We start from the raw sequence: 57,817 nt of genomic DNA on the forward strand, positions 1-57,817 counted from the left end.
AGCCATTCCTATAGTCAGCTCCACCCCAGGACCTCCCGTAACTTGAATCAATAGATGCCTCTCTTTCTTTCAACAACATTGAGTTGGATTTATGTGCAAACTTCTGATACTACTATTCAAAAATCTCTACAAAGATGAGCCATCCTGCCCACATGCAAAACTCCATGAATTAAGAAAACATAAGGTTTGAGACTTCCTCAGAGGTCCAGTGTTTAAGATTCCACTTTCCAATGCAGTGGGTAAGTATTCAATCCCAGGTCAGGGAACTAAGATCCCACATGCCGCATGGTATGGCCAAAATTTTTTTAAATAATAATAATAAGATTTAAACTCTACCTCTGTAGAATCCAAGTGGAGCTAGAGTACTTTCCTGAATAAATATACTTCATAGTAGTACCAAGTTGACATATTATAATTTAACAGAGACATAGATTACTAAAATAAAGAAATATTTCATTTTATTTTACTCTTTCAGCCATGAGGTCCAAGGAAATACAAGTTCATGGAAATCAGAAACACCAAAATATGGAGGAGACCAGCTTTGGAGATTTCATGAAATCAGCAGAACGTGATTGTCTGGAGGGAGTTTGGGCCTTCTCAGTTTGCTAAGCCAGGTGTAGCATTTGGTCTAGCCCATGGAACAATTTCTGTGATAACTGTCTGGGATGAAAAGAGTCGTCATAGAATGGAGACGCCTAAACAACTGAAACATTTACAGCACACAAAGCAAAACAATCAATATTTAAAGGTGCCATAGACTATTTATTACCTCATTAAACCAGAGTAAATCTCATTATGCAGTGCTACAAATATCCCCCAGCCATGTCTCACACCCCTCACACCGTGCTCCCCTCCCTGCCCTCTCACACCCTCATTCATGCATTCACTGAGTTTTTATTTATTAAGTACCTACTGTGTACCAGGAGCCAGCCTGGTAAATGCTGGAGTAACAAAGATTAAGGCACAGACTTCTGCCCTCAAGGAGCTCCCAATCTAAATCATGCAGAGAGACACAGAAATGAAGGATGACAATGAACGTGTCAAGAAGGGCTGATAACAACAGTCTGTTCCAAGGGAGACCCAACCCTGGATTCATTCTACTGCCGGTTCCACAGCAAAGGTAAGTGGCTTTCCTCCTCTGCAGAACACAGATGTAACCAGCATTTCAATTCCAAGTTACCTCCGAGCCAGAGGTGGGTCTCAGTCTCACCGAACCCTCAGGGGGGATGGGGTCTGTCCTCGCAGAGGGGGCTGACCACTACTGCGCCTCCTTCTTCCATGGCTGGCCAAGTGAGCTGCTCTGCCCTTGGCATGAGCCCTCAAGGTCTGGACCTTCTTGGCCAGACATGGGTTTCTGGTTTGAGGGTCCCTGAAGGTGAGTTCCTTCTCTTCCACTTTTAAACCTTCGCATCTCAAGACCCACTTCTTCCTCTGGGAAGACTTGCTTTTCACTAGTCATTCATGATGTGCTGTTACCGAGCAAAGGAGCTGCTTCACATCTCATAAAGTGTGCAGACATCCAGCCGAGAGGATGAAGAAGAGGAGCAAAGAAACTCCATCCCGCACCGTGCTCCCCCCCCCTCCCAGACCTGCACTCCTGTCGGAGGCCGGAGGCCGTGGACTGGCGAGAAAGGAATGCGAGATGTGTGGTGCGGCTTCTGAGTCAGACAGCGTGTCGAGTTATGCCAGTAACAATAAAGGGCAGCTTTGTAAGTGGAATGTGTAATGCTTTTCGCAGGTTGGTTTCTGCGGAGGTTTAGGATTGAGCAAGTCTCCTTCCCATAATCCCGCATTCCTCGGATGTTCCCTGAGACGCACTCCCACCCTCCCCTCATCACTCTGGAATCCAGTGAGTTCTTGTTCCTTGCTCACCTCCATTTCACTCTGCTGTTAGGAGGATTTGATTTCTAACTTGCCTGGCTGAATCCATCCCACCTGGAACACATCACTACAGACTGCCATCGGTTAGCAGCAAGGGTAAAAGCTGGGTCTCTGTGAGCCGGGAGGCCCAGCCGGCGGAGGGGACGGAATTTCAAAACCGAGGTCTTCCATGGTCACTGAGTTAATGTGCATAGTGGTCTTAAGGCCTTTCGATAGCTTTTTGCTTGGTTCATCTAAAAATCAGTCTCTTAGTTAGTGTTAGTTTATTAACTAAATCTTAATGATCATTTTAAACTGAATTTTAGAAATGCTCTTAAGATATAAAATTATACAGTGCATTCTCTAAAAATAAAATCTCAAAAAGAACATCCCCTGATTTTACTTTTGAATGAATTCCTCAGTTAGTGTATCTCCACAAATCATTCACACAGAGACAAATTAACAAAAACAGAATTTGTATAAAAATAAGAGGTCTCCATTTGCTGGAACACCTTATTTTGTCTGTCAGAAATTTGTTAATACAAAAAAGTGTCTACTTGGAAAGTTATAAAAACATTGCTACAATGTCATAAATGGTCTACATTCTCTAGGAAAACATACCTTTGGAAATAGTACAACTATTGGGAATTCTTAAAGAAATTCAAGTCCTGGATGTACTGCAGATGAATCCCACACAGGGCAGAGTTAAAACCCTGTCCGTCCCCTGTCCCACTTCCAGGAATTGTCTGCCACTTTCACCGAGTGAAATAGAGTTCTTCCTTCTTCAAACATCACCATTGATTTCTGTGGATATTCTTAAGGTGACACTCTATTTTAAAAAAAAAAAAAAGGTTTAAAAGAAGGTAAACAACACCACTGCCAGCTCTGAAACTCCTAAGGGCTTTGCACCCCCTCAGAAATGATCTCACTACGGTTTGTAGTGAGCTTGAGTTGGGTCCTCAAGAATTTTCTTGGCTTTCTGTAACCTTTTAGTTAATAATTCACTTGTTTCAAGATGCAGGACTTTCCCTGTTGCCAAATCTGACAAGGTCCCACCTTCTCTCCGCCTTCAGAACATTTTTCAACAACACACTTTTATTTTTAAGAAAAGACATATTTCCTGTTATTTGGAACTTGTGAGACCTCCTCACAAAGTAAATAACCAGGATCTATGACCATAAGCATCAAATGGCAGGGGACAGATGAATATTTCCTTGTTTGGGAGAACTATTCAAGATGCTTTCCTTTGGGAATACACTAAGTTGCACAATACTTGCAAATTTTTTTTTTTTGCAAACACATAAGGGTAAAAAAGAAAGCTAATGCTCTTATGTTTCTTTAATGCAATAAATGTTCTATGACTTCTTACTAAGCCTCATCATCAGTAACTTATAACATATGAATGGATAAATACCAACCTGGAAATCGTGGATGAATGTTAGAAAGTAGAAAATAAAACCAAAGGCCACTGTCCATTCACAGATCGCACTCACTACGTGATATACATAATCCTAAGAACAACAACAGCAACAAAAGAAACAGAATTGAGCCCACATGCATTCACCTCGGTGGACATGCTGACGTAACAATGGGCAGGGCGGGACAGAGGAAGCAGCTGTCCAGTGAGCATAAGCCCACCCCCGGAGGACACACGGCGAGCAAGGCCGCGTGGCTGTGCGTCGGTGCAGCTGCCCAGCGGGAACGTGAACACCATAACCCCAACGTTTGCCCCGGTTCTTACACACTCTGGCTTTACAACTTGTCTGTGGAATTTCAACAGGCAGAAGAAGGACCACAAAATGGCCGAGAGTGGGAAGCAAATGTAGACTCAGTAGAAGAAAGAACTTTCCATACAAAGCATGACTGGTTCTCCCACCGCTGGGAACCCCAAAGTTGGAAGGCAGGCTTGAAAAACACCTACCTAGCGTCTGTGTGGTCACTCCTGAGATCTGAAGTGTGCGTCTAAAGGAGACTGGCTTCTGTGTTTCTCTATTGCTACAGAAAACGTCAGTTCAGACAACAGGTCTGCTTGGCGTTATAAGGTTAGCACAGCTACAGAGCGAAGGCTAACACTGAGACTTCTCTTCTTGGGGACAGGAATGGGAGGGTGGAAGGCATGAATCAGAAGGGCTTCAACCAGGGTTCCAAAGCTGGCTACCTCTGGAGGCCAGGAAAAAGAAATGAAACTGATGGTTGCAAAAAGACAGGGACAATGGGGAGCCCATGCCTCATCCATTCTGTTCCATTCTTGCCAGATGTGAAAATACGACCCCAGTGTTACTTTGAGATTAAAAAAAAAAAAAAGTCCATGGCGTGTGTCAGAGACAGAGAGAAAGATATCTTCCCTGATTTGTTAAGTGCTGGAAACCACTTTAGAAGCATTTTTAGGGACCTCCCTGGTAGTTCTGTGGTTAAAATCCCAATGCAGGGGGTGTTAAGGTCTCAGGGCCAAAACACTCAAAACATAAAAAAAAAAAAAAAAAATCCAGAAATGATAGTGTAACAAATTCAATGAGACTCTATAAAAAATGGTTCACATAAAAAAAAATCTTTTAAAAAATGATAAACAGAAACATTTTAAAATACTTCTAGAGTCCAAGTCAAAAATGCTTGTCTACATTCTGATTTCAGCCCACATGCCAAACTAGTCTGTGGACTGTCATCAGTTGCAGCCCTCTGATTTCAGATCATAACCTATATTTTCTTCCTGCTTCAGTCTTCTCTGCCCGTTACAAAGGTGAACAAACAAATGTGCTAGATCACAGGTGGGTTCTTTTCTTCGCTCCACCACAAAGATCTCACCAAGGTGCATCAAACTTGATACCACTGCTCCCCCTCCCCAGAGGGTTGCATCCACCCGCTGTTCTCACCCAGGCCACCCTGGGGAGCACGTGACCAGCTATATTAGGCAGTCAAGAACCAGGGCCACGTCCTTTTCGAAGGTGATAGGCACTACAACATTAACCCCATCTCACGTCATCCCTGGACAATGAAGATGCCTTATCCAAACAGAAGCAGAACTTGGGGGGAGGGGAGGGTATCTGTAGCATGACGTTAATGACAGTGCACTGAAGCAGGGGTCCAGACTCCTGCCCTACATTCTATTCCGTGAATTGATGTAAAGGATTTTCTTTGCATTTGTGGATATTGGGAACAGAAGGCAATATGAGTGGGATAGCAATTTTTGGAGTGAATAGAAAAATCAGATACTTTCCACATTTTTAAGACAGAAAATGAATGGGGGAAAAAAGGGGGTTTTTAACTGTCCGGGGATTGATGAATCTTCCCCAGCAGCAGACTTGTTTCATTTGATTTGTGGTGGAAGAACTCCCCCCAGTGGTTAAAAAGTAAAATACACCCGAGGCTGCTCTGCTGTGATCTCTTCTTTTCAGGAAGAACTTTTCCCTCCCAATTTCTGCCTGGCTGGTCCTTACCATCTTCACACTGTCTCTAGTCTCCTTCCGGGTTCCATCACCTGCCAGAATCCTTTGTAATGGTGGAAAATCCTTCCTTCGACCCCAACCAGGGATCAAATCCGTGCCCCCAGGAGTGGAAGCACAGAGTCTTAACCAATAGACCACCTGAGAAGTCCTTGAAACTGCTTTTCAAAAAGCATCAGTAACTCCACCTCTGTCCTGGGAAAGAACTTCTGCTCCTCAGTAACTCCCATCTCTCTGTAGGTTAACTAAGGTCATGAGCTGATCTCAATTCAAAACATCTGATTCCTCCTGTTCCCATGTTTGGTCTGGAAATTACCTGTCACTCCACCCTATGCTCCATGGCTCTGGATCCTGTCCCCGCTGTCTAACCGGACATTTCTCCTCGCTGTTTCACTGCAGCTTCAGATTCAACTATTCTAAAACCAAACCCACGAACCCCATGGAATCATTAATTCCTGTTAGGAACCGAATCTGTTCATGAGAACACGTTCTTCAGTTCACCCAAGACAAAAGCTTGGAAGTCATTTCACTTCATTTCCTTCCATTCTCATGCTACTACTAATCCCAATGTAGGTGAATCTTGATTTGAAATCTAATCGAGTGGAACTACCTTCTTCCTGCCATCCTACCTGCCATCCTACCTCTGGGCTCTCTCCTCTTCAAACCATCCCAGGGGTTGCTTCTGACTAATGATACTCATCCAATAATATTCTTTTCATTTACTTTCCTGTTCAAAAAGCCTTCAAAGGCTGATCACCTACATCAAGAGGGGGCCTCTCTGCCCACCCCTTAAAGACGTGCACAAACTACTAAGCAGATGCCCCGTCTGCTTTGCATGTCTGTTTCCTCTGACCCCCACACCCCTCACTCACATCATTTCCCTGCCCTTCAATCTCACTTCTTTCACTAAGCCTCAGTGGTTGAAGGGTTTGACACAGAATTAGAAATTCAAATTTTTAAAAATAATTTTGAAAATGCAGGAACCAGGTTTGACGGTCACATTTAAAACAACTTAAATTTTACCTTTTCTTTCGGATTCCACTCCAGCTTGGTTATAGAAATTAGTGAAGCGCAGGCAATCACTAAAAAGGGGGAACTGGTTAAGGCAACTGCAGACTAGGTCCTTTAGCGTTAAAGACTAGATTATTACAACCATCACAGTGTTCAAATGCTAGTACCAACATATTTACAATCAAACCAGTTATATCAGCTTCTTACCATCTCAAACCTTAAATCTGATTAGGACAGAAGTTTAAATACAAGATGGAAATAGTCCTTCCTTAGCAATACTTTGGCAGTTATGTATAGAAGATTTTTAATCTGTGGCTACATTTTGCTTGACCCTGTTGTTTAAATTTGGTCAAAATGACTGACACGGCAGTCTAATATGGGTAATTTTGGAGTACTCTTTCTCTAAAATACTATTTTCCCTAAATTAAAATGTCAACTAAAATTCTTCCTTAAAATATTATGTTCAAGGCAATAGCTTCAAGGAAAAATTAACATTTCAAAGTACCAAAGCATTACAAACTACCAAGGCTCATATACAAAAACAAGCTTCAGGAAGTTAAGGTATTATCGTTAAAAAAAAACAAACAAAACAGACTTCATCCATTGAGTAACTGGGCATGAGTAGAGCCCTTAACCCTTGGCCCGTGCGCGCATGTGTGCTAAGTCGCTTCAGTCGTGTCCGACTCTGCGTGACCCTGTAGACTGTAGCCTGCCAGGCTTCTCTGTTCATGGAATTCTCCAGGCAAGAATACTGGAGTGGGTTGCCATAACCCCCGCTTCAGGGGTTCTTCCTGACCCAGGGATCAAACCCTAGTCTCCTTCATTGCAGGTGGATTTTTTTACCACAAGTGCCACGGGGGAAGCCCCTAGTCCTTGGCCCAAAGGGTTTACAAATCAAAGAGATACGTCCTACACCTGACATCCTACATGTGACCTAGGGATGAAAGACAAACCCTGAGAGGTCAGTCTAATAAACCCAGGAACTGAGGCTACAGCGCAAGGTGGACAAAACTGTCTGCACAAAGATGGTTGCAACCACTTTGATTGAACTTGGAAGACAAAAGAAAGCTAGAGAGTAATGGGGATGCTCTTTAATGAAAAAGCTTTTGCAAAGAGTTAAGAATTCCAAGTGTTGCGTCAATTAATGCCAAGTTGAGCACCTCCTCTGAATTTAGAGTCAGCATTCTCTCTCTCTGCCCTTCGCCACCTCCCATGTTCTGCCATTCTTAACACTTCTCAGTTTCTCAAAATTAAAGTAGAGAGCATCGAAGGTCCCCGATCATGTCATGACCATCCTTCTGTTTCTAACAGCTTAATTCTCTTAACTCTTCCATTTATTCTTTACTTCACCTTTAGTCCCATCAAGTACCATGCTGGGGAGAAGGTGGAGAGGTAGAGAAAACTCTGGCAAAACAGAGTTGGTCTCAGTTCCCAGAAATATCACAGTCTTGATGGACCCCGGGAATGTGCCTCGTTAGAGAGAAAAGAATAGAGTGCCGTGATGACTCAGAGGGAAGATTAGATATCTGGTTGGTGAAGGCAGTACCGCCAAAAAAAACAACAATAATAAGTTGTGAGGTTTGAGGAGCTCTCTAGAACAGCTTCCCAGGTGGCTGAAGTGGTAAAGAACCCACCTGCCAATACAGGAGACGCAGGTTCGATCGATCCCTGGGTTGGGAAGACACCCTAGAGGAGGAAATGGCTACTCACTCCAGTATTCTTGCCTGGGAAATCCTATGGACAGAGGAGCCTGGCGGGCTACAGTCCACGGGGTCTTCAAGAGTCCGACAGGACTGAGCACACAGCACGTGAGCTAGAATAGCATTATCCCACAGAAACTCAGGCCTATAACTGCAAGTTTTCCATTACAGCAACCACACTGAGAAAAACAAAAAAGGACCTAATGAAATTAATCTTAACATAGCTTACTTAACCCAATATACCAAACATGTTCTCAGTTCAACATGTGATCCATTATTAATGAGACGGTTTACATTTTTTCTCAGTAAGTCTCCGACATCTGGTGTTTCACACTTACGGCCCACCTCCGCACAGACTACCCACGCTTCACATGCTCCCCAGCCCCGTGTGGCCAGTGGCGACTGTGCTGGCCGGACAGCTCAGTTCTAGAAAGACAAGGTAGAGAAGGTTACCTAGGTAAGAGAAGAGCATCAGCAAACGCAGACAACAGCGAAGTCAGTGTCAAACTGAGGTTGGAGAAATAGGCAGCCTCAGATTACATGTCTCAAGAAAAGGAACCTGGCCTTTGAATCATTAGTGATTTTGTGAAGCCTTCTGAAAGCTGCAGAAGCCGGATGCAAGATGGACAATTTAGCGGGATGGGCTTAGAAGCATGACCCCAGGCCTCGGTTTCTTCAGGAGTCAAATGAGGCTGTTTCATGGAACTAATACAGGACATTTTAAAGATGCTTGAAAAGCTTTGTAAGGAAATATAAATCCATGATGCTAATGTTTAAGATGACAGACTTTTTTCATATGGGTGCATTTGTTCAAATTAATTGGATCAACCTGCTTCTGTTTGGGAATTCCACCCCTCAGCATGGCTCCTAGGAACTTCTAGAAATGGGAACTATTAGTATGTGAAACTCTGGCCTGAAATGCTAATTCTATTAAAACTCTTTCATTTTAATACCTAGAGATCTGTCTCCAAAGTTGGAAGCAAGGAAAGCTTTCCTACATAGAGAAATTTTGTTTTTAACTTTACAAATGGTTTTACAAATCCGACAACTAATACAACCTAGAAGTTTTGAGGAGATAGGTGTCAAGAGAAAGCATGAACGTCTTTGATCCATAAATAGGATAAGGAAACAGAGAAGGAACTATCTTAGGAGCCAAAGTTATAATTTGTTAAATTTCTCAATACTAGGATTTCGTTCCTCTGTGCTTAGAAACTTTTATAATTAAATATTTCCTTCCCTAAATGACAAAAACAAAATCCCAAACAATCCGTAGACTTCACATTTTGTATAGCTTCAATTTTGAAAGAGAAATGCAAGGCTTAATACTTAGAAGCACATGAGGACGCATGCTTTTTTTCACTCAAGCTTGTCTACCACATACCACAACCCAACCCAGATGAACAAAACCAGTGCTAATAAAATAGTTGCTGCTTTCCAATACTCTGACAGCAATCATCAATTTTTAATGACTCTTCAGCATTCAATATGACTGCAGATGATATTTTGAGAGATGGGAAATTTTCAATTTCCTGCATCTTTTCCCTGAAAGACCAGTTTTATTTTGTCAAATACCTCTTGGGGGAAAGAAAAAAGGAAAAGAAAGAATGAGAAAGAAAACAAAAAAAAAAGAAGGGTTGGTTTTTCTTTTCTTCTAAATCAGAATATATAAGTATGATAAATTTATATTTTCCTTTCACATTGTTGACATAGAAAAAAGTTCATTTTGAAAATGAAATCAGTGGTGAAAAGAAAAGGCTAAATGTGTTTTAAATGACTTAGAAATAAATAGTATAGAGCTTTTTAAAACCTCTTAATGCGGACAAGTAAATCAAACCCTCTAATCACAGTCTGGCTTCTTGGGAATCCACTGGGCTATTACTTTAAGTACAATATCAATATTTGATGTCTTTAGCCAACCACTACAAAGAAAAATACATATTTTCACATGGCTCATGAAACAGACCCTGGTGAAGGAAAGTAAACAGAGACTGAAGTGCTCTGACACTTTTTTTCCGTTTTCGTTTCACACCGTTCTTTTCCCCAAAGATTCTTCTGATTTAACCAAACAAGGTTGAGCTATTTTCCCTGTGATTTGCCCAGTCATTCTTCTGAAGCCTGCCGACACCTGGCCGTCAGCCTTCGTCATTTTGGGGGAACAGGAGTGAGGTGAAGGGGGCGTCAGGCCGCACGGACACTGACAAACGCTCAAAGGATACTGGGTATGACCGCCGCGCAGGACACAGCAGAGATGGCCATCCGCACGTGGCACGTGGAAAGGCTGTTCCACTGGGGACAGGACTTGTAAGAGATGACGGATTGCAGGAGCGTGTACACGACACCGCAGACAAACGCCAGAAGGGCACCGCCGTCGTGGACCACGGGGACGGCCAGCTCCTAGAGAGAGCGTCACACACGTGCTGTCACTAACTCCACGCACATCCGGAGTCGCACACTCACTGGCTCTGGGCTTCTCGTCCCACCAGGCGTCACAAAGGCACCCGCCCCGTCTCGGGAAAAGGCAGCGGCTTACAGAAGATGACCGAGGCCTTTCCAGCATTGAAGTAAAATGCCAGCAACCTGGTTATTTCACAGCATACGCCTGGCTTGCTGCGAGTTGAGCAAAATGGGCCTGGTTCAGCAACAGTATCTTAATAAAACTGGGCGGGGTCGGGGGTGTGAAAGCCCATGTTAAACAAAAAACATAAATAAAAGAAATAAGAAAAACATATCCTTTTCACCCCTTGAATCTTAGGCACAACTGATAAAGGAAAGATAAATAAAAGATGAAGCATCTACTGCGAAGGCCCTGAGGTTATTTTAGGAAGCATCTTCTGAGAATCCTGGTACTTTCCACTGTCCATTTTCTTTTCATGCTGGTAAGCAAATCAAATCCGGAATTTACAAACTTTGTTTTCCACGGCCACCCCACCCCTCTAACTAGCACTGTCTGGAAATTTGCTTCCTCAACCCTGGCCAATTCAACACATCCTTTTGGATCTTCTTCTGCAAACTCCAAGAGACCCACATTAACCCTGATGAAGTCAGGTCCAAAGGCCCTCAATTTAGCAAGAGCTATATTTCCAGTGCGCCTTTTTCATGGTGGAATACATATTCTCTCATCCAAGATGTCTTTCAGAAGGGAAATGACTCAGATCAGACATGAATTTTGCATAGAGGTTAAGATGAAAACCTTTTTTTTTTTTTGAAACTATCTTATTAATTTAAAAGATATTGAGTTGACCAAAAAATTCATAGTTTCTTCCGTAAGACTGGACGGAAAAACCCAAATGAACATTTTGGACAACCTAATAATAACACTAGAGAAAACTGGACTATTGACAGGATTCAACCTCGGGAAATGACTTTTCCAAAAAGGAGACTTTGTGAGGGACACAAAAGGGACAGAGGTTGCTTGGTGAGAACACACCAAAATACAGCCACCCGTCACCCGCAGGAGAGAAAGCTGACTGTGAGATTCTGATAAATGGGGTTTCCTCCCACTCAGGAGAAACCACCACTCAAGTCTCTCACTTGCCCTCACATCTCTAAATCTTGAGATAACTGCTTATGTTGGTTTGCTCACAGCAGGCCGAAAATGAATTACAGGATATCAAACAAGGAAGTTGTGAAGATATATTTATGGGCCCAATGACAAAGTAAACACTTTGCTCTCAGGAAAAGTTAGAGATTCTATTTCTGGCCTTTATGAAGATATAATCACTTCACAGAAGCCTTAAAGGGAACCAAAAGTGTCATTTTCTAACCACCTAAGTCTTCTTCCTAAAGTTTGCCCTTTATGGTTTAAACACAGACAGCCACATCACTTGTGATGTTGCGTTACTGTGAGAATGGCCTGGCAGGATATCACACAGGACATACTGTCCCGCACTGAACAATTCACACCACACTCTACCAGACAAATTATAACTTTCCAGTTCATCACCTTTCCATTAAAAATTGTCTTTTCCATCGTGCTTTCTGACACTAGAGCTGTGAATTGTATACATGCTTTTTTACTCACAGACTTTGCCTCATTCTGGCCTTAACATTAACTCTTCCCTAGAGGTTCTGGGCAGACTGCTTCGATTCAAAGGTGACCTCTGCCTTTCATGATTCATGAGATTTGGGGAGACTGTTAACCTCTCTGTGTCTCCATGTCTTCATTGACAAACTACTAACTGTCTTCTGAGGTCGTTATTAGAATTATACAAGTAAAGCATGAAATGTTTTCATAAATGTCCATCACCTAGAAAACTTCACTAAATGCTGTTTGTTACGGAATGTAAAATGCAACAATCATAAGATATAAGGGAATGCCACCGAGGGGCTCTACCACGTGGCAACACGGCAACACTGGTGTTTATTTCCTCATGCGTGTGTGCTAAGTGGCTCAATCGTGTCCAGCTCTTTGCAGCCCTAAGGACTGGAGTCTGCCAGGCTCCTCCGTTCATGGGATTCTCCAGGCAAGAATTCTGCAGTGGGTTACCACCTCGCTTCTCCAGGGAATCTTCCCAACCCAAGGATTGAACCCAGGTCTCCTACATTGTGGGCAGACTTTTACCCTCTAAGCCACTAAGGAAGCCTGAAGTTCTTGTGATCCTGTCCATGGGATACTCCAGGCAAGAATACTGGAGTGGGTCGCCATGCCTTCCTCCAGGGGATCTTCCTGACGTAGGGATCAAACCCATCTCTTATGTCTCTTGCATTGGCAGGCAAGTTCTTTACCACTGACCACCCGAGAAGCCCCTATTTCCTCACATGAGACAAGAGTAGGAAAATTCAACAGAGCCAGAAGTAAACCAAGTTTGCAGATGCCCCCTGGAAGCCTCATAGGCTTTGCTACAGAGAGCTGCAGTTCTGGCTGTCACCTCTGGCCACTGTTAAGAGGGAGACACTGATGGCTGTGGACTTGTAACACCCCAAACAAAAACACGCTGGCTGTCGACCTGGGAGGAACATCCCTGCCCTGGGCTGTCCGGAAGATTCTGTGTCATACGGGGGAGGGTGCCTCACCCCCCACAACCCAGCTCTGGGCTTCCCAGGGCACTTTAGTATAGTCTCCCCTCATAGACAACATAAGTGTGAGCAAACTCGGGAGACAGTGGAGGAAAGACGAGCCTGGAGGATTACAGTCCACGGGGTCACAAAGAATCGGACACAACTTAGCGACTAAGCAACGAGGACGACAGATGGCTTCCTCCAGGAGCAGGGCAGACAAGGTGATTCCCTGAGGCCCGCGAGGGGCAGGTGAGGCAGCGGGCTCTCTGCCGATGGTCTAATGCCTGCAGACACCAGAGAACAGGGGGCAGCAAATGGTGCAGGCGGACGCATTGAGGTTATCGGCCTCCCAGGTCCATGCTGGGGGTTATCGGCCTCCCAGGTCCATGCTGGGGGGTTATTGGCCTCCTGCTGCGGCTTTAGTGGACTTGGTCAGCCGGCCAAAACTGAAGGCTGACACCTTCTTATGAAAGGAAGCATCACACAAGATCAACTCACTTCTGGTGGGGAAATGGTTGAAGGAGTTCTCCTGGGCAGAACTAAAAGTCCTCTAGGAGTCACTTCCATGCTGCAGCCACAAAGGGACAATGGTGATGGCAGAGCAGGCCCTCTGGGGCGCTGGCCCCTGGTGATAGACCAATGACCATCACCAAGTGATGACCGCCAAGTACAGACAGCCAGGTACTGCACATTGTCTCATTGCATCCCAGCAATAACCCTGTGAGGCCAGTACTCATAACTGAGTACTCCTTTGAAATTCAATACTTTTTAAAAATATAAAATATTGTCTCCATTGACAAAGAGGTCCCACGCTTTCCCTGAAAGAGACCTTGGAATCACAGGAACCCACAAGTTAGAATAAAATAAGTAGGCAGAATTTCCTGGCAGTTTCGTGGTGAGAACTCTGCGCTTCCACTACAGGGGGCACGGGTTTGATCCCTGCTGAGGGAACTAAGATCCCTCAAGCCACAGAGCATGGCCAAATAAACAAAGTGTTTTTCCAACCCTTGACACAGATCAATAGATCAAGCAGACTCTTCAGTAGTCATCATATAAGTTAACATGCACCAATAAGGCTGTATGTCGGCCCTGCAACTGATTAGCTGAGTAACCCTGAGCAGATTCTTTCACCTCCATGTACCTAGGTCCTCATCTGTGAAAGGAAGAGATCATATGTTTCTCTTTGAACACCAGCGGTTCAAACAGTAGCATCAGTAAATATACACATGCTCACATGCAGAAATATGTTCACACTGTTAATGAAATCATCACAATGACTGCAGCAGCTCTCCCAGCACATTAAACCACCTCAGTAAGAGCACAGAGCCATCCAGAGCCCACAGCAGGGGCTGAAGCATGCTCCTTTTCACAGCCATACATACATGCATCCCATCTCTCCCAAGACTGACTTTCAAATGATAAAGATTTGTTTCTGGGTTCTCCCATTGGCTCAGTGGTAAAAGAATCTGCCTGCCGATACAGAAGACACAGGTTCGATCCCTGATTCAGGAAGATCCCACATGCCACGGAGCAACTAAGCCTGTGTGCCATAACTACAGAGACAGAAGCCACTGCAATGAAGAGCAGCCCCCGCTTGCCTCAACTAGAGAAAGGCCCGCGAAGCAATGAAGACAGCACAGCCAAAAAAAAAAATACATAAACCCAAAAATCAAGATTTGTTTCTAAAAAGCAAACTATCCCAATTTTCATATACTCATCAACTGTTTGAGAGACCTGTTGGCACAAGCGTGCCTGTGCTGTTCTTACTCTTCCTTCCACGTATCCCTCCACGTATTCCCCCCACGCTTACATATCCCTGGAGAAGGGAATGGTGACCCACTCCAGTATTCTCGCCTGGAGTATTCTTGCCATGGACAGAGGAACTAGGGGGCTACAGTCCATGGGGTTACAAAGAGTCGGACAGGACTGAGTGACTAACACTTTCACTTTTCCTTCCTGATACATATACTCCATCACCCCCAGTAACTGAAAAGACTTCAGGTCGTACCTGGAAATTGGCTACAATACCCATTCCGATGCATCCCACCAATCCGAGAACCAAGGACACCAAGTTAAAAACAGGAGTGCTGAAGTAGGTGGTTTGATTTTGCTTCTCTACTATTTTATATCTTGTGTACATTGTGGCTGCCCCTGAAAAAGAAACAGACTGTGATGAATTGTTAGTGGCCTTTTAGAAGGAAAAATACATGAACAGTTTTGTATGGCTTTTACCAAGATTGTATTGGTTGTAATCAAGATTATAATCAGTCTCCTGATTGCAATAGCCTTCCCACGCCCTCACCCCTGCCCTTGCTCACCTTATTTCTTTCTGCCATCAGACTCGGAATTGGATTCTCTCTCTTTCTCTCTTTCACAAACACACACACACACACACACACACACACACACCCCTGATTTCCCTGGTGGCCCAGTGATTAAGAATTCACCTGCTGATGCAGGGGACGAGGGTTTGACCCTTGCTCCGGGAAGATCCCATATGCCACGAGGCAACTAAGCCCATGAGCCACAACTTCTGAGCCCACACGCTGCAACTGCTGAAGCCCATGAGCCCTGGAGCCCGTGCTCCAAAATAAGAGAAACCACCACGTTAAGAACCCGAGGACTGCAACTGGAATGTAGCTCCCCGATCTTGGGAACTAGAAAAATCCCGCGTGAAGTAATGAAGTCCCAGTGTAGTCAAAGATAAACAAATTAAAAAAAAAAAAAGTACCGTGGGGATCCTGCCAATGTCAGCACAAACAGGTCTATACACCTCATCATGATGTACACTGAAATGCCACACTTATCTCATCATTCTCCTAACGATAGATTTCTACATTATGTGCTTTTCCCATTACAAGCAATGCTCAATGAACATCCTTGTTCTTTGGCACACTTTCAGTGTTTCTGAAAGACGAATTCCTCGAAGTAGTATTCCTGGGTCAAAAAACACTATGCTCAATTAAAATGCCAAGAAGTACCTCCAAATTGCTCCAAGACTGAGGCAATTTATACTCCCACAGAGTATGCAATTATTGCATGCCCTTGTCCTTTTAATTACTGCCAGTCCAACAAATGAAAAATGGCAACCTCTTAGTTTAATTTGCATTTCTTTGATTGTCCACGAGACTGAGAAATCTCTAGTATGTTCACTAGTCCTTTGCATTTCTTCTGAAAATTGCATGCTTACCTTTTTTTCATTTTTCTCTTGAATTTGTTCATTTTTAATTTGGAGTTATTTTTATATACATTAAGTACATTGTCTTCTATAAATATTACAAATTTTCTTCTGGTCTGTTGTTTGTTTTTAACTTTGTGTATCTTTCATCACTTAGAAGTTTTAATTTTTTATCTACCCAAATCTGTCAGTTCTTTCTTATTTAGCTTCTGGGTTTTGTATAAGCTTAGATAAGCTTTTCCATCTTAAAGGTTTTAAAAATATTTTCCTATAATTACATCCAAATCTTCTTATGGTTTTGTTCTTCATGTTTTGTTCTTTAATTGCCACTGGGTTTTGTGAATGGTGTGAGAGGGTACTATTCCTTTTAACTCAGCAAATTTTGCTTACAGAAAAACTCCACGTGATATGCACAGATACATTTAAAATACATTCACTTTAGCAATGTAAATTACAAAATAAGAAATAGCCTAAAATATAACAAAAGGGGATTGAATTATAAATTATCATATGTCCATGAGATGGATATTATGCATGTGTCAGGATAAAGTAGATTTCTATGTATTCAATAGTGTATGACGGCCATATTTTTTACTGAATTTTTAAAAGCAGACTAAAAGCTAATCATTTATCAGAGAGCATTTTAAACAAAGATATTCATGTCAGATTCTGCCTTGCCTCGAAGCAAAAAGCCACACTGGTGGGGAGATGTTGATAATGGAGAAAGCAACGAGGAGGAGTGTGAGGGAGTAAGGCATATATGGGAAATCTCTACATTTTGCTCAATTTTTTCATGAATCTACAAGTGTTCTAAAAAGTAATGTCAGTTAGAAACAGACTCACAGACTTCCAGAAGAGGTTATAGTTGCCAGGGAGAAGGAATGGGGAAGGAATAACAGGGGATTTGGAATGGGCATGTACACACTGCTACATTTAAAATGGGTAACCAGCAAGGACCTCCTGTGTAGCACCGGGAACTCCACTCAAGTGTTATGTGGCAGCCTGGATGGGAGGGGAGTTTGGGGGAGAGTGGATACATGTATGTGTATGGCTGAGCCCTTTGCTGCTCACTTGAAACTACCACAACACTGTTTGTTAATTGGCTATACCCTAATACAAAATAAAACTTTTTAAAAAAAAAATAATGCCTGTTAAAAAATGACAATAAAAAAATATACATAAACTATAGCATTTTACTTAACATGAGGTTGGGAGTTTTTAATTTACTTATAATAGTTATTGTGTACTTAATGACTCAGACGGTAAAGTGTCTGCCTACACAGCGGGAGACCTGGGTTCACACCCTGAGTCAGGAAGATCTCCTGGAGAAGGAAATGGCAACCCACTCCAGTATTCTTGCCTGGAAAATCCTATGGATGGAGCAGCCTGGTAGGCTACAGTCCATGGGGTTGCAAAAAGTTGGACACGACTGAGCGACTTCACTTCACTTCACTTCACTGTGTACTTACCAAGAAATGCAGAGAAGTTTATCATAAATCCAAAAATGCCACTCTCTGGAGGTGTTGTTCCTGTGTCACTGAGAAAGAGAAAACATGTCCAAATTAGTAAAAAGGAATTCAGTTCAGCCCCCTGGGCAGGCACGTAATTGGCAGGTATTATACTGTGTTCCTTCCACGTGTTCAGCCACTTTGAATTCCAAAGATTTGATCTGATTTTGTTCCAAAGTATTTTCAGGTGGGCTCTGAAAAATAAAAAAAATCCACTTTTCTTCTCCAGCTTTATTGAGATACAATTTTAAAACAACACTGTATACATTTAAGGTGTATAGCATAATGATCTGACTTAGACACCATGAAACGATCACCACAGTAAGTTTTGTGAACATCTATCATCTCATAGAGATACAATTTTTTTTTAAAGAAAATTTTTTCCTTATGATGGGAACTCTTAGGATCTACTTTCTTAACTTTCATATGTAACATAGTGAAAGTGAAAGTGAAAGTGAAAGTCAGTCATGTCCGACTCTTTGTGACCCCATGGGCTATACAGTCCATGGAATTCTCCAGGCCAGAATACTGGAGCGGGTAGCCTTTCCCTTCTCCAGAGAGTCTTCCCAACCCAGGGATTGAACCCAGGTCTCCCACATTGCAGGCAGATTCCTCACCACCTGAGCCACAAGGGAAGCCCATGTAACATAAAACAGTGTTAATTATATTACCCATGTTGTACATTACATCTCTGGTACTCATTTATCTGAGAACCACAAGTCTGGTCCCTTTTTCTATGAGTTTGTTTGTACATTTGTTTGTTTTGAAGTATAAGTGACAATGCTATGTGAGGAAATTAACTTAAAGTGAATGGTGGTTAAAGTGAATGGTGGTGGTGTTTCTCAGATGATTCCACCTGAAAACTCAGGAGTGTGTGTTCATTTTTTGTGTGTGTATATGTGTGTGTGTGTGTTCATACCTGGTGAGATCCTGACTCTTCCAGGAAGGAAAAAAAAAGACCAAAAATCACGTTTGAAAAATCTACTATTTGAATATTAAATATATATAAACACATCATTTTAATTTTTAACATGACAATTTATGCATAAAAATTTACATTGCTGAAAAGATGATGGAAGGCTGAACAATAAATATTATTGATGCTTATCAGCGCTTTATGGAAATAACAAGATATCAAGGGCATACTCATAATGATAAATTATTTTAACAAAAAAATAGCTTCTAAGAGACATTTTTCAAATGTAGTCTATCAAGGAACTAAAGCTGGAAAGCAGCATTTGGCATGTGCTGATTTCTATTCTTTCCCGCCAAGGTTTACATTTTTATGCTCTCAAGCTGCTCACATAAAGCAGCGTTTCAAAGTGACAGCAAAAGCGTTCCCAACATAAAACAGCTCAGACCCGTCTTGAGTGTTTCCACATTTTAAAACAGCTCTGAAATTTAAGGACTGAAAAATGGATTGAGTTGAAAAGATGCACTTCAAAGTGAAGTGCCCTGTATGTGCAGGAAGCAAGAGCCTTTGAGCTTTGTGGACATTTAATATTTGGCGAGTATGAAGGGGTTAATGTCCTCCCTTCCCACGAATGCCCCTGGTCCCAACTACTTCAACCTCAGTGACACTCGGCCTTCCCTGGCGGTCCAGTGGCCAAGACTGTGCTCCCAACGCAGGGACCCGGGTTCCGGCTCTGGTCAGGGAACTGGCCTGCCACAATGGATAGAAGATCCTGCGTGCCAAATCAAAACCCAGCACAGCAAATAAATATTAAAAAGAAGAAAAACACCCTCAGTGTCCCTTGTAATTGTAAGAGTTAAGTCACCATTTTTCCTACTAATAATCCTCTTTCTCACTAAAGCGATGTTGATATGGAGAAGGCTGCCGGAGGTGCAGGATGCCCTTCTGAGCACGACCAGGCTCTGAGTGGGTGAGGAGGGGACGGCAACCAGTGATGGGGAGAGGTGGAGACAGCACACGTGTGCCCTGGGGCAGCACTTTGCCAGAAGAGTAATTCACACCGGGAAAGCAGCCTTCTTTTCTCGCCCTCAGGGTATAAAAAAGCAGCTTTCCAGTGACTCATGCAGGAGTACTTGTTGTCACAGGTCTGAGAGGAAATCTGCCACGTAAGGGGGTAGGCCGAAACAGGGACAAAGGTGCTCCAACAGAAGATGAGAAGATGCCCAGACTCGGGAACCATCCATCCAGGGAGAGCAAACGGGGACATATTTCAAGTGCCCAGGTGTGCAGTCCCCATGACATCAAACATGCCATTCGAAAGCTCAGGATTTCAGAATGGTATTTTATGCCTGCTTATCTGTACATTTTAAATCATACAGGCAGAATCTGGGAATTCCCTGGTGGTCCAGTGGTTAGGATTCTAAGCTTTCACTGCTATGGGCCTGTGTTTAATCCACAGCCAGGAAACTAAGATCCTGCAAGCCACCCGGGGGGGTGGGGGGCCAAAAAAAAAAAAAAAAAAAAGGTGGCCACTTCTAAGAACTTTTAAGGATGGTGTGCTCAGTCATGTCCAACTCTGCGACCCCATGGACTGTAGCCTGCCAGGCTCCTCTGTCCATGGAATTTTCCAGGCAAGAATACTGGAGTGGGTGGGTTGCCATTTCCTCCTCCAGGAGATCTTCCCGACCCAGAGATTGAGCCCAGTCTCCGGTGTCTTCTGCATTGGCAGGCAGATTCTTTATCACTGTATCACCTGGGAAACCCTTTAAGGATAGTAGTGGTTGCCTACTCTTGTTAATACAAACAGAAGGCTCCCTCTTTCATCTCAGCCACTGACATGCCATCCTGACGAAGAAGACCCAGAAACTTAGGGTCCATGTGAGTCATGGCCATGGTACATCATCAAACATCAGAAGGAGTGGGAGGTCTGGGTAATACGGATGGCATTCATCACCACACAATCAGCCTTGACAAATATCACCCAGCTCACTTAGGGAAAGTTGGAATGAGACATCACCACCTAAGAGAGGAATCAGAACTTCTGCCCGACTGCCAACCTTGATAAACTGTGGACCAACTCGGGGTAAATACGGTTAAAAACAAGACTGGAGCTGCTCTGAACACCGATGTGGGGTGATCCGGCTACTACCAAGCTCTGAGGAAGAGCTCCCAAAGCTCCTTGTAATCAGACAGGGTGGGGGGTCCTGGAGGAAGTGAACCAGACGTAGCTATTTGGCAGAAGAGAAACCACTTTAGGCCTAAGCCGCTTTGTGATCTAAGCCTGGCCACAATGCTTGCCCTTGAACAGGTCTCAGCAATAAGGATCTTAAGGGAACAAAAGAACAAACAACTGTCACCAGGCAAGAGGAATAAAAATAGCAAAGGTAACAAATAATTGTAAAGACTCACAGTTCTGTTTCAATAGGAAAGTTAGCCTGAAGCACTTTCTGGAACTGTTGTGTGGAATTCGGTTTCCCTGGGGCGCAGATGGTAAAGAATCCGCCTGCAGTGCAGGAGACCTGGGTGGATCCCTGGATGGGGAAACCCCCTGGAGAAGGAAATGCCAACCATTCCAGTATTCCTGCCTGGGAAATCCCAGGGACAGAGCCAGCTGCAAAGAGTCAGACATGACTGAGCAACCGAGCAAAACCCCTCTCGAGGGCTCACCCACCAGATCAACGGGACCCTAAGGGATGAGAATGTTGACCTTTTCTGACCTTGCAGTTCTCAAGCTTGGATGCTGTTGACCTCTGCCTCAACTCCATGCTGAGTTCCCCTCCGCTCAAGCCCCTTCATGAGTAGGCATGTGCCCTTAGCTAAAACTTCCCTAATTTTACTTTGGGGGTAGATACTGCTTTGGGAAAGATCCCCAAGTGTTTTCCTTACTTGCTGCAGCCAACAAACCCTTCTTTATTCTGTTCTCTGGCTTGGCTGTGTCTCCTGGCTTGATACCCACCAAGAGATAAAGTCAGTTTTGGGGGTAACATCATCAGGAAGGTTAAATTCTTCAGCAGAAGAGCTGAGGAGAATATCAAGGGGGTGTGTGTGTCGGAGGTGGTGGGGGAGTGGTTGTGTCCTGGCAGCTTGACGCCGCACGGAGGGAGGGCTATTAAATGTTAATAAGTGCTTTTCTTTAAAACTATATGCATATATATTTTTTCATATACATACCTGTGTCAGGCGGAAGCTGTAAGGCTATGTGCATATATACATATATATTTTATGTATATGATATATATATGAAAGACTGTCTGGCCTTAAAATGTTCTTTAAGTCTTTTGGTCTCCACGCTAATATTTTACATCATAAGTAAATATTGTGTCACATTTTCTGCCCTACACTAGAATCCAGAGCATAACAACCAAGAGAGTACCAAGGGAACCTATGGTACTCTTTTTATTTACTTAAAAAAAAAAACACACATTTATTTATTTGTCTGTGCTCGGTCTTAGTTGCCACATGTGGGGTGTAGTTCCCTGACCAGGGGTCGACCCCACACCCCCTGCATAGGGAGTGTGGAGTCTTAGGCACAGGACCACCAGGCAAGTCCCACATTTTACACTTTTTAAGCCCACAGTGAATGGTCACATTGTGCAAAAGGAGAGGCAGTGGGATCTGGCTGGTGCAGCTGTACCTGGGCACCTGATTCAGGGAAGTGGAGAACGAATGCCAAGCCCAACCAGCGGCCTCCCAGCTTGGCAGAAGGAGTCCTCTTACCCAACTCCCACCACGGAACTCTCTGTCACTGACTTAAGCCCTGCCTGGGTCCCATCCACATCCTCACTTGCCTCCCGGTAAAGGAGGCACTTCCTGGAAATGGTATGGGGATAGGAACTCACTGTTCACTTGCTTGGGGCTTAGAAGCTGTGGAGGCTGTTATGTGTACCCAATTTTGCCTAGGAAATCAATTTACGCCTATATTTACTGTATTTGGAGAAGGAAATGGAAACCCACTCCAGTACTGTTGCCTGGAAAATCCCATGGACGGAGAAGCCTGGTAGGCTACAAGCCATGGGGTCGCAAAGAGTCAGACATGACTAAGTGACTTCACTTTCTTTCTTCACTGTATTTACATTCTACAAGTTTAGTTCATCATGGAAAATCCCAAGTGGTTTATCTAACATCATTCTCCAAAATAATGTAAACATTAAGCTGGTTCATAATCTACCTGATGCTCAGAGGAAGAAACACAATACAAATAAGACACGCATGATAACATGTTTGGTCAAATACTGCTCTTTAAATCACTGGATACATGTGATTCCATTCCATTACCCTAAAGCCTGGGCTCATGGTTTATTGGGGGAACTGAGATGCTGACAGTATGCAAAATTATCTGCGTGCCCAGACTGAGGTTTATTAGATTCCCCTAAAATCCTAGGCCCATTGTTTGGATGATTAGCCAGGACTTAGAACCGAAAAACACTTAATGCACCAGTAAAAGGAGATTATCATTTCCTTTTTCTTCACATTTAAATATATTATTCCAAGTAAATATTATAATAAATAGTCATTCCAGGGAATTCTTTTGGTGATCCAGTAGTTCGGACTCAGTGCTTTCACAGCCATGACCCAGGTTCAATCCCTGGTCAGAGAACTAAGATCCCACAAGACTCTTGGCCAAAAAAAAAAAAAAAAAAAGAAGATACCATTTTATTGCTCTAAATTATTAGGGCTAATTTTTTGGCAGCTTCACTCAGTGATTATTTTAGGGCAAGAGGTACCCCATAGCTATGTAAACTTTTTTTTGAGCTATAGTTGATATACAATATTATATTCAACTACTTTTAAACTTGAGAAGAATATCCTAGTCATAAATGCAAACGACTTGCTCTCCTCACTTTATCCACATGCGATAACAACAACATTTTTAAAATACTGCTAAGCACCTCCTACTTGGTGGGAATTGTGCCTGGTGATGAGGATACAAAGATGAACAGATAATTCACTCTGAGAAGCTTTAGGCAGTTCAGTTCAGTCACTCAGTCGTGTCCAACTCTTTGCAACCCCATGGAAAAGCTTAGTATCAAACAAAAAAAAAAATCAGATTCATTGATTCAACTTATAGTTACTGATAGCCTTTTATGCAGCAGGCAATTCTGCAGAAGGGCTTCCCAGGTGGCTCAGTGAGTGGCAAAGAATCTGCCTGCCAATACAGGAGACGCAGGAGCTGCGGGTTCCATCCCAGTGTCAGGAAGATCCCCTGGAGAAGGAAATGGCACCCCACTCCAGTATTCTTGCCTGGAAAATTCCATGGACAGAGGAGCCTGGTGGGCTACAGTCCATGGGACCACAAAGAGTCGGACATGACTAAGCAATTGAGCACGCACACACGAATGCAGTGGCAAGCAAAACAGAAAAAGTCCCTCCTTTGTGGAATTACATTCTTGTGGGAGGCAATAAAAGTCATCTAGGAGTAATGCATTCTGTGAAGAAGAGGCAAGCCAGATAAGAGGACAGAGAGAGATAAGCCACCCACCCGAAACAGGGTAATGCGGGAAGGGTACTTCAAACAGAGATCTGAATGAAGTGGAATGTTTGGGCCAGGAAAATTACAAGCAGAGAGCAAAGCCAGGTCAAAGGCCAGAAAGTGGCAATGTATCAGAGGAACTGGAAGGAAAGAGGCATGGCTGGAGGGGAGAGAGCCAAGGCCTGAGTGCACGTGGGCAAGGGGATCATGGAGAGCCCATGGGTCATGTGAGTCACGGCAAGGACTGTCACTCTCAGCACTGAGCGCTGAGAGCAGGGAAGTGATATCAAGTTGACTGATGCTGTTAAAGGATGTTGCAAAAAGACTGTGAAGAGGCAGGCATGGACCAGGGAGACTTAGGAAGTAATTTCAGTAGTTTATCAAGAGAGGACAGTGGCTTGGACCAGAATGGTAATGAAGAGGGAAGCATAAGAGGCCAGACTCTGAAAATTTTTCTGAGAGGAGTCTCTAAAAGACCATCTCTGCTTGGACTATAGCTGCTAAGATTACAAAAGGAAAAAAGTTAACATTGCCTCAACACGTATACTTGGCCAGGTTCATCTTATTTGCTGTTTAGAATGTTATAAGGAAAGTACTTACTGTCACATTAAAGATGAAAAACAGAGTCACAGAAAAGAAACTTGCCCAAGGCCAAAGAAACTGTAAATGGGGAAGTCAAGTCATGCATCTGGAGCTGTCTGATTTCGATGCACAGTTTAGAGCTCTACTATGCTGTGCTATGTTACATTTCTTTTCATTATAACACGTCATCTCCACATGAATTTAAAGAACTGTGTTATCTTACAACTGGGTTCATACCAGCTCCCTTCTGAAGTCATTAGTAGGTTGTCCTTAGTATGCTGTGACTCTACACTTCTTGTTCCTGATGGACTGAAGTGCAATTACTGTCGGAAAGAGGACTGTTCAGTGGAGCACTCTTTTTTAAGTTGAAATTGAGCATTAATGTTGAAAAGTTGTCAACCCTGCATCAGTCAAGACTTCTGAGCAACCCTCTACTTGCCTTTTACAAAGTAGGGCTAGCAGAAGGAAAACATGCACAGGTTTAAGTCAGTGGGGAAAAAAAGAATTTTATGTAATCAAAAGATGTTGAAAATCTTAAGAGAAATTATATGCATTTATAGTTGACTCAGAAGCCAAACAACACTATGAGCTGCAGAAGTTTAGGATCTTCGATTTCCTTAGGGCACTGTTAAGACTGAAATGTCATTAAATCATGTCAGAATATGTGACTGTATAGACAGAGACCTCATTACCCTAGTATTTATCTCAAGTCCCATTGTTGCAGCTGAACGAGGAAGCACAAGTCACTATTGCCTGAAATTCACTGTAGTTAATTCACTGTAGTCCTGAGTCAAAAACTCAGGACTTCCCTGTAGCTCAGTCAGCAAAGAATCTACCTGCAATGCAGGATACCTGAGTTCCATTCCTGGGTCGGGAAGATCCCCTGGAGAAGGAAATGGCAACCAACTCCAGTATTCTTGCCTGGAGAATCCCATGGATAGAGGAGCCTGGCAGGCTACACACAGTCCATGGGATCACAAGAATCAGACACGACTTAGCGACTATACCACAATAATCAAAAAACCTGGTTTAGGCAGGAAGCCATCAAAAACTATGTGGATGTGGCAGGAGTAGGGTGGGGAGTAAATCAGGAGTTTGGGATGAACAGACACACACTAATATATATAAAAGAGATAAATAACAAGGATCTATTGTATAGCCCAGGGAACTATATTCAATATCTTGTAATAATAACCTATAATGGAAGAGAATTTGAAAAAGAATAGGTATATACATAACTGAATCACTTTGCTATGCAACTAAAACTAACAAAACATTGTAAATCAACTATATTTCAACTAAAAACAATAAATAAAAATTACATGAATATGCAGACACCACAAATATACAACTGTCCATACATTCACTTGCCGGCGTACTGACTGTAACGTGTGTTCCATGAGTCCACCGCGTGTCCTCCTAGACACACCACATGTACTGTGGGTCATCTCATTACCAGTTTGTATCTTTACAGTGAAGGGAAATCTTAAAAAACACTTTTGAAGCAGTTTCAGTACTGAATCCTTCTAAGTTTTTCATCAGGTTCTGTACATCTTTACACTTGTCATAAACACTACTAAATGGACGGCAATTTTTGACAACTTGTCTCTTTGGAATCTTTCCGAAGCATTCAGCTGAGTTCCCTTAGAAATGACAACCAACTTCTTGCATTCGCAGACCACCAGTTCCTGTACTGATTTTAAATCACACAGTCACAGTGAAGAAAACACAACTGGCATAAACTCATTTGGGAACCAACGGAGCTGGCATCTGACAGGTGGACAGAGAAACAGATGAGAGAAGAGAGTGAGCAGCCCCGAGAGGCCACTGCTGGGAGGGGTTTCCAGGCACCCCCGCTTCCGTCACAGTGTTTTTCAGAGAATGAGTCTATCAGTTAAGAGAGCAAGTTGATTAAGTTGAGGTTGGTTAAGAAAGCTGCTGCTATATTCACAAACTGAGTGGCTATAAAATTAGCCCTCACCTCAACCAAATGTCTTTTCCCACTTGACACTGGCATCTATCCAGACCGAAGTGGACTGGTCCCTTGATATTACTAATAGCAAACACTAACAGAGAACTTATGTTCTTGACCAGGGCGTCGATGAGTTCTAAGTGAGTTCACATGTTCATGCATCAGGCAGGTGCTATTATTAACCCACAGAGAAGCAAAGAAAGTTAAATGAATTGTCCAAAGCCCCACAGCTGGTGTACATGGCAGAGTTGTATTCAAATCAAAGGTGTCTACTCCAAAGTTGTCCCCTTACTTACCACACTATGTTCCCTCTCAGTATGATTATCAAGTGTTGTAAATACTCACAAATAGCACTACAAAGTGAGGGTGTAAAATATGGAAACTTTCATGAAGTCAACAGAAACAATTTTGCAGAAAAACTGGAATCACAATCAAAGTTAATGAACAATGAACACTGGCAGAATGAGCTAACAGTTGAAGAGAGGCTGAGAAAACTAATAATACGGATCCTTGTGCTGCCAATGATCTTAGCAATCACACAGTATATATTAATCACCTACTACGTGCTTCAGTTGACTTTGTTGGCAAAGTAATGTCTCTGCTTTTTAATATGCTGTCTAGGTTTGCCATAGCTTTTCTTCCAAGGAGCAAGCATCTTTTAATTCTATAGCTGCAATCACCATCTGCAATGATTTTGGAGCCCAAGATAATAAAGTCTGTCACGGTTTCCATTGTTTCCCTATCTATTCATTACAAGAACTTTCTCTTTTGTTCATTACGGGAGCTTTATCTTTTCGTTCTGGTTTATCCATTAGAAATGGATTTTGTTCCTTATAAGCATTAGCACATAGTTATGATTATAACCTAAATTTTGTGATTATTAACTAAATAAGGATAATTTTTAGATCCAGTTTTGGAGTTAAAGATCCAACCTCTTTTACTTTGATTTGGCCTCCCTTTTGGCTTAATTCTTGGTGATCCCAGTTTTCTGCCATCACTCACTAGGCAGGGTGTGTGATCATGAGGAGGAGCAGTGGGAATAGCCAAAGACCACAAGCCACCCAGGTGGCGTAGTGGTGAAGAATCTGTCTGCAATGAGGGAGACCCAGGTTCGATCCCTGGGTTGGGAAGATCCCCTGGAGAAGGGAATGGAAACCCACTCCAGTATCCTTGCCTGGAGAATCCCATGGACAGAGGAGCCTGGTGGGCTATATATAGTCTATGGGGTTGCAAAGAGTTGGACACAACTGAGTGACTAACACACATACGCACAAGCCACCCAGCAAAACGTACTTGCACAAAAAGTGAGACTAGGCTAATGAAATGCAATCAGGATGCAGAATTGGCAAAAATTTAAAACTAAAGGGCCACAGAATATTCTGGAAGTAGGAGACACAGGCCAAAGCAGAAGGTATAAAAAGAGAAAGGCTTATCAGCTAGGATAAAGGTGACTGAAAATAGCCTGAGGGATTTGGTAGGAGAAAAAATATAAGAAACTATAACGAATTAAGCATGATTGTACTTAAGATTGGCCTTGTAAAAATCTAAACGAATTCTTTGAGGTTGATTTTTATTTGTTTTTGGTTTTCACATCCGTGCATTAATGGGCTTCTCAGGTGGCGCGAGTGGTAAAGAACCTGCCTGCCAATGCAGGAGAGGTATGCCTGTGTTGAGAAGATTCCCTGGAGGGGGACATGGCAACCCCCTCCAATTCTCCATTTGCCAGAATCCCATGGACAGAGGAGCCTGGCGGGCTACAGTCCACAGGGTCGCAGAGTCGGACGCAACCGAAGCGACTTCGCACGCGCACAGTACAGAAACTACTTGCTGAATTTGGTGGCTGTTTTAATCCCCATGCTTCTAATTTAATTTTCTGATAGGAAACATTCATTTGGCTAAAAAATAAATTCATCTAAAAAGGTATGGCAAGTTTAGAAGATGTTACCTTTGGGAGAAACTGGGTAAAAAGATACATGAGGATGACCTACAGGGGGTAGGGGGCGTGAATGGGAGGCAGGCTCACAAGGGAAGGTATATATGTACACTTACGGCTGAATCACATTATTGTACGCAGAAGCTAATACAACATAGTAAGCAACTATCCTCCAATTAAAAAAAAGACACATGGGATCTTTAATATTTTTTATAACTGGATGTAAAATGACAGTTATCTTAAAATTAAAACATTAATTTTTAAGTATGGCAAGGCAAGTGTTATTCCCACCCTTTTATTTCCATCTGCTAAGGTCTCAATGACCATGTATGTGATCATGGCCACCTCCTTCAATCATACATAGATAAACCACTGTTATTAGTTTCTTTATGCAAGTTAATACAAACGTATATTATTTCTCCCTTACCCCCTTTACCATCGTAGCTTATTTGGTTCTGAGTCTTGCTTTTTTCCATGTAACAATGTAATGGAAATTTTAAAGAGAGTATTCTATGTGTAGAGAGCTTTTGTTTGAGGTATTCTTAGGTAAATCATACTTCTTTAGCCAGTCCTCTACTGATGGACATTTGCATTGTTTCCAACCTTTTGTTATTAAAAGCCATTATTAATACTTTAGATATTATATTTGTCATTTTGATAACTAATGCCTAAGTCCCTCCACAGAGCTGAATCATTTTACATTCCCACCAGAGATGTACGGGAACCTGTTGTCCCAAACGACAGTAGAATGTGTTATCAAACATCTGGGTTTCTACCAATCCAGTAGATTTTAATTTTTATTCCATTCATGAGGTTGCGTATATTTCCATTTGTCCATTATAATGAAGAATAACAATGCTATCAGAAAATGTCTGATAAGAAAGCTGAATTTGATCATTTTACTGGAAAGAGGTCCTTCCACAGCTCTGAATCCTATTTAAAATGCATTGGCTAGGGTTTCCTTGGTGGCTCAGCGGTACAGAATCTGCCTGCCAATGAAGGAGACTTGGGTTTGATTCCCGACCTGGGAAGCTTACACCTGACGTGGAGCAGCTAAGCCCGTGGGCCACAGCTACGGATCCCATGCTCTGGAGCCCAGGAGCGCCATTGAGCCCAGGTGCTGCAAACCACTGAAATCAGCACGCCCTGGAACCTACGCTCAGCAAAAGAAGCCGCTGCAGGGAGAAGCCCACACACTGCAATGAGAAGTCGCCCCTGCTCGACTCAACCAGAGAAAAGCCAGGGCAGCAACAACACCCAGCACAGCCAAAAGGAAATATGTAAAATTAAACGCAATGGCCAGTGGGGACCATTTCATCACGTACAGATTGCTATGCTGCACACCAGGAACTGAGGAACTGCTGTAGGTCAATTATACTTCAAAACAAACATTAGATCTGAAGTTCCCAGAGGTGGGGGTGGGGGGGGATAACATGAAGGTAGCCAAAAGGGAAGCCTGGCGTGCTGCAGTCCGTGGGGTCACGAAGAGTCGGACAGGACTGAGCCACTGAACCACAAGCCAAAGGCGCACACTTCAGCTGGAAGAGGAGGATGTGCTAGGGAAGTAAAGTACAACACGCGTAACGTAATGAACACGGCTGTATGTTAAGAGAGCAAATCTTAAGGGTTTTCATCACATGGAAAAAAAATATTTTTTTCTTTTATTTTGTATCTGTACGAGATGATAGGTAGTCACTAAAATTGTTGTGATGATCATTTCATGATGTACATAAGTTAAATCATGATACTCTACACGTTAAGCTTATACACCACTATATGTTAACTGTATCTCAATAAAACTGGAAGATAAGTAAAACTGTAAAATGCAATGGCTTTTATTTAAAGTGTTCAGTGCTGCTTAAAAACATCAGAAGATCAGATTGACTGAACAATGACTTCATGTAAAAGGGTCGTTGTTCAGTTCCTAAATCGTGTCCGACTCTGCGACCCCATGGACTGCAGCACGCCAGGCTTCCCTGTCCTTCACTATCTCCTGGAATTTGCTCAAACTCACCTTCATTGAGTCTGTGATGCTATCAACCATCTCATCCTCTGTCGTCCCCTTCTTCTCCTGCCCTCAATCTTTCCCAGCATCAGGGTCTTTTCCAACAAGCTGGCTCTGCCTCAAGTGGCCAAAGTATTGGGTGCTCACCCTAAATATGTCCAAATCACTGACCCACCACCAACGGCCTATCAAGCCTTCCCTAGAGGGCTCTGCCCTACCCTGGAGGGAAGAAAAACAAGACTCACAGATGAACACCCAAGAAATAGTAAATTCAACAAATATCGGGAACCTTCATGGATCTTACATGATCAACATAATAAATAAGCAAATCATATCGTTTGTTAGAAGGTAATAGGTGCTATGGTAAACAAGACTGGATTGAGGCCAGGGGATCAGGAGCTCCGTGGGCCATCAGAGCAGGCCTCACAGAGATAATATTCGAACAAAGAAGGAGATGAGAAAGAAAGCTGGTGATAATCTGCAGGTAGAGCCTTCTGGTAGACAACAGCCAGTGCAAAGGCCAGAAGGAAGACGTGTGCCTAACATGCTCAAGACCCAGGCAGGAGGCCAAGGAGGCTGGAGGAAAGTGGAGGGAATGAGGGGAAGGAAGAATTGGAGGCTTCTTTGAGGGCAGAGATGAGTTAGACAATGATGTTGCTGTTCAGGCTCAGTCGTGACCGATTCTGTGCGACCCCACAGACTGCAGCCTGCCAGGCTCCTCTGTCCATGGGATTTCCCAGGCAAGAATACTGGAGTGGGCTGCCATTTCCTTCTCCACGGGATCTGCCCAACCCAGATTGAACCCACGTCTCCTGCGTCTCCTGCGTTGGCAGGTGGATTCTTTACCACTGATCCACCCGGGGAGTCCTCAGAAACCCCTGCAAAGACTCAAACGCTGCCTCTGATCACCTACCCGATTCATACCAAATACTATCTGCCCCGGCTCCCCTGATAGCTCAGTTGGTAAAGAATCCACCTGCAATGCAGGAGACACTGGTTCGATTCCTGGGTCAGGAAGATCCACTGGAGAAGGGATAGGCTACCCACTCTGGTATTCTAGGGCTTCCCTCGTGACTCAGCTGGTAAAGAATCCGCCTGCAGTGCAGGAGACCTGGGTTCAATCCCTGGGTTGGGAAGATGCCCTGGAGAAGGGAAAGGCTACCCACTCCAGTATTCTGGCCTGGAGAATTCCATGGACTGTATAGTCTGTGGGGTCACAAAGAGTTAGATACAACTGAGCGACTTTCACTTTCACTATCTGCCCCTGACCTTCAAACTGGTGACAAACAAAGCTACTACTTTCTCAATAAAAAGCTTTACAGGGAGAGAACTCTTTCTTTTTACACCAGTCTAAGAGGATCTATCCCACTTCAGAATCAAGAGAAGCGAGACAATGAGGACAGAGACTAGCGAGGAGAAACCAAGCCGAGGTTTCTGCAGGGGCAGCAGGCCTGACGAGAAAGTCATCTTGCATGGGCAAAACCACCGTTACTCCAGACTGGCTTCTGTGCATCCTTCTGTGCTTGCCTCCTTGCACCTTTAAACTCTAGCCCCAACTTGCGTCACCTTCATTTCCCCTTCGTCGTCTACTAAAAAGACTATGTAGAGCATTGCTCTCCAGGCAGAATGGCTGCAAGAGGAAGAGGCCCTGCAATTTCTGTAATCTCTACAATCCCTACAATAATTAAGAAGTAACCTTAGTTAGTTAAGTCGCTCAGTCGTGTCCAACTCTTTGCAACCCCATGGACTGTAGCCCACCAGGCTCCTCCATCCATGGGATTCTCCAGGCAAGAATACTGGAGTGGGTTGCCATTTTCTTCTCCAGGGGATCTTCCCGACCCAGGGAATGAACCCAGGTCTCCTGCATTGCAGGCAGACACTTTAACCTCTGAGCCACCAGGGAAGCCCAGAGCAGTAACCTTAGGTCTCACCAACTTTCTAATCCCCTCACCAATCAATATAGATCCAGAGGGGTAAGACAGGATGGATACACCACTAGGATAAGGATGGATCTTTCTGACGTTTAAGGAATGCCATTACCAAGAGAAAGGCACAGAGCTGGGAGCCACAGGAAATCCAGACATGTGTTCTGGGCACTGACAAAGTGACTCTCAATAAAGGTAGAGGCCAAACTTCCCCTGTGGCCCGGTGGTTCAGACTGTGACTTCTAATGTATGGGGCATAAGTCAATCCCTGGTGAGGGAATTAAGATCCTAGCAGTGTGCTCCCACCCCCAAAACAAGGTAGAGGCAAAAACGTCTGAAAAATGAAACCGTATGGAGACAGCATCTGAGATGTCACCAATCACCGACAATCTGAAGACTAAGGACCCAGAGGGATCTTGGGCAGCTCCATACAAAAGAACTTAGAGCGGCTCTCAAAGACCCGAGGGTAACATGGTGGTGCTTCTGCATAGGGATTAATCTGGGTGTGAGTTCTGCTTCCAATTTCCCCGCTGTGACATCAGTGTCACAATGATGATATTTCAACATCTGCTTAAAGTTAGTTTCCGTGCAAGAAAGAGGAGCCAGACAGCCGCTTTTCGAGGATGTTGGAAAGTGGAAGTGAAATCCAGGAGCTGCTTTAGCATAGGGCTTCCCAGGTAGCTCAGATGGCAAAGAATCTGCCTGCAATGTGGGAGATGCGGGTTCCATCCCTGGGTCAGGAATACTGAATACTGGCAACCCACTCCAGTATTCTTGCCTGGAGAATCCCATGGACAGAGGAGCCAGGAGGGCTACAGTCCGTGGGGTCGCAAAGAGTCAGACGCGACTGGGCGACTAGATTTACCTCTTACACACTCAGCAAGTGCCATCCATCAGGACCCACTCTGGTCTCAATACCGCCCAAGAGGCGTCTGCCCGGTACCCAGTCCGTAAGTTCTCCTGTCTATCCTGAGCCTCTCGGAATGCCACTCTGTTCAGTGTCGTGGTAAAGTCGGAACTACTCAGCTCCCACGCCCTGTCTCCCAGTCCATCCCAGGACCACCGGGGGCACCCTCTTCTATACGTGGGTACCCAATCTTTCGGCAGGACGCCCAGTAGGTCTGGACACCTCCCTTCCGCATCAGCAGCGCTCCATGCGCGGTACCCCGCGTTCCGCCTCTCTCTGCCGGCTCCTCACCTGATGTAGGGGAGAAAGGGGTTGACGTGCCCGGAGAGCACGGCGACCACGTAGGAGATGATGAAGGCGGCGGACGACCAGGTCACCAGCAGGAAGGGGACGAAGGCCATCCCCCGGAGAAAACACAGCATCGCGCCGCCACGGCCGGGAGGGCGCTGCGCTCTGCGGGGCCGGGCCGCGGGGCAGGTCGCTGGGCTGCTCCGCGCTGCCGGGAGGCGGGGGCGGCACACGTGCGGTGAACAGCCGCGGGCGGCCGGGCGGACCCGAGGCTCCGCGACGGCCGGGCAGGCCCGGCTCCGGAGGGAGGGGAGGCGCGGAGAGCGGAGCGAGGCGGCTGGCGGCGAGGCAGCGGCCGGGGGTGGGTGGGGCGCGGGCGGCCCGGGCTTGTTGCGAAACCAGTGAAGTCACAAAGCGGCGGCCCTCGCTGACTTGCCCGGAGCGCGGCGACCTCCCCGCGGACGCGACGCCGGGGCTGCGGGGGACCCGGTTCCTTTCGCTTTTGGTTCGGCCTCCCGGCGCGGGACGCGGCGGGGATGCCCGCCCGGACGGTCCCAGGCTACCCGCGCCGTCCTGCCCCTTGCGCAACTCCGGAGAAACGGATCAACTCCTCCCCGCCCCTCCTCCCCCCCTCGGGGTTTCCGGGGTACCGGGCCTCGAACCCCGACGGCTTCCTCTGCGTGGTCCCGCCGCCCGCGCGTCGCCAGGGAGAGCGTGACCGCCGCGTGGTGACATCTGCCGCGTCCCGCCCGGCTGCACGGCTCCGGGCAGAACTGCTGGGGGACGTGCTCCCGGCCTTGGCACGTGGATGCGGCACCCACCTGGGCGGTGTCCACCTGGAAACCGGGAGCGTGTGGAGGCCGGGGGCTGCGGGGGTGAGGGTGCGGGGCCGGGCTGAGCGCTGGCCGAGCCTGTGCGGCCCACAGTTCCTCCCTCGTCCGTCCCACCCCCGGGCGGACTTTTCTTTCCTAGAAATTAAGTTTCTCTTTCTCTCACGGATCAGGGTTAGCCCAGGCTTGGAGCCCTGTCGTAAGACTGGTTAATAGTGACTTGGTACATTTCAAACCCTGCGAAAGGGATTCATGCCCTGGAGGTGCTTGCAAGCACAGAGATTTTGAAATACAGTTTAGGAGTTCTGAGCCCGAGGAATGTGACGTCACAGGGTCACTGGTAACCAAACGTGGGTTCCTTTAAGCCACATGAACATTTCTTGGATGTCACACCTTGCTAGGGGACAGGATACGAAGATTTAAATAGTTTCATGGGGTTTAGGCAACTGACATATCAACATAAAATACATTGTATGGAATATCAAACAAATATGATAATCTTTTTAAAAAAATAAATAAGAGATATGCATAGAGTTGAGAGGCAGGTGCTGCTGCTCAGATGAAGAACCAAGGACCTTTTCCCGGCCGATATTACAGTTTTTTAAAGTAAACGATTGCTCTTCAGGCAAAGAAAACATTTGTAATTCAAGGAGACAGGAGAAAATGCATAGATTGCGAATTACCTGGTTTTCTGGAACTGAAAAGGCATGCAAGAGGAACTCCGTGGTAATTCAGTGGTTAGACTACACTCTTCCGCTGCAGAAGTCACTGGGTTCAATCCCTGGTGGAGGGACTGAGATTTCACAGGCAGTGTGTGTGTTTAGCGTTCAGTCACCTCCGAGTCTTTTCAGCCCTTTGGACTGTAGCCCGCCAGGCTCCTCTGTCCATGGAATTTTCCAGGCAAAAATTACTGGAGGAGGTTGTCATTTCCTCTTCCTGGGATCTTCCCCAGGGATCGAACCTACCTCTCCTGCATTGGCAGGTTTCTTTACCACTGTGCCACCTGGGAAGCAGAACTACCAGATGAATAAACGAACCATTAAAATACAGACAGACGAGAAAACACGCCCCTCTAAGGTGGACAATGGAGGGGTGAGCAGAGAGGCGGCAGCACCTGAGCCCTGCTAAGAATCTTACTTGTGTGGTTTTGGTTTGGTAGCGAGGGGAGTAGGAACGCGGAGAGAATTGTGTTTTGGGAGATCGTTGAGGCTGTGGGAGCAGTGACCACAAATCCAATAAAGCAGAAGCTTTCAATTACGCTCGCTTCTTTTTAAGAAAATGCTACAAAAGCCGCCATCCTCAGTGACCCGTTGTAGGTCTCTCCGTAGGTTTCTCTGCTCTGAAAACCCACTCCCTTCCCCGGCCTTCCTTCCCTGTCTCCTCCTGTTTCTCTCCTACTCTGCAAACATGTACTGCGCTGTGCCTAGTCGCTCAGTTACGTCCGACTCTTTTCAACCCCACGGACCATAGCCCACCAGGCTTCTCTGTCCCTGGGGCTTCTCCACACAAGAATACTGGAGTGGGTCGTCATGCCCTCCTCCAAGGGATCTTTCTAACCCAGGGGTCGAACCCAGGTCTCCCACATTGCAGATGTGCCTTTACCGTCTGAGGCACCAGGGAAGCCCACTCTACAACTGACCTGATTTAAAAAACCCTCCCCGAGGCAGGGGAATTATGATATCAAATAGAATTCACTTGATCATTTTATCTCTCTGTTCCTTAAGTCCCTTAAACAATCCAATTGGTTAATCACTTTTTGTTTGTCTGTTTTTATTAAACTTTTTACTTTGGAGTAGAGCTGAGTAACAGTGTTGTGATAGTTTCAGGCGAACAGCAAAGGGACTCAGCCATATATATGCGTGTACCCATTCTCCCACAAACTCCCCTCCCACCCAGGCTGCCACGTAACATTGAGCAGAGTTCCCTGTGCTACACAGTAGGTCCTTGTTGGTTATTCATTTTAAATATAGCAGTGTGTACATGTCCATCCCAGACTTCCTTACCATCCCTTTCCCCCAGCTAACCACTTTTAACCCAAACATACAAGAGTTGTCTGACTATAAAGGTAGTAAGAATTTTGTTGTTTAACATAAGTATGTACACACGTGTATATTTTAAATGGATTCATAAGTGTAACTAACTGTACACGCATACATATGATGTCTACCAGTCCTAAGGAGCCCAGGGCTGCTTTCCCTTCCGAAAGTTTTTGATGCCATAAGTCTTATGACACCCACTCCTTAGAATAGTAAAGTTTATATGGTATGAAATGCAAAAATACTGAAAAACATCCTTACTGGTGAAGGAAACCAGAATATGTCACCCCCAAATATGTCTCTTTAACATATTGGTTTGAGCTGAATCCAATTAAGAAGGAGCAAAAGCAGAAAAAGTTCTCTCTACCGTCTTCCTTTCTGTCTAAAGCTCTTCTCTTCTGCTGTCAGCTGTGTCCGACTCTTTGTGACCCCATGGACTGTAGCCCGCCAGGCTCCTCTGTTCATGGGATTTTTCAGGCAAGAATACTGGAGTGGGCTGCCATTTCCTACTCTAGGGGATCTTCCTGACCCAGGGATCAAACCTGCATCTGTTGCATCTCCTGCATTAGCAGGCAGATTCTTTATCACTGTGCCACCTGGGAAGCCCCTTTCTGTCTAAAGGCAGGATATAAATTTCCTTTGTTGAAGAGAGTTCTAGATTCTTAGCCCAGAGATGACACCAGAGGAATCTGCAAACAAGCCTCACTCCACTCACTTCCCCCAATATATTACATTCCCACAGTTTCCTGCCCTTGGAAGCCTACATTTTCCTTTGTCCTGTCATTTCTGTAGAAACTTATTGTTTCTTTGTTAAGATGCTGTATACACCCAAGTTCTAGCTCGACCTTTGTTACTCATATTTGAGTTTTTCCCATGCATTTATGAGCTGTATATATTAATAAACTTCTTATTATCTACCTTTAAGATGTGTAATAAATGTTTTGCTTCTCCCCTGGATTTGATTCTTTCTGTCAAAGGAAGTTATTCTGTCTCAAACTAAGGATCTCAGTGGGCTGTCCTTTTGAGGATGAAGTCATTCTTCCTTGATGACCATCATTTACTGACAGGTAGTGTTGTTCTGATCTAAACAAACCTCACACCAAAGCTCAAGTGTCATTCTCTTTTTATGGGTGAGGAAACTGAAGTTCAAGGCCACTAAGTTATTGAATTGAAGTGAAGAATTTGAATTCAGGTTTATCTGACTCAAAAAACTATAACCCTAACAATTGTGAGGAACTGCCTCACCATTCTAATTCCCCAAACTTCAGAATTACTGTAGGAAATCCTTAAAATATATACAGTTATCTTATTTTTAAACTTTTGTATGGATATACTTATGCATTTTGGAAAATTTACACAATGTATAATAACAACATAAACAATTGAGAAGCATTCATAATTGCCTGGCAATATGTCAGCTTTCTCAATTTCCTAGCGTCTATTCTGTTCTTTTACATAGGAACAGTTAAAATCAAATTGTAGTTACAAGTGTGTAGTTTGATTATTTTTATGTATGAAACATCTGTTCCATGTTGTCACACTCTTCGAGTTACCACTTTTACTAGGTATTTATCCACTGAATTAATGAGCTATAATTTATTTCATGCCCCAAATTCTTAAACACTGGAGGCAGTGAAATAAATTATGCACATCCAGATAGCATTTAAATGACGTTTAAATGACATTCTACAAACATTTCAGGTTTCTGCTTTTCTTTTCACTTTAGGTAAATTTCCATGCATGGGATTGCTCTGTCAAAGGACAATACAAACTTTTTAAAAATCCATGTTAACATTCTAAATTATTTTGAAACTGTAGTACCAATTTCATTGCTTTAATAACCTATTGCAGTTTCATCATATACCACCTCTATTTCTGTATTTTTTTTAACATTTATTTATTTGGCTGCAGCAGGTCACAGTTGTGGCATGAGGGATCCAGTTCCCTGACCAGGTATCAAACCCAGGCCCCCTGCATTGGGAACATAGAGTCTTAGCCACTGGACCACCTGGGGAGTCCTGGGAGCTGGTTATTTCTTGCTCACCCTTACTTTGGCCCCACAACCCTGGTCTCTAAGGCTTAAATACCTTACTTAGAAGGTGGCTGAAAGCCTAAAATTTCAGTTGCAGTTACTCAGAGTAGATGCCCCTGACCAAATACAGTCCCAGAGCTGGGCCCACACCTCTGGATTTCTACTCTTCTTGGAGGTCTTGTCCCAGTAACTCCTTATCTTTTAGTTAAATCTGATGCTTTTAAGATGGTTTTATATTTCCCCAGATTTTTCAGTTGTCTGAATTTCCTAGTCCAGCGTTTTTATAAGCAGCAGTTGAGGCATTGTGTTAGGTCATTAGGTCCTTGTCTTTCTTTCTTTCTTTTTTTTTTTACAAAAGCAGCTTTTTAGAATTCACAGTTCAATATCTTGGTCATTTATCATTACGCAGCTCTTAAATTATCAGAAAAGAGAGTACGAAAATTAGCACTGCTAATTCCATTTTCCTCACCATTCTTTAGTTAATCTCTGTGTTTATTCACAGGCAAGCTGGAATCAAGATTGCTGGGAGAAACATCAATAACCTCAGATATGCAGATGGCACCACCCTTATGGCAGAAAGTGAAGAAGAACTAAAGAGCCTCTTGATGAAAGTGAAAGAAGAGAGTGGAAAAGGTGGCTTAAAATTCAACATTCAGAAAACAAAGATCATGACTTCATGGCAAATAGATGGGAAATCAATGGAAACAGTGACAGACTTTACTTTCTTGGGCTCCAAAATCACTGCAGATGGTGACTGCAACCATAAAATTTGAAGATGCTTCCTCCTTGGAAGAAAAGCTATGACCAACCTAAACAGCATATTAAAAAGCAGAGACATTACTTTGCCAACAAAGGTCCATCTAGTCAAAGCTATGGTTTTTCCAGTAGTCATGTATGGATGTGACAGTTGGACTGTGAAGAAAACTGAGCACTGAAGAACTGATGCTTTTGAACTGTGGTGTTGGAGAAGACTCTTGAGAGTCCCTTGGACAGTAAGGAGATCCAACCAGTCCATACTAAGGGAAATCAGTCCTGAATATTCATTGGAAAGACTACTGAAGCTGAAACTCCAATACTTTGGCCACCTGATGCGAAGAACTGACTCATTTGAAAAGACCCTGATGCTGGAAAAGATTAAAGGCAGGAGGAGAAGGGGACAACAGAGGATGAGATGGTTGGATGGCATCACCGACTCAATGGACATGAGTTTGAGTAAACTCTGGGAGTTGATGATGGACAGGGAGGCCTGGCATGGTGCAGTCCATAGGGTCGCAAAGAGTTGGACACGACTGAGTGACTGAACTGAGCTGAACTGAAAAGCCTCAAGTATTTCTCTCTTCTAAAAGCTGCAGTGTCCCCTCTCCATGAATATGGACTGAACTTACTGACTTCTGAAGATGAAGTTATGGAAGGAGAAATAAGGTATCTTTACAAAGAGAAATCTTAACATCACCTTAACTAGATGATCAAAGCTAACATCACCAGTAGTAAACTGATGTTCTATATTCTACAGATTAATCTGTGCGTGTGTTCATGCTCAGTCACTTAGTTTTGTCTGACTCTTTGCAACCCTCTGGACTCCGGCCAGGCTCCTTTGTCCATGGGATTTGTTTTGGCAAGAATCCATTTCCTCCTCCAGTGGATCTTCCTGACCCAGGGATCTGAACCCAGGTCTCCTGCTTCTCCTGCATTGCAGGTGGATTCTTTACCTGCTGAGGCATTGGGGAAGCCCCACTGATTGATATAATAATAATATATTCTAATATTGATATAATAAGATATCCTGATGTGATGAGAAAGTATTTCACCTCTGCAGTATTTTCCCCAAAGCCTATTACCTCCTCCCCATTTCATCTAATCATGAGAAAAAAAGACAAACCCTAATTGAAGGCCACTCTATAAAATACCTGATTGCTACTTTGAAAAGTGTCAAAGTCATGAAAAACAAGGAAAGACTGAAAAACTGTCACAGAGTAGAGGAACAAAGGAACCATGACATCTAAACGTAGTACGTGGGGAGGGAGGTGATGGGGGGGTTTCAGGATGAGGAACACATGTACACCCATGGCGGATTCACATCAATGTATAGCAAAACCAATAGAATATTGTAAAGAAAATAAATAAATAAAACTAAAAAAACGTAATATGGTATCCCACAATGGATCCTGGAACAGAAAAATGACCTTAGTGAAAAAGACTAGTGAAATCAGAATCAAGCCTATAGCTTAGTTAATGGTAATGTGCCAATGTTAATTTCTTAGTTTTGATAAATGTACCATGGTACATGTTAATATTAGGGGAAACTGGGTCAAGGTTATGTGGGAATTCTCTGTCCTATCTTTGCAACTTTTCTATAGATCTGCAATCAGTCCCAGATATTTTTTAAAGTTGCAGACTTCCCTGGTGGTACAGTGGATAAGAATCCATCTGCCAAGCCAGGGGACATGGGTTCTATCCCTGGTCTTGGAAGATTCCACATGTCTCAGAGCAACTAAGTCCATGTGCCTCAACTACTGAACCCACACTCTAGAGCCTGTGATCCACAACTACTGAGTCCATACACTTTGGGCCTGTGCTCCGCAGCGAGAGAAGCCACAACAGTGAGAAGGCCTGGCAGTTAGAGTAGCCTACCCTCGCTGCAACTAGAGAAAGCCTGCACGCAACAACATGTGCACCAGATCAAAGACCCAGAGCAAGTGAAAATAAAATTGTTTAAAAGTTGCAGTAAAGTATTTACCAAAATTCAATAAGATCTTGTACTTAAGATCTCATACTTCATTAGTCACCTTTTGACAATCATGTTACTTTTCTCAATTGTATTGTAGAAGTAGAGAACATATAGTATGCCTAGATGTTCACCTAGAATGAAGGATTCCTCTAAAAAGAGTTGATACAAATGAAACAAACTCACAGACTTAGAGAATGAATTTATGTTGCCAGGGGGGAAGGGTGGTGGGGAGGGATAGTTAGGGAGTTTGGGATGGACATGTACACATCACTACATTTAAAATGGATAACCAACAAGGTCCTACTGTACAGCTCCGGGGATTCTGTGCAATGTCATGTGGCAGCCTGGATGGGAGGAGAGCTTAGGGAAGAATGGATACATACATGTGTACGGCTGAGTCTCCTGAAACTATTACAACACTGTTAATCGGTTATACTCCAATATAAAATTAAAAGTAAAAAAAAAATAGGATGAAAGATTCCTGCTTCCTTTCCATTGCCTGGCATTTGCCAAGAAGAGCTTCCTTAGACAGGAGCTTTATTTTCTAGTTCTTACTGATGGAGGTGGTGAGTCACTTCCCGGTGAAACAGTGGGTATGCCTATTTCTCTTTCTTTGCCCATTGGCTGGTGGATACCAGTGCCCTGGGTGACCTTGGAAGTCACTTGTATGAATAGAGACTGCCAACCTGGATCCCTGAACAGCCCTGTGAGGCAGAAAACTCCATCCAAACCCCAGTGCCCAACCATTCAGAAACAATGGTTTGGATGTTTACATAAATGAGAAACTAAAGCCTTTGAGATTTCTGGGTTTATCTGTTACAGCAACTCACATCTCTCAATGTATGTGTGTGTGCATGCTCAGTCATGTTTGATTCTGTCACTCCATGGACTGTAGCCCACCAGGCTCCTCTGTCCATGGGATTCTCCCAGCAAGAATGCTGGAGTGGGTTGCCATTTCCTTCTCCAGCGGATGTTCCCAACCCAGGGATCGAACCCACATCTCTTGCATTGACAGGCAGGATCTTTACTACTCGTGACACCTGGGAAGCCCACTTCTCAATATATACATATGCTTAAGTTGACTCTCCCACCTTCTTCAACTCATCTGAACTATTCACATGGTATCTCTAGATTACCAGAGAAAGTCAGGCAGAGGTTAACAAACATTGCTATGAACAACAAAGATAGGAGAGCTAAAGTGAATAAAAGATGATCATAATTCAATACATTCAAAATCAAATCAAAATAGTGTATTTTTCAATGAATGGGAGGGCCTCAGGGATCATCCCACCCAAGAGAATGTCACCATCCTTCTCCTTCCAAGAGTCTCTGAAACAGTCAAGGAAATTTATCTGAACAAAAGGTGGTGGTTGTTCAGTCGTTAAGTGGTGTTTGACTCATTGTGACCCCATGGACTGCAGCATGCCGGGCTTCCCTGTCCTTCACTATCTCCCGGAGTTTCCTCAAACTCATGTCCATCGAGTCGGTGATGTCACCCAACCATCTCATCCTCTGCCACCCCCTTATCGTCCTGTCCTTAATCTTTCCCAGCATCAAGGTCTTTGTCAGTGAGTCAGTTCTTCACATCACGTGGCCAAATTACTGGAGCTTCAGCTTCAGCAACAGTTCTTCCAGTGAATATTCAGGGTTGATTTCCTTTAGGATTGGCTGATTTGATCTTCTTGCTGTTCAAGGGACTCTCAAAGGTCTTCTCCAGCATCACAATTCAAAAGCATCAACTTCAGTGCTCAGCCTTCTTTATGGTTCTACTCATATTCATACTAATGTCTACCATCTCTTTAAGAAGCACCATATATAACTTCCAATGTCCCTTTTATGATACAGAAGAACTTAAAATATGCTCTTAGAGGTAGGGGCTAAGTAGAATCTCTTTCCTATATTCCTGCTCTAGCAAAGGGACATTTTCATAATGGGATGTTACCACTGGGGTGTTGATCACCGTTTGAGTGATCCACACTGTGTGTGTGCGTGCATATGTATGTGTCTGTGTTTATTATGGCAGGGATCCCTGAACCGTGGATAGATTCTGAGCCCTATTCCCAGGTATGGAGAGAAGTTTCCTCTCTACACAAAGGCAGGAAATGTTACACAGTGAGCCAGATTTTTCTGGTGCCTAAGCTTACTCACTTTTATCAATACATAATTAACCTTTGAAGATATATTGCTTGTTTTATTTAAGTTGTTCTTCTGGAAAATATTCTTCAATATATTCTCCTAGAATAGCTAGAAAGAGTGTTCTTTCCGCTTTGTTCACTGCTCTGCCCCCAGGTTTGGAGCAGTGCTTTGACATAGGTGCTCAATAAATACTCGCTGAATCCATTCACCTCGCAATGATCTTCAGGAAGTCTTCCCTCTGTGCTGCTCTTCTGCATCTGGGAGCATCTGGGCTACTTCTGTTATATGCTTCACAAGGTAACATCTCCGCCTACCCACTAGACTCAAAATTCTGTGGGCAGAAACTAAACCTCCCTATATTTGTATCTCCAGCACTAGGGTTTGGGCTGGTCTCAGGCTGTATCAGTAACCCATGTGGCTGGACCAGCCTGTGTGGTTATTGTGAGTGCAAGAGGCCCTTTAGCAATAACCATCAGGAAACTTTGAAAGGATACGGGGTTATTACCTGTAAGACCTGGAAATCATACAGCACACCTGTGAAGTCAGAGAGAGAAGTCAGCACACCTGTGAAGTCAGCACACCTGTAACAGAAAGGGAGGGTGGGCACAGATGAGCCTGGGTTCTGCTTTTATTGGGGTGGGACAGACTCCTGCAATTTTAACAAATATTTTGGAATAATTTTAGATTATGGAAAAGTTGCAAAGATAGCACAGAGCGGGAATTTAAATCATCAGAGGGCAGACAGAATGAAAACCACTAACACAGAAACTAGTCAAACTGATCACATGGACCACAGCCTTGTCGAACTCAATGAAACTATAAGCCAGGCCATGTAGGGCCACCCAAGATGGTCGGGTCATGGTGGAGAGTTCTGACAAAACGTGGTCCACTGGAGAAGGGAATGGTAAACCACTTCAGTATTCTTGCCTTGAGAACCCCATGAACAGTATGAAAAGGCAAAAAGATATGACATTGAAAGATGAACTCCCAAGGTTGGTAGGTGTCCAATATTCTACAGGAGAAGAGTGGAGAAATAACTCTGGAAAGAATGAAGAGATGGAGCCAAAGTGAAAACAATGCCCAGTTGTGGATGTGACTGGTGATAGAAGAAAAGTTTGATGCTGTAAAGAACACTATTGCATAGGAACCTGGAATGTTAGGTCCACGAATCAAGGTAAATTACCAAACAGGATATGGTAAGAGTGAACATTAACATTTCAGGAATCAGTGAACTAAAATAGACTGGACTGGGTGAATTTAATTCAGATGACCATTTTATCTACTACGATGGCCAAGAATCCCTTAGAAGAAGTGGAGTAGTCCTCATAGTTAACAAAAGAGTCTGAAATGCAGTACTTGGGTGCAATCTCAAAAACAACAGAATGATCTCTGTTCGTTTCCAAGACAAGTAATCCAAGTCTATGCCCCGACCAGTAATGCTGAAGAAGCTGAAGTTGAATGGTTCTATGAAGACATACAAGACCTTCTAGAACTAACGCCCCCCAAAAGATGTCCTTTTCATCATAGGGGACTGGAACAGAAAAGTAGGAAGTCAAGAGATACCTGGAGTAACAGGCAAATTTGGCCTTGGAGTACAGAATGAAGCAGGGAAAACTAACAGAGTCTTGGCAAGAGAACATGCTGGTCATAGCAAACACCCTTTTCCAGCAACACAAGAGAAGACAGACTCACCAGACTCACACATGGACATCACCAGATGGTCAATTCTGAAATCAGATTGATTATATTCTTTGAAGCCAAAGATGGAGAAGCTCTATACAGTCAGCAAAAACAAGACTGGGAGTTGACTGTGGCTCAGATCATGAACTCCTTATTGCCAAATTCAGATCTAAATTCAAGAAAGGAGGGAAAACCATGAGACTATTCAGATATGACCTAAATCAAATCCCTTATGATTATGCAGTGGAAGTGACAAATAGATTCAAGGGATTAAGTCTGATTACAGGGTGGCTGAAGAACTATGGACGGAGGTTCATGAGGCTATACAGGAGGCAGTGCTCAAGGCTATTTCTAAGAAAAAGAAATGCAAAAAGGCAGAATGATTGTCTGAGGAGCCTTACAAATAGCTGAAAAAAGAAGAGAAGCAAAAGGCAAAGGAGAAAAGGAAAGATATACCCATTTGAATGCGGAGTTCCAAAGAATAGCAGGGAAAAATAAGAAAGCTTTCCTCAGTGATCAGTGCAAAGAAGTAGAGAAAAACAATTGAATGGGAAAGACTAGAGATCTCTTCAAGAAAATTAGAGATACCAAGGGAACATTTCATGCAAAGATGGGCACAATAAAGGACAGAAATGAATGAACCTAACAGAAGCAGAAGATATTAAGAAGAGGTGCAGGAATGCACAGAAGAACTGTACAAAAAAGATATTCTTGACCCAGATAATCACAATGGTGTGATCACTCACCTAGAGCCAGACATCCTGGAATGCGAAGTCAAAGGGCCATGGGAAGCATCACTATGAACAAAGCTAGTGGAGGTGATGGATTTCCAGTTGAGCTCTTTCAAATCCTAAAAGATGATGCTGCGAAAGTGCTGCACTCAATATGTCAGCATATCTGGAAAACTCAGCAGTGGCCACAGGACTGGAAAAGATTAGTTTCCATTCCAATCCCAAAGAAAGGCAATGCCAACGAATGCTCAAATACACACACAATTGCACTCAGCTCACACGCTAGCAAAGTAATGCTCAAAATTCTCCAAGCCAGGCTTCAACAGTACATGAGCCATGAATTTTCAGATGTTCAAGCTGGTTTTAGAAAAGGCAGAGGAACCAGAGATCAAATTGCCAACATCTGTGAGATCATGGAAAAAGCAAGAGAATACCAGAAAAAACATCTACTTCTGCTTTATTGATTATGCTAAAATCTTTGACTGTGTGGATCACAACAAACTGTGGAAAATTCTTCAAGAGATGGGAATACCAGACCACCTGACCTGCCTCTTGAAAGGTCAGAAAGCAACAGTTAGAACTGGACATGGAACAACAGACTAGTTCCAAATTGGGAAAGGAGTACGTCAAGGCTGTATATTGTCACCCTGATTATTTAACTTATATGCAGAGTACATCATGTGAAAGGCCATGCTGGATGAAGCACATTCTGGAATCAAGACTGCCAGGAGAAATATCACTAACCTCAGAAATGCAGATGACACCACTCTTACAGCAGAAAGTGAAGAAGAACTTAAAAGCCTCTTGATGAAAGTGAAAGAAGAGAGTGAAAAAGGTGGCTTAAAACTCAACATTCAAAAAACGAAGATCATGGCATCTGGTCCCATGACTTCATGGCAAATAGATGGGGAATCAGTGGAAACAGTGAGAGACTTTGTTTTTGGGGGCTCCAAAATCACAGCAGATGGTGACTGCAGCCATGAAATTCAAAAATGCTTGCTCCTTGGAAGAAAAGCTATGACAAACCTAGATAGCATATTAAAAAGCAGAGACCTTATATTGCCAACAAACATCCATCTAGTCAAAGCTATGATTTTTCCAGTTGTCATGTGTGAATGTGAGAGTTGGACTGTAAAAGCTGAGTGCCGAAGGACTGATGCTTTTGAATTGTGGTGTTGGAGAAAACTCTTGAGAGTTCCTTGAACTACAAGGAGATCCAACCAGTCCATCCTAAAGGAAATCAGTCCTGAATATTCATTGGAAGGACTGATGCTGAAGCTAAAACTCCAATACTCTGGCCACCTGATGTGAAGAAATGACTCCTTGGAAAAGACCCTGATGCTGGGAAAGATTAAAGGCAAGAGGAGAAGGGGATGACAGAGGATGAGATGGTTGAATGGCATTACCGACTCGATGGACATGAGTTTGAGTAAACCCTGGCAGTTGGTGATGGACAGGGAAGCCTAGCGTGCTGCGATTCATGGGGTCGCAGAGTAGGACACGACTGAGTGACTGAACTGAAATGAAGAGGTACTACTAACTCCATATCACTAAGTGCAGAGATGGGAAAATCTCAGCAAAGGTTTAGAAATTCTGGTTACTCAAAGAGAGAGAAGCCAGAGCCCTTTGTGGGAGTGATATCTGCTCATTACAGGTTACTACAGGTTTGGGCAATGGAAAAAGAAACTTCTTCAGTTTCAACATATTTCCTAACAGATATTTTTAGGCTCCCAGAGATACAGAAGAAAGAAAGTATTTGAGAAATTTGGGGATTTCCATTGCAACAAAGAGAGTGAGAATTTCTTAAAAATTTTAAGAGTCTGTTTCTTTTTTTTTTTTCTCCTTCCCCTTATGAATAATTTCTAGATTAACTTACAAATATGGGAACTCACATGATCTGACTTTCTCAAGTTAGCTAATCTCAACTATTTACTTCAATAGTCCTACATAGATTTTTCTTAGGAGGTATAGTTTATGCTTTAGTTGTCATAATCTATGAAAAACTAAGGTATATGCTCATGTTTATCATGATCTCATGAATTTATTCTTGTACATAGTAAAGATATTATAGGAAAGGGGGGAAAAGATTTTGTCAAAGTTGTTCTGCTTTTGATACTATGACACGAATTGGACAAGATTTGAAAATGGCTAGGATAATAGAAGAAATACTAGGACAGCAGACAGTTGTGTGCCTCCCAGTCATCTGAAAAAAAAAAAAAAAAAGTAATTTCTCTTTTTTTGGCTATACCATGTGGCTTTTAGGATCTTAGTTCCCTGACCTGGGATTGAATCTTGGCCCACAGCAGTGACAAGTACCAAGTCCAAACAACTGGACTGTCAGGAAATTCTCGAAAAGTGATTTTTTGAAGAAGACAGCCCTTTAACAATTATTTTACTTACTAAGCTGGTAAAGAGTCCACGTGCAATGTGGGAGACCTGAGTTTGATCCCTGGGTTGGGAAGATCCCATGGAGAAGGGAAAGGTTACCCACTCCAGTATTCGGGCCTGGAAAATTCCATGGACTGTATAGTCCATGGGGTCGCAAATAGTCGGACATGACTGAGCAACTTTCACTCACTCACTCAATGTCTTATTAAAGAACCAGTCACTCAAGATTTGTGGTTCACTCATTCAACAAACACTGACTGATGATGCACAAGTTGTCAGACATGTTTTGAGATTAAGGGTACATATAGTGAACTCTCAGTGCCTGAAATTAATGATTTGGTGTTCAAATAAACTTGCTTTGCTGAGGGGGAAGAAAAGTGTGACTGGAACACAAGAAGATAAGGCTGGGAGATCCTGGAATGACACTGTGAAGGGATTTGCATCAACATGGTAAAGTGATTGAATATAACATGGAAGAAAACTTTAAGAAAAAGGAAAAAGTTCATCAGTAGCATGGTTTATTCTTTGTGGTGAAACTCCTGCAGGCCTTGGGTGAATGGACTCCAGATAGTAGTGGGGATTAAGGACAGGTCGGTTTTAAGAAATGCTAACCAGAAGAACTATACTAGAAAGGTCTTAATGACCCAGATAACCATGCTGGTGTGGTCTCTCACTTAGAGCCAGAAATCCTGGAGTGTGATGTCAAGTGGGCCTTAGGAAGCATCACTTCAAACAAAGCTAGAAGAGGTGACAAAATTCTACCTGAGCTGTTTAAAATCCTAATAACTGGTGCTGTTAAAGTGCTGCATTCAATATGTCAGCAAATTTGGAAAACTCAGTAGTGGCCACAGGACTGGAAAAGATCAGTTTTCATTCCAATCCCTAAGAAAGGCAATGCCAAAAAAGGTTCAAACTATCACACCATTGCACTCATTTCACATACTAGCAAGGTTATGCTCAAAATCCTTCAAGCTAGGCTTCAGCAGTATGTGAACTGAGAACTTCCAGATATACAAGCTAGGTTTCAAAATGACAGAGGAACTAGAGATCAAATTGCCAACATTCATTGGATCAGGGAGAAGGGAATAAAGCTCCAGAAGAACATTTACTTCTGCCTCACTGACTACACTAAAGCCTTTGACTGTGTGGATCACAACAAACTTGTGGAAAATTCTTAAAAAGATGGGAGTACCAGACCACCTTACCTATCTTCTAAGAAACCCGTATACAGGTCAAGAAGCAACTGTTAGAACCAGACATGGAATAACGGACTGGTTCCAAATTGTGAAAGGGGTATGTCAAGGCTTCTCTGATAGCTCAGTTGGTAAAGAATCTGCCTGCAATGCAGGAGACCCTGGTTTGATTCCTGGATCAGGAAGATCCACTGGAGAAGGGATAGGCTACCCAAACCAGTATTTTTGGGCTTCCCTTGTGGCTCAGCTGGTAAAGAATCTGCCCACGATGTGGGAGACCTGGGTTTGATCCCTGGGTTGGGAAGATCCCCTGAAGAAGGGAAAGGTTACCACTCCAGTATTCTGGCCTAGAAATTTCTTGGACTGTATAGTCAATGGGGTCGCAAATAGTCAGACACGACTAAGCAACTTTCACTCTATTATAAATCCTGTTTATTTAACCTCTATGGAGAATGCTGCACTTATAATGCCAGCAAATTTGGAAAACTCAGCAGTGGCCACAAGACTGGAAAAGGTCAGTTTTCATTCCAATCCCTAAGAAAGGCAATGCCAAAGAATGTTCACACTACGCACAATCGCACTCAGCTCACATGTTAGTAAAGTAATGTTCAAAATTCTCCAATGCAGGCTTCAACAGTACATGAGCCGTGAACTTCCAGATGTTCAAGCTGGTTTTACAAAAACCAGAGATCAAATTGCCAACATTTATTGGATCATCGAAAAAGCAAGAGAGTTCCAGAAAACATCTACTTCTGCTTTATTGATTATGCCAAAGCCTTTGACTGTGTGGATCACAACAAACTGTGGAAAATTCTTCAAGAGATGGGAATACCAGACCACCTGACCTGCCTCCTGAGAAATCTGTATGCAGGTCAGGAAGCAACAGTTAGAACTGGACATGGAACAACAGACTGGTTCCAAATTGGGAAAGGAGTACGTCAAGGCTGTATATTGTCACCCTGATTATTTAACTTATATGCAGAGTACATCATGTGAAAGGCCATGCTGGATGAAGCACATTCTGGAATCAAGACTGCCAGGAGAAATATCACTAACCTCAGGTATGCAGACGACACCACCCTTATGGCAGAAAGCAAAAAAGAACTAAAGAGCCTCTTGATGAAAGTGAAAGAAGAGAGTGAAAAAGGTGGCTTAAAACTCAACATTCAAAAAACGAAGATCATGATATCTGGTCCCATGACTTCATGGCAAATAGATGGGGAATCAGTGGAAACAGTGACAGACTTTACTTTCTTGGGCTCCAAAATCACTGCAGATGGTGACTGCAACCATGAAATTTGAAGATACTTCCTCCTTGGAAGAAAAGCTATGACAAACCTAGACAGCATATTAAAAAGCAGAGACATTACATTGCCAACAAACATCCATCTAGTCAAAGCTATGGTTTTTCCTGTAGCCATGTATGAATGTGAGAGTTGGACTATAAAGAAAGCTGAGCACTGAAGAATTGATGCTTTTGAACTGTGATGTTGGAGAAGACTCTTGAGAATCACTTGGACTGGAAGGAGATCCAACCGGTCCATCCTAAAGGAAATCAGTCTTGAATATTCATTGGTAGAACTGATACTGAAGCTGAAACTCCAATATTCTGGCCACCTGATGTGAAGAACTGACTCATTTGAAAAGATCCTGATGCTGGGAATGATCGAAGGCGGGAGGAGAAGGGTATGACAGAGGATGAGATGGTTGGATGGCATCAGTGACTCAATGGACATGAGTTTGAGTAAACTCTGGGAGTTGGTGATGGACAGGGAGACCTGGCATGCTACAGTCCATGGGGTTGCAAAGAGTCGGACATGACTAAGTGACTGAACTGAACTGAACTAAACTGAACTGGTGCCGAATACAGCATGCGAAATGCCAGGCTGAATGAAGCACAAGCTGAAATCAAGGTTGCTAGGAGAAATATCAACAGCTTCAGATTTGCTGATACCACTTTTATGGCAAAAAGTGAAAAGGAACCAAAGAGCCTTTTTTTTTTTTTTTTTTTTCCAAAGAGCCTCTTGATGAGGGTGAAAGAGGAGAGTGAAAAAGCTGGCTTGAGACTCAAAATTTTAAAAACTAAGGTCATGGCATCCAGTCCCATCACTTCATGGCAAGTAGATGGGGAAAAAGCAGAAGCAGTGATAGATGTCATTTTCTTGGGCTCCAAAATCACTGCAGATGGTGACTGCAGCCATGAAATTAAAAGAAGCTTGCTCATTGAAAGGAAAACTATGACAAACCTAGACAGCATATTGAAAAACAGAAACATAACTTTGCCAACAAAGGTCCATATAGTCAAAGCTATAGTTTTTCTAGTAGTCATTTATGGATGTAAGAGTTGGACATAAAGAAGGCTGAGCACTGAAGAACTGATGCTTTTGAATTGTGGTGCTCAAGTAGACTCTTGAGAGTGTTTTGGACTACAAGGAGATCAAACCAGTCAATCCTAAAAGAAATCAACCCTTAAAATTCATTGGAAGGACTGTTGCTGAAGCTGAAGCTCCAATACTTTGGCCAGCTGATGTGAAGAGCTGACTCATTGGAAAATACCCTGATGCTGGGAAAGATTGAAGGCAAAAGAAGAGGGCAGTAGATAGCATCGCTGACTCAAAGGACATGAATTTCAACAAACTCCAGGAGATACTGCAGGACAGAGGGGCTGCTATGTCCATGGGGTGACAGAATTGAACACGACCTAGTGACTGAACGACAACCTAAGGTAGTGGATTGTAGATGGACAAGAGGATTTGGTGGCCAATTGAATGAAATGGAATAATAGAAAAGAACTGAAGGTGGAAAGGAGTTGATTTCCTGCTTAAGTGGCTCAGTGTCTATGAATCATGAATTGAGCCAGGAAACAGCAGTATAATTTTGAGTTTGGTTTTAGATACAACAACAGTTTAATGATTAGTTTAAGATGCTCTAGAAGGATTTCCCTAGTGGTTCCGTGGTTAAGAATCCACCTGCCAATGCAGGGAACATGGGTTCCATCCCTGGTTCAGAAACTAAGATCCCACATGCCTTGGGGCAACTAAGCCCATGTGCTACAACTACTGAAGCCCTCCTGCCTTAGAGCCTGTCCCCCACATCAGGAGAAGCCACCGCAATCAGAAGCCCATGCGCTGCAATGTAGAGCAGCCATAACTAGAGAAAGCCTACATGCAGCAATGAAGATCCTGTGCAGCTGAAATTAAGTAAATAGTTTGTTTTTCAAAGATGCTTCTAGGAAACCTAGGACTTCTAGGTAGGTGGTTGGAAACTGACTTAGGTCACATCAGTGGACTGAGGGTGGGGGGCGGGAGCAGTACACTATTAAAATAGGTGAGACCACCAAGGGAGTAAGTGACCCTGTGACACCAGGCACTGGAAGAAAAAAGATGGATTTGGGCAGATAAACTGTCAATGAACATCTGTCTCTATGAGAGAAGTTTCAGAAGTGTGCTATAAACAGAAGTTTGACTGCATTGAACTGAAAGTAGTAGGTTTAAGTTTCAGATTCCCAGATGATAGAGAGCGAGAAGTACATGAATACAAAATGGGAAGATGTTCACATTGATGAGTTAGGACAGAATTCAGTCTGAGGGAGAATTTGAAGACTAATTAGGAGAGGAAGTAAGTGATGAAACAAGGTCTTGGTGGAGGAGGAGAAAATGAATAGGAGCAAAAGTGTATTTCATTTCCAGAAATTCTTTGAGTTTTCTCGGTTTCAGTCATGTAATTTCTGAGCCAGTGCTTAGATTGGACCTATTGAAACCACACACCTCATCTCAGATGGGACTGGATCTCAGCCAAAACTCAGATTGGGACTTGAATCCAAGACTTGGTCCTCACCACTGGACTGCCAGGGAATTCCCATGAACTCGTTGTCTTTTAATTAAAATCTCACATAAGTCTCAGGAGTTAATGAAGCTTAGGTTCTTCATGTCTCAAAAGGCAGAGTGATAAGTAGGAAGTAGATTTATTGAGAGAGATACACATTCCATAGATAGTGTGGGTCATTTCAGAAGCTGAGAGACCCTGAAGTATGAGTGGTTAGGTTTTATGGGCTGAGTAATTTAATAGGCTAGCAAATGGGAGGATTATTCCAACTATTTGGGGGAATAGGTGGGGATTTCCATGAAATGAGAAATTCACTGCTCATTTTTTGGACTTTTATGGTTAAGAGTTGGACACGACTGAGTAATTGAACTAAACTGAACTGATGGTTGGACTCTCTTGGGATCTGCAGGTGTGGCATTTAGTATACACTAATGCATTACAATGAGCATATAATGGGCTTCCTAGGTGGCACTGGTGGTAAAGAATCTGCCTGCCAATTCAAGAGATGGAAAAAATACGCGGGTTCGATCCCTGGGTCAGGAAGGTCAGAGAGAGCATGGCAGCTCACTCCGGTATTGTTGCCTGGAGAATCTCATGGACAGAGGAGCCTGGTGGGCTACAGTCCATCAGGTTGCAAAGAGTTGGACATGACTGAAGCGACTTAGTATGCACAGGCCTATAAGGAGGCTCAAAGTCTACTGGAATTCAAATCTGCCACCCTCTTGGGCTGTAGTGGTTCTAACCAGTTTTCGTGTGTCCTTGAAGGAGGAAACAGACAGAGCTGGACTCCCTCTTAGGCCAGGCTGTGAACGCGAGGCTACGCGCATGGTCACCCTCCCATGGACTCTGAACTTTGTGCCCGGTGTCTATATTGAAATGGCAAACCAATGGGAAACCAGACCCCCCCCCCACACACACACACCCCCGATAAAAGAGCCTGAGGACTTATACTTGGACTCTCCCTTGCCTAGAAGAATATGCTAATTATCTCTGTAACAGAACAAAGTCGGAAATTCCATTATGTTTATTGGGATATGACCACAGGCCTATTGATAAATGTCCAGTGTTTATCTCGTCTTGTGACACATGAATCATGGGTTAACTTTGATCGTATCTCTCTTTTACCTTGTCCAGACTAGTTTCAAGGAATTTGGAGAGGTGGATTTGAGCAAGTACACTTAGGGTATATAAGGCTTTCACAAAAACTGCTCGCAGCCCTTGGCTAAGAGGAGACTCTGCCTTGGGCCCGCCGTTGTAATAAACTGCACTCCACTACCTGCATTGTCCTTCTGAGTGAGTTTGTTTCCCAGAACGCGTGGCTACAATATTTGGTGCGTTGGCTGGGAAATGCCTCCCTTTGAGAAGGCAAGTCCCATTTGGGACTACTCCAAGGCCTTGCAGCTTGAATCTTCTAGAGGGGGGAAGGCGCCTCGCCCTTCTGTAAGGATTCTGCTTCTCAACACCCGGACCTTTCACGTTAGCAGGTAGTAGACGGCAGCAGGAACTGAGCACTCAGGTGAGGAGGAACCCACCGGGCAGGGTGGAAGAAGGGGCCTGATCACCAGCCCGGGAGGGACTAGAAGGGGCACAGACCCATAGGAGCATGGCATAGGCAGGCAGCAGGGACTGCTTGGTACACAGGTTGACGATCGTGTTAGGGTTTAGGAAGGAAATTTGTGAAGGTCATTTAGGAGGTGTGTCCATGCCGTCTAAGGGAAAATTATTACCAAGCGATCGCCAGGGAATTTTTAGGAGCAGAAACTTGGTCTTTGTGTGCCCGTATTCTACCCTCCCCCAGGAGGTGCCCTATCTGCTTCCAAACCCCCAATTCCTCAAACTAGGTGGGGTAGAAAGAAAAAAAAAGTATATCAGTGAGTACGAATTGGCCTTTCCAGGAGAAGCCTGGGACGTGGGGTATCTAATTCATCTGTGTTTTTATCCTCATCCAATTAAGCCCACCAGGACAAGAAAGACATCTAAAACATCAACGAGAAGGAAATCTCACAGGATCCAGAGGGGGAAGAACTTCCCCGGCCACCGGCCACAGTATGGATGATGATCCCACCAACCAACGCTCCTGCGGTGCGGAGAGCTTCCCCACAGGGAATTGGCCCGAGGCCAGTAAGCCTCCCAGAGCCTCCACTTTCACCGGTCCTCCAGACAGCCCCACAGGTTGTAGCGCCGCCATTCCAGCAACCTCCAACATTAGCTGAAGAGGCAACAGGCTACAACCCACCGGATGCAACCACTGCTGACGTCATACTCCCCAAGCTCTAGCCTCCGCTCCTGGTAAGTACTATGGTAGGAGGGGAGGGAGACTTCAGAATTAAGCAGACTGCACTCCGCCAGAGAGCTGGAGGGAAAGGCACCACTACGGATGCCTCTTAGAGAAGTCCAGCAACCTCCGGTGCAAGCGGAGGACGGTAATCACCATCAAGCTCCTGGAGCTTATTGCTACCAGGCTTTCTCATCAACTGACATACTAAACTGGCAAAAGCATAGCCCCCCTACTCAGAAGAGCCACGAGTTGTGACTAGATTGATGGAAACCATCTTTCGCACCCATCAACCAGCATGGGATGATGTCACGCAATTACTAACACCTCTCTTCAGCACTGAGGAGAGGCCCACCTTCTGGGTGTGCACTATGACTTATGTGCTCTCTCTCTCAATACCCCCCCCGCCCCCAAGATGAGTGGAGGTTTCATGAGCCTCCAGAGGGAAAATCAGGTGGGCCAGAAGAACTTGAAAGGGAGCTAACTCAGTTATTCCCCGAGGTCTGGGTGGAAGATAACGCCCCCGGGCTGGCTAAACATCAAGCCCCAGTGATAATAGAACTCAAGCCAGGCACCATTCCGATAAGAGAAAGCCAGTACCCGCTACCAACAGAGGCCCAGGTTGGCATACTGCCCCCACATCAATAGATTGAAACAAGCAGGCATTCTAGTAGAGTGCCAGTCAGCTTGGAATACGCCGATCCTGCCAGTCAAATAGGAAGGAGGACAGGACTATAGGCCTGTACAAGATCTCAGGCTAGTCAGCAGGCGACTGTGACTTTACACCCCACTGTTCCAAACCCCTACACTTTACTTAGTCTCCTCCCACCGAGAACTAAAGTTTATACTAGCCTAGATCTCAAGGATACCTTCTAATGCATACACCTCGCTCCAGCGTCACAGCCCATCTTTGCCTTTGAATGGGAAGATCCAGTCGGGGCACCAAACAACAGCTCACCTGGACTCCCCCACAAGGGTTTAAGAACTCCCCAGCCATCTTTGGGGAAGCCTTGGCTTCTGAGCTGGACTCATTCCACCCGGAAGAGTATGGATGTTGGCTCCTACAATACGTGAATGACCTGCTACTGGCTGCTGAGACCAAGGAAAAATGCTGGAAAGGGATGAAAGCAGTCCTCCAACTGCTGATGGAAGCAGGTTACCGGGTGTCAAAGAAGAAGGCACAGATCTGCAAGGAGAAGGCAAGGTATCTGGGGTTTTTTTTTTGAAGGAGGGCACAAGGTTATTAGACCAGTCCAGAAAAGAGGTGATCCTGAGAATCCCAACACCTAAGACTCGTCGGCAGGTCCGGGAGTTTTCAGGAGCTACTGGGTTTTGCAGAATTTGGATATTCCCAAATGTCCCAGCCTTTATATGAACTCCTGACAGGACCTGAGGAAAATCCACTAAATTGGACTGAAAAATAACAAAAAGCCTTTGATGAACTAAGGTTGGCAATTATATCAGCCCCCACTTTAGGGCTGCCAGAACTTGCCGAGCCATTTACTCTGTATGTAACTGAAAAGGAGAAAACAGCAATGGGGGTGTTAACTCAGAGAGACTGTGGGAGCATGGGACAGGCCTGTAGCCTCTCTCTCAAGGCGGCTTGACAGTGTCGCCACCGGATGGCCCGGATGCTGCGAGCAATTGTCGAAGTTGCCCTACTAGTACGAGAGGCTACTAAATTGACTTTAGGCCAAGATCTGGTCATAAGAGTCCCACATGAAGTCAACACACTCTTACGAGGAGATCCCCACAAATGGCCATCAAACTCCCAGATTATTCAATATCAAGGGCTGTTATGTGAAAACCCTAACCTCCAGTATTGAACCTTACTAGACTTTAAACCCAGCCACACTCCTTCCAGTCAGAGAGGGTGGACTTTCTCATGACTGTGGGGAAGTTTTGGAAGACATCCATGCTAGCAGACCTGACCTCCGAGACCAACTGATTCTGGACCTTGGTTGGGTCCTATATACTGATGGCACTAGCCTGATAAAACAGGGACAGCGGCTGCCAGGTTACGCTATAGTCACGGAAAAGACTATCATCGAGGCTGGCTGCTTGCCACAACACTGGTCTGCCCAACGAGCTGAGTTATGGGTCTTGATTTGAGCACGCCCGCTGTCAAAAGGCAAGAGAGTAAATGTCTTCACCGACTCCCCGTATGCTTTTGCCACACTACGTGTACATGGGCTCTGTATAAGGAGAGAGGCCTCTTGACAGCTAGTGGAAAAGATATAAAAAATAAGGAACCAGATGCTGTCTGGGAACCA

General features: G+C 44.0%; 1 protein-coding gene across 3 annotated transcripts; it reads right to left on the minus strand.

Annotated features, from left to right (window-relative positions):
- Positions 1 to 441: 441 nt before the first annotated feature.
- On the minus strand, positions 442 to 35,244 carry DRAM1 (DNA damage regulated autophagy modulator 1). 3 transcript variants are annotated; one of them, XR_002311538.2, is made up of 8 exons: positions 33,694 to 34,069; positions 17,657 to 17,724; positions 15,018 to 15,160; positions 10,228 to 10,405; positions 6,324 to 6,382; positions 3,279 to 3,371; positions 2,482 to 2,689; positions 442 to 656 (listed from the first exon to the last, which is right to left on the minus strand). XR_002311538.2 is itself a non-coding variant. In XM_070454054.1 (7 exons), the coding sequence occupies exons 1-7, from the start codon at positions 35,227 to 35,229 to the stop codon at positions 2,645 to 2,647; spliced, it is 612 nt and encodes a 203-aa protein (XP_070310155.1). In that variant the 5' UTR covers positions 35,230 to 35,244; the 3' UTR covers positions 742 to 2,644. The 3 variants fall into 3 exon arrangements, 2 of the variants coding, with proteins under 2 accessions (XP_070310155.1, XP_020736654.1); XM_070454054.1 differs by lacking the exons at positions 442 to 656; positions 33,694 to 34,069 and adding an exon at positions 35,204 to 35,244 and having other exon boundaries at positions 742 to 2,689; XM_020880995.2 differs by lacking the exon at positions 442 to 656 and having other exon boundaries at positions 742 to 2,689.
- Between the last annotated feature and the right edge of the window lie 22,573 nt (positions 35,245 to 57,817).

This window comes from Odocoileus virginianus, chromosome 23, assembly GCF_023699985.2.
Source record: "Odocoileus virginianus isolate 20LAN1187 ecotype Illinois chromosome 23, Ovbor_1.2, whole genome shotgun sequence".
Classification (NCBI taxonomy): domain Eukaryota; kingdom Metazoa; phylum Chordata; class Mammalia; order Artiodactyla; family Cervidae; genus Odocoileus; species Odocoileus virginianus.

Coding starts and splice junctions, on each gene's coding strand:
- DRAM1 (XM_020880995.2), bottom strand. CDS start 33,824: ATGCTGTGTTTTCTCCGGGGGATGGCCTTCGTCCCCTTCCTGCTGGTG. Junction 10,406..15,017: donor GTATTGTAGCCAATTTCCAG/GTACGACCTGAA, acceptor CGCTCTCTCTAG/GAGCTGGCCGTCCCCGTGGT. Junction 3,372..6,323: donor AGTGGAATCCGAAAGAAAAG/GTAAAATTTAAG, acceptor TGTTGTTCTTAG/GATTATGTATATCACGTAGT.